At 29.6% G+C, this 72,089-nt stretch overlaps 1 protein-coding gene and 1 long non-coding RNA gene across 3 annotated transcripts; both read right to left on the bottom strand.

Annotated features, from left to right (window-relative positions):
- Positions 1 to 21,585: 21,585 nt before the first annotated feature.
- On the bottom strand, positions 21,586 to 48,090 carry LOC122272198 (uncharacterized). 2 transcript variants are annotated; one of them, XR_015431067.1, is made up of 11 exons: positions 48,008 to 48,090; positions 44,141 to 44,248; positions 41,169 to 41,344; positions 39,345 to 39,416; positions 38,164 to 38,325; positions 38,007 to 38,077; positions 35,489 to 35,640; positions 32,478 to 32,623; positions 31,041 to 31,218; positions 24,972 to 25,113; positions 21,586 to 23,327 (listed from the first exon to the last, which is right to left on the bottom strand). It is a non-coding gene; the product is annotated as an uncharacterized LOC122272198 (long non-coding RNA). The 2 variants fall into 2 exon arrangements; XR_015431066.1 differs by lacking the exons at positions 21,586 to 23,327; positions 24,972 to 25,113 and having other exon boundaries at positions 48,008 to 48,084.
- A 6,705-nt stretch (positions 48,091 to 54,795) lies between these two features.
- Positions 54,796 to 71,906, bottom strand: LOC147800847 (uncharacterized). The gene is made up of 13 exons (XM_087156296.1): positions 71,782 to 71,906; positions 65,400 to 65,430; positions 63,486 to 64,401; positions 62,514 to 62,687; positions 61,294 to 61,471; positions 60,906 to 61,102; positions 60,537 to 60,714; positions 60,168 to 60,345; positions 59,745 to 59,976; positions 58,482 to 58,568; positions 58,319 to 58,395; positions 56,976 to 57,129; positions 54,796 to 54,951 (listed from the first exon to the last, which is right to left on the bottom strand). The coding sequence occupies exons 1-3, from the start codon at positions 71,904 to 71,906 to the stop codon at positions 63,532 to 63,534; spliced, it is 1,026 nt and encodes a 341-aa protein (XP_087012422.1). The 3' UTR covers positions 54,796 to 54,951; positions 56,976 to 57,129; positions 58,319 to 58,395; positions 58,482 to 58,568; positions 59,745 to 59,976; positions 60,168 to 60,345; positions 60,537 to 60,714; positions 60,906 to 61,102; positions 61,294 to 61,471; positions 62,514 to 62,687; positions 63,486 to 63,531.
- Positions 71,907 to 72,089: the final 183 nt, after the last annotated feature.

Below are 72,089 nucleotides of genomic sequence, written 5' to 3'. Positions count from 1 at the left end.
CGTAATGAAGTGTTTTCTTTTTGTTTTAACTTACGAATTTCATTTAAACTGATTTCTAATCTTAATTGAATTTTTTAATCTAGTCAGTATTAGTCACTTTCAACTACAATTCCTGGTTGGTGGATAACTAGTAATTTTGCCATATGGAGTCTTGGAATGGTAATAACTTTGTTCCCATATAAAATATCACCTTGACCATCCCATTCTATCTCAGAGTTTAATCAATGATTCTTTTAAATCACTACTGTCATCTTATAGATTGCTTGTTAGAGTAGCAAAGTTGTATCAAAAGAATGGAAAACCTTTAAAACAATTTAACTGATACTCTTTTCAAATTGCAAGGTAGACATGTAATGGATTTTAGAAAATCCAATTTCTCACAACAAATACACTTGCTCCTGATTTATCTGGAGCAAATTTCTCGTTTTTATTTCATACAGATGACTCAAAAGCTTACCTAAAATGTTTCATAATGGACAAATTCCGAATTTAACAACACATAGTTTAAAGGTTGCATCATTAAATTATGTCATCGATAAAATGGAACAAGAAGTGAAGCTACGCAATTAGAATTGACAAAATGCACTAAAATATGAATAAAAATTTTTTTTCTAGTTGTCGAGCAAGATAGACCAAATCAGAGAAATCTCCAAACTTTGTCAAAATTCACTTTAACTTTAATTGAATTTAATTATGTGTTATAAAATTTCAAATGAAAACTAATATTGCTATAGCCTTCTTTTTACATAGCACGAAATTTCAATTTCATCATTTCAACAGATTGTATATTATTTCATTTTGATTCATGATATGCTTCTTTTAAACATTTCCATATTTTTTGGACTGGTAAACCACATAATTATCATTTGAATTCTGTACATAAAAATTTTTTGACATTTCCAACAAAAATAACGAGGGAAAAGTCCTTGAAAAAAATGTAAAGTTAGCTGCACATTGACATGCATGTGTAGCATGTTTCAAAAACTGCTTGCTCAGTTCTATAAATTTATAATTTTTACCAATACATCAAAATGTACAATCATGTCTAGCCTCCTCAATGCTATATGACGATTATTAATAAACTGTATTGCACATTATTCGTAGATTTGAACTTTTGAAATTAATTTATTCATCGACCTTTAAGCGAAGCACATGGTTCAAAAATGTGGAATGCTAAAATAAAAAACTTTTCTCAAATATTATGCTTTAAGAAAAGTGGGGTGCTTGCTTATAAGATATTCATTCTTTAAGTTAAATCTCTCCTTGTTATTTTGGTCCTATATTCCAAATAAGAATTTTTAAACATTTTATCGTATAGTAATTTAATAAAAAAAATATCTTTATGTTTCGCCTTAATATCCATGTAAATTAACTTTGATAAATAGCTACCATGAATACTGAAAACAAAAGTTCTATTCCAGAGAAAACTTTAAATTTCGGTTACTTCAAATGTATTATGTATTTAAATTTATTTTATTTCTATGTTATTCTCATTGTATTTTTCATGTAGCACAATTTTGATACCGGCATCTTCATCAGTAGTAAACCTTGGAACATTTTGCCATGTTCGTGATTTCTTGTAAGGGTAAATTAAAATATTTTTCGAATTAAAATTGATATCAGAAAAGAATTCCTTTAGCTTATTAGATAAAATTAGTTTAATTTTCAAAGCTATATTCTGGTGATAACTTTGCCCAACACCTCCCGTTAGGTGTTTCAAAATAGTAGAGAACTTAATGATTTTTATTTCTTTTTATTTAAAAATAACTTTGCAAATGATAAAAACAGAAAATAACAATACATCTAATATAATTTTGAACATTTAACTAGCATGTGGATACCAATTTCATTTAATCGTACTTCATCAGAGCTGAAGTTAGTAACAAATAGATGCTCAAATGAAAAATGGTTTTTATTTTAGCATGGAATTTCAAAATTAGTGCTAAGAATATTAACCACGGCCTTAGAAATGATGAAACTATAATTTATCGTCCACTAAACTACATTTTCAAATCGTAAGAATTTATTCTACATTGTCAAAACGTAGCTTAGCTTTTTTAACTTGAACTACTGTATTAATCACACTTGCTTTTTTGTATACATAGTTATATTTTTTTCTACCTCGTTCTTCCTATGTCAATGTATTCCTAAAAAGTTTTTGTTGTAAAAAAGTTCTATAACTTTGGTAAATTTATTTAATAAGATAAATCGATGGTTAAAAATAAAATTTGAAAAAGCAATAATTGAGAAAAATCCACCTTTTCTCGACAACTTTTCGATATAATTTTAACTTTTCATACTTAACCAAAATTTATTTTTTACTAAACAATAAGGAAACTAAGAAAAGTTAGCAACTTGTTCTGAAACTAACTTTATAGCAGATGAAGAGAATATGGGATAATAATCAAGTTTTGACTTAACAATTGATCGGTAGATCTATTGTTATCTATTAGTACTGAATTGTCACCTTATGATGTGTGATATAATATTTTGAGAATAATTAATCTTTGTAGATACTCAACGTATGATCAAAATGTTAAATCAAACATCAGCATCAACACTTCATTTAGCACTGGAAATCGTTAATGCATATCTGGATGAATTACAGAAATGAGGTGTTTGTTACTGAGAACTATTTAAATCTGTCATCGTAAATTCTTATTAATAACCAAATGGAGTTGTTTTTCAATAGTATGCATATTGGTAGCAAAGTAGGTGGCAGGCTAAACGAAAATAACCTACAAAAAATCTACCGAGTCGACAAAGCTGATAAAATCTAGTTTATTTTGATCAGAAATGGTTCAGTTAGTTTAAATGTTTGGTGCAAGAGCCAATTATATACCATGCCTAATTATGGAGCCATGCCTAATACTAAGAGTATCTTAGGATCCCGGTTAAAATTTTTGAAAAGTACCAGATGTCATTAAGATACTTAATAAGGATTCGATGTAGAGAGTCACTAAGGAGGGTAGTTGAATAAAGAAAAGAGTAATTAAAATATGGTCTTTTAATTTTTTAATTAGTATATAATGTCAAGATGGGCTTTATGGTTAATGGCTCTCTTCAACTCGAGTAAGCAGACACTGGTTCTTTTAGTAAGATGCATCAATTAATTCATCTTGTGTAACCAATACGTATGTAATTTGTTTATGAGAGCCTCGATATTTCTGGAGCGATTTCGGGTAATAAATGCGTAAATTAAAGATTTTATTTCATGCATTATTAAATTCTGTCTGCCTATAGGTACTTAAAGCAATTGTTATTACGGGTTGAACATCGTGTTGTAACATAGACCTGTTAGAAAGATTGTTATTGAATTTTGCTATATAATCGATTTTTTCAATTCTTGAGATTCCTACATCCCTCAGAAATCCAGGAAAACAAAATTCTAAAATCTTTATAATCACGATTAAGTATGGCAGACTTTGATAGCTACCAAGCAGCTGTTGAAATGACTAAATGAATGCTCCAAATGACTAAATGAATTTGATTATTATGTTTCGAAATGGAAAGGCATTTTAAAGCTAAAAAGATTATTTGGCAATCAAAAATGAAAACAGAACTTGCAGAATGAAATTTCATTGAAGTAAACAAAGACAAAGAAGCAAAGGCAGATGGTAGTAAATTTTAGAGAAATCGGCAGGCATGGGTTTAAAAGTTTAATGGAATGCACGATAAGAAAAAACTTTTTTTAATATATTACAGGTGAAGTGAGTTGCTTTGCTTAATTACTGAAAATTTCAATGATATGAAATAAAATATTTAGCTAAAGAGGAAATGGAACTGATAAAGAAAGCTTGTCTTCAATACTGTTCCTGCTTTATGGAACATGATGCATAGAATTTATTCAAAGGCATTCTGAAATGCCTGATATAAAAAAGTGCTGTCTTACACATGAGTTAATGAACTAGTTTAAGCATAGCCTGAAGTGTGTGAAAAACTTTTAAAATGTTTCGAAGAGTTCTAGGAATTTTTTAACGGGCTAACATTTTACAAGACTTCATTCGTTTCGCCATCCAACAATTTGTAAGAGATTCATTTCTTCTTCGAAGAAAGTATTTAGAATCTTTGTTGAAAATCTAGTATCTGCTTGATAGCAAAATCCAGATCTGTTTTCTCTCTGTGATAAACTTTTGCCTAAGTAAATAATATTCTTTGTATTACTTCCAGTAGATATTTATAACCTAGTACAAAATGTTCTGAAAATATGCAATTAGTTGACAATCTACCTTTAGAACATTTGCATTTGATGAATAATCTTGACTCTATTTCAGAAACATGCGTTCGGTTCATCAAAATGTTGGTTCAAGTTTGTGACACAGAATAATTGAGACCATGTATACATAATTTTACAGTGCTTAATAAATGTAACAAACTCAATCAAAATGACACAAGGGAAATTTAAGTTGTTTTTTGTTTAAAGTTACAACCCACAGAGATCAGTACGATGTATGCAGTAAAAATGGAGGTATCTTTACGAAGATTCCATTTGCAAAAGTGAAAAAAAAGTAAAACACTATTCCATAAAAAGTGAAAACACTATCTGTAATTGCAAATCTCTTAAGAAATTGGCAGTTTGAGAGTTGAAAATCTAATACCGCAAAATCATAAGTTTTCTCATGTTCCCATTATCTGTACTAGTATCAACAGCAGTATGTTAGAGTTGGGCCTTCGTTATCAACAATGCGATGTGATATAATAAAAAACAGGGTCAGTGATGGGAATGCTAATAATATTAGTACAGCAGACGATGGTATATATTATGCCTAATGATCCGCCACTAGTTTATAAAAGCATAAAGAAAGATTTAAAAATAAATTTAACAGTCTGGCCTGTCCTGCAACAAAATATTTTATAATCTGTTGTAATTCAAAGATGCATTACTTCAAAAGTTTTGTAAAAATTAAGCTCTTTGCCTTGTTTTAAATAAATTTTAGAAAAGCCTCCCATTTAATTTTGAAACATATTTATTTTGTAGAAGAGTGGTTCTATCTTCAAGTTTCAATTCATTAAAATTTTTAAAAATTATTCGTAATTCATTTCAAATTTTATTTTTGATCTTCCATTTAGTGCATATGCACTTTACACACACGTCACTTTGCATTGAGTTCACTTTACAAATTTTATAATCTGCGCTATAGGCAGCTAAAAAAAAATCATTAAATAATTACTTTCATTAATTCATATTGTAAAAAAATGCTACAATGTTTCAAAAATATAGCAACCTTCATGAATGACTTATTAAAAAATCAATTTTTCTATAACGAGATATAATTTTTTGCTAAAATATGAAGCTAATTATTTCATAATTAGAAGTTACTTCCAAGAACATGGAGCAACTTTATAACGTTCAGTAAAATATTGAACTATTTTCGTCCTTCTTTTTTAATTTTCCCTATTTTGCTCCTGGTTTTTCAACTCCTCTCACATAATTCCTTTCCCTATTACGAACAGCAATAAAACTAAATATTTCTTTTTTCCTTTATGTTTCTATCAGAAAAAAATGTTAAAATGCTACAATGCATTTACTAGCAATAAAATTCTATAAGCAATTGATAATACAGTTGGTTTAAGGACCTTAACTCTTCTATCAAAAAACTGATGACTAAAATGAAATGCAAATCACTTAACTTAGGTGCCTGCGATCTTTCTCAGGCATTCGCTTAGGTAAGAATTGGTTAAATGGAGAGTTATGTTTCTCTCTCTAACAGATTTGTCTCACATAAAATGCTCTATAAACGATTATTAAACTATGACATTTTTATTATGAAATACCCCATAAAGGATTGCAGTTAAGGGATTTTATAAAATTTATTTTATAATTTCAACTATGTATGTTCGTCTAGTACTGTATGTATTGTTTGTCTCTCTCGGAACCTTTCAATAATCCGACCCTGTATATGTCAGAATCAGGTTGAATATTTCGTTTTCTGCAAGCGTGTACGTATGAAACTTCAGAAATTGTAGAAATGCTTACATCTTCCTATTCCAGCACTTTATTCATTGTCTGTTGTTGTCATTCGATAGTTCTGACGTGTGACATTACGAGGTATAACTGACTGTTTTGAGATCATTCATGTTCTTTAGGGCATTGTGTCTATCAAAAGTTTGTAATGGGCATTTAAAAATATTTGGAACTTCGTAATGTAATGGTCAGATTTTTTTTCATAGTTTGTTTGTATTCAGGAGAATTTTTGGGTCCACATTGTATTCATGAGATCTTTAGAATTAGTCTGTGAATATTATTTTTTGCCAATGCGCAATGTTTGTGACAGGCACCCGCCGCAGGTTTGTGACAGGCACCCGCCACAGGTTTGTGACAGGCACCCGCCCAGGTTTGTGACAGGCACCCGCACCAGGTTTGTGACAGGAAACCGCCACATCTAACTACCGACCATCATCCACCGACAGGCAACCGTCTTTTATTAATATTTACCATAATATCAATCATGTGCAGCCCTTCTCAAAACTATTTAAGCCGATGAAGTAACTTATCTATTGCCTATTTTTTTTTAATTCGAAACAGTTATTTGATAGAACGTAGCACACAAATGTTGAAACAGAAAACTTTTAAGAATTTCCCCTTTAAAGAAAGTTAAGGTGTATGTTTATAAGACAGTAACTTTTATTCCAGATATTTTCCAACACATACATTGGTAAATAATTATGCTACCCAATATATTGATGCTTTTGAGCATTCTTTCCCAGACTGAGAAGAGAAATGGATCATTTCCATTTGTAAATGATTGGTTGCGTAAGCATATTCATCAGTTTGGTAGAATGCCGAGCAAAGTATGAAACGCATTACAAGTCTTGTGATATTTGTACAATATTACAGTGATAATATTATGCAAAAGTATAGATATCTTGTTATTTGAGTATAGTAATTTTTTCTTAGCTTTGATTGATCGTATTCTGTTTTTACATTTACAAAACGTGTTGCTTCAGTTTATGTTTATGAGGCGATTCCTTTAATTCGAGCTGAAAATAAAATGCAAGAATTACTCAAGGAGAGGTGCAAGATAGAGAAAGCGTGAATGGGCTGCACATTTCTATGTCAAGCACTTTAAGATGTTTTTGGAGCAAGTAAGAGACAGGATGTGTCTATTTCTAGAATGAAATAAATTGGGCTCGAAAAGTTCTACTCTTTTATTGAATGCTTATATGTTCCCGATATTTTTCCAATATGACGAGTAAGAAACCATTACTATTATAATCAATATTGAGTTCACTTTGCTAAAACTATTATAACTATAATTTGATATTCAATTGAATTTAGTACAAGATAACAGGACTATTAAATTTCTTTAAGCTTCTCTACTGCCTGAACAGATACAGGTGAATCTACAGCAAATGCATATTTAGAAAGGAAAGGAAATGCTTATTAAAGGATCAAAGTATTGGAGTGGATGAAAATTTTTTTACAGAAGATACCATCGCCACCAGTCTATAGTTTTGGTCAAAAAAAGGCCATATATGTATATATTGTCCATTTATATGTTTAACAGCCGAACAATTAAAAGCGGCTAAAAGGGTAACCAATTGCCATTAATGGAAGTAAATATTCCACCCTCTATTATCTACTTAAATCCAATAATAATTCTAAAAAAAGAATTATTTATTATGTGCTAAACCAAGTTTTTCCTTTTTCTATGTTTAGTACTAGCAGTTTTAAGAAAGAACATATGGCGCATCTGTATTAAAAATGCACAGCAAAAATTTGGATCTAGTGTAACTTTCAGATGTAATTCTCAAGCATATGACAGTGCTACTTCAGTGCTTTTTATATATTGAGCATTATCTTATTTTTATAAATATAATAATCCATAATACAAGAAGTGAATTGCAGTGATAAAAAAGGAAGCTATTTAATAGTGCATTCAAGATACATTACTTAAAAGACAAATGAGCTTTAATGGCAGATTTCTAATCAAGATGAATTTAAAGGATTTTGTGAAAGAAGCATAAGTTGTGAAAAGCAGTTTCTTAGCCGTTCTAGATAAAAAGAAATCAGAATAATGACTTCATTATTGAAATGAAAGTTTCTAATAAATACCTTAGAGCAATTTATAATATATATAACACAAATTCTGGAAAATATATATCATGGATCTCATAACTCTGCTGCTATGGGTAACTAGGGTAGTGCTGAGCCAGGGTCTATTCTTAAATTAGCATCCATGATTGCTTGGTAATAGAAATCTTATTATACCAACTAATTAAACCATTTAAAAAATACTTAATGCGAATTCTCTAACAATTATTGACTACATTAAAAAGCTTGCAATGATCCAGCTCTAAAATAATGAACTAGTTGGCAATGGGAAACCTTCAATATTCATTCCGATAAAAAAGTAGGGTGGCACTTCCATAGATCTCTATTAATTACAAACTTATAGATTACACACCTTCTTGATTGTCTATAATGCAGTGGCAAATGTCAAGATATTCATTCCTATGCAGGTACTACACATAGCATGGTATGAGTCTTGACTGCCATTCTAATAGAGAAGGTTTGTTCATATGAAACTGACGTAATTTCAATGTTGGTAGAACAGAGGTCAACGTGTTAAGTATGGATTTATATTACAGCTGGGATCTACTATGAAATTGTCATTTATGTTTGCTTTTTTAGAGAAAAAAGGAATGCCTACTTACAAAACCAATAGATACTGGATATGCTGCGATTCAATTTTGTACTAAAGGAAGATATATGTTCTTTGACTAGCAACCGATATTTAAAAAAATCTTATAACGATAGCATCTATTTCGCTATTTAAGAAAAATTTGTTTCAAATCCCCAAACATTTATTAACTGAAAAAACTAGTAATGCATCAGTCCTTGGGTATTGAGGTAGTTGGAGAAAAGAAATCCTGTATAATATTTGCTCATTTTTACTGTTTCCTAGGAAGAATTTTCACGGTAGTTTGGAAATGAAAACCAAATTATTATTGCATGCTAAAATATTTGTTTTATATTTTGCCGGAATTTAAACGCATCTTCATATGATAATAAAACATTTATATATCAGCGATAATTTTGTATATGCAGAAGTGGTAAGCTAGATATTGTTTTCTACCTCACCCTCCCTGAAGGTATTTTTTAAGTAGTAAGGAAGTAATAACTGAATTATAATTATATGTGAAATAATATTCCTTTACACTTTGCCCGAATATCAACACATCATGATATGAAAATCGATTTTTATATAATTGTACGATTTGTTTATATCTATAGGTGGTCCAATATATTGTCTGATGCATAATCAAGGATATGGTTATTTTTTTGTGTAAGAGCCAAATCAGGATACATTGCACCTAGCACTTAGTCAATACATAAGCATGATTTAAGGTAAAGGGAAGTATCCTTTATCTTTAAGAATGTCAATAAGGTTTCGATGAGAAGTTCTACCGAGTAAAGAAAATAAAGAAAAAGAAATTATTAAACAAACGACGTTTCTCATTTTTCAAATTAGAACACAGTGTTAAGATGTGTTTTATGCTTAATGGTTCTCTGCAATTAGGGCAAACAGCAGCTAGTTCGCTTAGTAAAAGGAGTCTATGATTGTTGCATATGAATGATTATCAATCATGTATGGCCAATTCGTAATCTGTTTAAAATACTAACAACCTTCCTGGAACTATTTCTTTTAATGATCTTTGTGACCCATTCCATCTGCTAATTGTTAAAGTATCTGTTACTTTCTTAATTACGTCAAAGCAAAAAACGGGTGAGCCTGATCAATAGATTTTGTGATGAAACAATTATGAACAAAGCACAATTATGAAAAGGCATTTTCGGAATCAACCCTGTTTAGAAGATGGGATGTATTTTGATTTTTCGTTAGATGAATACTTTGGGCCTTTTTTAGTTTTGGAGTTCTAGTAATTTTCAGATCCGCAATTACATTCGATTTCGACCCATTTGAGGAAAAATTCATCTCACATCTAAATTTGCTGTTAAGTTTTAAATATTCAAAAAATGGGATTGAGAAAGCTTTTAGTATGCCATCATCAGGGCAAGAAGTGGTAATTTTACAGCAGTCTTTAACCCAGCTTGTGTAATAATGGAATTCCACCCGTCAATCGGCTGTATTTGACATTTTAATGGGTTTTTTCTTTCAGTTTTAGATTTATACTGCTCGAAGGAAGGGTATTAATGAAATTGATTTTTAGCCTTTGAAAAATTCTCACCTAAGCTGTGAACTATTTCTTTAACATCATATAAAAATTATTAAGTTTGGGTTCAAGATTTGAAAAAGAATAAGTGTTATAATGGCCATATAATGTTCGGCTTTTTCTCCTAATTTCTGTAAATGGTTTTTTTTAATGTATTTTGTTAACACGTTGAATCCAGAAGTTTCTTTGGATCTGTCATCGCACTTTTCAAGATCACGCTTTTCTTAAAATCTATTGAGTTTTCAGTAGTTGTATAACGACGGAATTCGATGCATTACTTTGAGGGTTTAATGTGCTTGTCTACATTCATTGTTCCACCATGGTTTAAGAAAACTTCACATGGTATGGTTTTTTCAGTTTCTTTTGAAATCAGATCGGCAGTAGGCGTGAGATGAGCATTTCTTAGAAAGGAAGACACATGTTTTCCCTTAAAAACAGTTATTCTTGATACAGACATCTGTTCAGGTTAGTAAAAAAATATTTTTAAGCTTATAAAAAGATTAGAAAAGAATTGGATTGCAAGATTTAAAATACACCTGCCCAGGTTTGTGACAGGCACCCGCCACAGGTTTGTGACAGGCACCCGCCACAGGTTTGTGACAGGCACCCGCCACAGGTTTGTGACAGGCACCCGCCCAAGGGTTTAGAGCTTTGGTAAAAAGGATTTTAGAGTTTTGATAAGGGGTAAACGTGACCGGAGTTCTTTACAAATCTGGGTGATGAGAAATAGACTTTGTTGGCATTTGACCCATGAAAAAAAAATACGAAAGTAAATTTTTGATAAGACAATGTAATACAATTGTTCTCCCTTAGAACAAAATACCTCAACTTCATTATGGAAATAAAAGATCTAATTACTGTTTACTTGGTCATTCATTTAGATCCAAAATTGCTGTTTTTGTTAGGATTATGTTTCACTTATTTTAAATAACAGATTCCCCCCCCCCAAAAAAAAAAACACGCAGACTAACAATGTTGGCTATTGCTGACCATCATGTTCTCCGCCTCTCGTAATTTAGAAAAGGGGATCCTGGAGTTACCTATCTGCATTCTCAATCGAGGGGGTAATTTTATCTCGGAGTTTACAGGTTACGTGCTCTTTGTCCCGTGCTTCACTTTAGACGAGAGGAAGGAAGTTAGGTCCCCCTCTCTTTCAACCGGCTGGTAGGGCATGCTTTGCACCCAGCTTGAGACTACGTGCTACGTCATGGGATCGCCCCTAAATTTGTTGTAATTTGGTTATTATATTCTTAACAGAGGGCGTGTAATAATTTCCAGATTTTGTCCAATTTTTTGTACAGATTTCCTTTGAAGGAGTAATGTTGAAATTTATGTAAACGTGTTGAAACAATTTTTTCATTTACATTGTCGGCAAATTTTTTTTCAGAGACAGCACATACTTCTTCACAGAAAATTTAAATTAAACTTAATATAAATAAAACAATAATCACTGGGGTACCTCGGGATTGTGACACCCGTGTTTACTCGCAAGTAAATCCCCTGAGGAATTATTTTGGTCATTATCTATTTCCAAGTATAAGACCATGAATCCTGTTGGTTAGGTTATATGCCTGAACCAAGTATACAACTAGTTTTCATTCTATTTTTTAAAGAAAAAATGACACACACACAAAAAAAAGAAAGAAAAAAAAGAAGTCGTTTTTCAGAATGTCAAATATGTTATGAAACTTTGTATGACTGCAGTAACAAATTAAAATATTATCAATAAAATTTCTCTGAAGGCAATGATGCTTACTGAAACATTATTTTCTTTTTACTTAAAAGGTGCATAAAAGTTTTCAATAAGCTTTAAAACACCAAAATTTTAAAACATTTCTAATTTTAACTCGCATATGAATTCATATAAACAAAACCTAAATAATCTTACGGAAAAAAAAAATTCTCGTGAAATCAGTATTGAATTAGTTAATCAGTATTGAATAGTTAATTCATAATGAAATGAACTTTTTTTTATTTCCTATGAGCTGCACAATCAGTCTTCCCGATGAGCAGACCTAGTGCGTTCTCCAGAAGTGGTATCCACTCTTTCAGGACCACCACAAAGGGTGGGATACCGTTGGCCATGTTAATTTGGACGTCTAGTTTCTTCCACACTAGATGGCAGCACCAAGAATAAAATGAACTTTTAAAACTATTAGTATTATATGCAAGTGAAACTGAAAACAATTTTAGAGAACAGCTATTGTTCTCGTAATTGTTAATCATTTCAAACTAAGTCTTGGTATATTTTTAATGTTTTTATGAACTTGCCCATAAAATTTTTTTAAATAAAATGTTGATACGTAAAATAAAGTTTTTAATAAATTGACTATTAGCAAGGTATGCATCCATAGTATGAGCATTGCTGTAGAAAATGATTCATCTATATAACTCACTTAATATTATAATTTAATTTATATGCTTGTAGCGAAATTTTGACCATAATCACATAATTTAAAAGTGAAAATGGTCACCTGACCCATTAATATCCCTGAACGATGTCCTAATATGGCCAGGGCAAGTAAGCACCTTGATTCGCCTTTACTCCCAGTTACGCATTTATCAAATTTTTACCCTTTTTAAAAAAATATTTAGCCTCAATAATCACAGATACTGAAGACGCCCTTCACAAATGACATTAAACTAATGAGCTGTGAAGTTAGTGAAATCTGACTTTTTCAAAAGAAAAAAATTGCCAATGCAAAAACTAGATTCTAAGTTTTGCTTCGTTAGTTTCTAGTATAATTTTATTAATGGAGATCCTGAGCAACTCATAATAGTTTGAGATGAATGTATAGAACATTATTGAAATAACTAGCATCGATTTGTTCTCTTTCTTTCATAGAACATTTAATTTGAATATGCAATAGAGTCCAAAATTTTCTAGAGTTCAAATAATTTCAAACTAGGGTTCAAATAATCTCAAAATAAAAACAGTAATGTGCACATTTCTGTACAAAAATAATTTGATAGATAATCACTGAATTCTCCATTTAAAAAATTCTACATTACTCCATTATTGATTGAAATTAAACATTTTATTGCTGGAGCTACCGTTAATTACTGGTTTCCAAGTTAATTTCCTTAAAATTATAAAAATAAATCACGAATAGTTTTAAGATATTTTGATAACTTTTAATCAAATATTACAGCAGATATATTTCCTTGTCAATTTCATCATTGCCATTTTTTACTTTCATGATTTGTGTGACCTATACCAATTGGCACTATTTTGCTTCCAGCACTTTGCCTTCGCCAGTGAAGCAGTCTAGTTACGTAAAGGCTCTGTTTTGCACTAAAGTGTACCTATATGTGTATAGTGATTATAGTGAAATTCATAGTAAACAAAACTTTATCTAAATAAAACAATAATCACTGGGGTACCTCGGGATTGTGACACCCGTGTTTACTCACAAGTAAACCCCCTGAGGAAATATTTAGCTAATAATTAGCTAGTTCTGTCTGATAATTAGTTAATTTTAAAATGCATTACGGTAAACAACAAAATTATTTTACTTAAAAAAATTGCAAAGTAAAAAGTAATACGCTTAAAATACTGGTCACGTTGTTCCTGAGAAAAAAACCAGGAAATTTTTTGTAACAGTAAACGCATACCAGACTTTTTTTTGAAAGGTATAGCAACAAACTACGAAAAGTATAATTTGTTCTACTTATGTAAAATTAAAAAACCGTTTAGTTGCAGTTTCCAGTATGATTTAATTAATGGAAGACTAGGAACCAACTCTTAATACATTGAGATTATATAGAAATTTGTATTTTTATGTTGCAATAAGAAAATGAGAATCAATTACTTCAGGGAAGGGCAAATTACGCCCGCGGCCTACTGTGGCCCACCAGAAGGCCCACCAGATGGATGATATCTGGGCACATCTCAAAGCTTTTAAACAGAAGCTTAATCTGTTAGCTGGGAAGCTCGAAGTTAAATTCAATACCCTCAGTAAATTAAGTAATATTATTAAGCTTTAGAATTATGAAGATGGCTTGAAAAAACTCCGTTTTGAGTTTGAACGCAGATTTTGAGATTTCAGAGCTGATCAAGCAGATTTAGATATTTTTACCATGACTTTTAACGTACCATGACTTCTATAGTTCTTCAACATAAGGCAAATCTTGGAGAAAAAAACCAATGAATTTGGCATAGCAACACACCATCTTTTTATTGACTTCAAGACTGCCTATGACTCCGTTAACAGAAATCTACTTATCGAAGCAATGAGAGAGTTTGCAATACCAGAGAAACTCGTCAATCTGACAGCCATTACCCTAACTGAAACAAAACTCAGAGTCAGAATGATCTTATTGTTGTTTCTAATGGACTTAGACAAAGGGATGCTCTGGCTTGTCTGCTTTTCAATATTGCTTTGCAAAAGATTGTGAAAGACTCAAATATTAATACACACAATCTTTAATAAATCTGTCCAAATTTTTGCATTCGCTGACGACATTGATATTGTCGCACAAACTCCCGAGGCACTAAAAGAGGCTTTTATTTCACGCGCTGACATCGCAGCCTGTAGAATGCATCTTGTAATCAACCAGGACAAAACTAAGTATATGACCTGTCCACTTCTTTCCAATTCTGTTTTCTTTTGTAGTTTCTTCCCATTTCATCTTGTAGGAATTCCCATCCTTCTAACGTTTCTCAGAAGCATCCTCTCCCTAGCTTTACTTCTTGCCTATAACATTTTAGCAGTCCTTGTTAAACACCAAACAATCTATATTTGTTGTTCCATCCAGTTGGTTCAGTAAAGAGAAATTGAGTTAGACATTGAGAATTGAGTTGTCACAAAATCAATTGTATTATCTGATACCAATTATTACTCTTTTTGAATTAAAAAAAATATTATAAAGTTTGCTAGAAATTAAAGATTATCAAAATTCTATATAATTGTATATTTAAATTTTTTATGTTGGATTCATTCATACAGAATAAAATTAATTTAACAAATTTGCGCATTTTCAGTTATTGATTTAGTTCTAATCGTCATCTTATTCTTTAACTTACCTTTCACGATGCACAAGCCTATAACTTGGATTTATTGTGTATTTTACTCAAGTTATTATTCATTTTAGCAAAAACTGTTCCATAGAAAAATTCTATTGTAAGTTCTTTATAACTTTCTTTTCGTCGGAAAATATTGCTCACTTCGGATACCAACTGTTTAAGGCTAAGTTGACTTAATGGTGACAGCACTCTTAAAAAGCTGGTTTTAAAATAATACATTTCTGAACAAGCATTAAAACTCTCATAATGTCGACAATTATAATTAATTTAAGTCTAATTTCATAACATAACCGGGTTGCTTAAACTTTATGCTTTTGAGTACCTGGTGTCCATCGATTCTTTCGGATTAAAAAATACTGTTTGTGGTTCATGTAATATTCTAGAATACATTCATGGGAAAAACTTAGAAACCTATCTTGAGAAAAATAAATTCGAAAATTTTTCTTGGGCAGTTTAGGAAAATCAAACTCTTATTTTGAAGTAGCTATCAGTGTGATATTTTTGTTTGAAGAGGAAATTGTGTGTAAATATGGATAATTTTAAGGATGTCATAGAGTGGAAAAAACTGCCAATTGTGTTTGGCCGTGCCCATGGTCATACTGTGAATGAAGTTGCTGGATCAATTGGTATTTCGATGCGGACTGTTCAACGTGTCTACAAGCAGTGGTGTAATGCACGTGGTCACGAAAGACGTCTGAATTGTGGTCGGAAAAAGGTCCTGCATTAATGGGACGGGACGTGTTTCACGACTTGTCAATCAAAATCGCTTCCAAATCCGACAGGAATTGGTTCAGTTAGTAAATGAAGGTTCATCCCAACCTGTCAGTGAGAGAACATTGCGTCGGGAGCTGCATGCAATGGACTCCTGGAGTCGAGCATCTGGTAAGAGGCCATTGCTCAAACTGGCACATAAAACTGCGCGACTTCCAAGGGCTAGAAGTCACCGAACGCGGACAGCTGCTGACTGGCGGAATATTATATTGTCTGACGCCTTTATTTAAAAGACGCACGTCATCGAGTGCTACGAAGAGCAGATTAAGCCTTTCATCCTGCCTGTATGCAAAGTCAGGTTCAAGCAGAAGGGAGGTCTGTCATGTTTTGTGGACATTTTTCTTATTATGAATTGGACCCCCTCACTGAGAAGGCCACTAACAAGAATCAACATGTTTATGTGAACATTCTGGATGATTAGAAGTCGCCTTTCAATCAACAACATTATAAAGAGTGTGTCGTTTATACCCCTAATTTTCCAGATGACAACAGCAAAGTTCATCGGGTTGAAAAAATATATGACTGAATGACAAAGATGAAACATTATCCGACGATGATAAATTTTACCATCTCATACAATCTGTATTACCCAATTCAAGAGCTACTGAAGTTATCGAATCATTTCCCGAAACTGCTGCAAATTATCCGAAAGCAATTGAACAGTACTGTAACTAGTGATGAAAAACGCAGCCGCTGGATGGATCCCCTCCCTTGCTTAAAATGAATGATACCTTATTAATTCAGGAATTAAAAAATAGCGGAATAGTTTCATCCGATAATAAATTTTTTCGTCAAAAAATAGTATAAAAAGTCTTCCAGGCGGTAGATACGAACTCTGTTTGCCATTTAAATCAGCAATAACGGCCGACAAATAAAGAATTATCTATAGGGAGTCACAGAAAGATGTGCTGCAGATTATGGTCTTTGCACGTGAAAGACTCGCTAATGAGTGATTTATGGTCTTTGGTATCTATTGGTATTTTAGACCCCATTGAGAACGCAAAAAAAAGTTCAGAATATTCCAGGGTCTAGGTAGAGTTAAAAAATAGTATAAAATTTCTTCCAGGTGGTAGATACGAACTCTGTTTGCCATTTAAATCAACAATAACGGCCGACAAATAAAAAATTATCCATAGGGTGTCACAGAAAGATGTGCTATAGATTATGGTCTTTGCACGTGAAAGACTCGTTAATGAGTGATTTATGGTCTTTGGTATCTATTGGTATTTTAGACCCCATTGAGAACGCAAAAAAAAGTTCAGAATATTCCAGGGTCTAGGAAGAGTTAAAAAATAGTATAAAAATTCTTCCAGGTGGTATATACGAACTCTGTTTGCCATTTAAATCAACAATAACGGCCGACAAATAAAGAATTATCTATAGGGCGTCACAGAAAAATGTGCTATAGATTATGGTCTTTGCACGTGAAAGACTCGTTAATGAGCGATTTATGGTCTTTGGTATCTATTGGTATTTTAGACCCCATTCAGAACGCAAAAAAAAGTTCAGAATATTCTAGGGTCTAGGAAGAGTTAAAAAATAGTATAAAAATTCTTCCAGGTGGTAGATACGAACTCTGTTTGCCATTTAAATCAACAATAACGGCCGACAAATAAAGAATTATCTATAGGGTGTCACAGAAAGATGTGCTATAGATTATGGTCTTTGCACGCGAAAGACTCGTTAATGAGTGATTTATGGTCTTAGGTATCTATTGGTATTTTAGACCCTATTGAGAAAGCAAAAAAAAGTTCAGAATATTCTAGGGTCTAGGAAGAGTTAAAAAATAGTATAAAAATTCTTCCAGGTGGTAGATACGAGCTCTGTTTGCCATTTAAATCAAAAATAACGGCCGACAAATAAAGAATTATCTATAGGGTGTCACAGAAAGATGTGCTATAGATTATGGTCTTTGCACGTGACAGACTCGTTAATGAGTGATTTATGGTCTTTGGTATCTATTGGTATTTTAGACCCCATTGAGAAAGCAAAAAAAAGTTCAGAATATTCTAGGGCCTAGGAAGAGTTAAAAAATAGTATAAAAATTCTTCCAGGTGGTAGATACGAGCTCTGTTTGCCATTTAAATCAAAAATAACGGCCGACAAATAAATAATTATCTATAGGGCGTCTCGAAAGATGTGCTATAGATAATGGTCTTTGCACGTGAAAGACTCGTTAATGAGTGATTTTTGGTCTTTGGTATCCATTGGTATTTTAGACACCATTGAGAACGCAAAAAAAAGTTCAGAATATTCTAGGGTCCAGGAAGAGTTAAAAAATAGTATAAAAATTCTTCCAGGTGGTAGATACGAACTCTGTTTGCCATTTTTATCAACAATAACGGCCGACAAATAAAGAATTATCTATAGGGTGTCACAGAAAGATGTGCTATAGACTATGGTCTTTGCACGTGAAAGACTCGTCAATGAATGATTTATGGTCTTTGGTATGTATTGGTATTTTAGACACCATTGAGAACGCAAAAAAAAGTTCAGAATATTCTAGGGTCCAGGAAGACTTAAAAAATAGTATAAAAAATCTTCCAGGTGGTAGATACGAACTCTGTTTGCCATTTTTATCAACAATAACGGCCGACAAATAAAGAATTATCTATAGGGTGTCACAGAAAGATGTGCTATAGACTATGGTCTTTGCACGTTAAAGACTCGTCAATGAATGATTTATGGTCTTTGGTATGTATTGGTATTTTAGACCCCATTGAGAACGCAAAAAAAGTTCAGAATATTCTAGGGTCTAGGAAGAGTTAAAAAATAGTATAAAAATTCTTCCAGGTGGTAGATACGAACTCTGTTTGCCATTTAAATCAACAATAACGGCCGACAAATAGAGAATTATCTATAGGGCGTCTCAGAAAGATGTGCTACAGATTATGGTCTTTGCACGTGAAAGACTCGTCAATGAGTGATTTATGGTCTTTGGTATCTATTGGTATTTTAGACCCCATTGAGAACGCAAAAAAAAGTTCAGAATATTCTAGGGTCTAGGAAGAGTTAAAAAATAGTATAAAAATTCTTCCAGGTGGGAGATACGAGCTCTGTTTGCCATTTAAATCAAAAATAACGGCCGACAAATAAAGAATTATCTATAGGGCGTCACAGAAAGATGTGCTATAGATTATGGTCTTTGCACGTGAAAGACTCGTTAATGAGTGATTTATGGTCTTTGGTATCTATTGGTATTTTAAACCCCATTGAGAAAGCAAAAAAAAGTTCAGAATATTCTAGGGCCTAGGAAGAGTTAAAAAATAGTATAAAAATTCTTCCAGGTGGTAGATACGAGCTCTATTTGCCATTTAAATCAACAATAGCGGCCGACAAATCAAGAATTATCTATAGGGCGTCTCGAAAGATGTGCTATAGATAATAGTCTTTGCACGTGAAAGACTCGTTAATGAGTGATTTTTGGTCTTTGGTATCCATTGGTATTTTAGACACCATTGAGAAGGCAAAAAAAAGTTCAGAATATTCTAGGGTCCAGGAAGAGTTAAAAAATAGTATAAAAATTCTTCCAGGTGGTAGATACGAACTCTGTTTGCCATTTTTATCAACAATAACTGCCGACAAATAAAGAATTATCTATAGGGTGTCACAGAAAGATGTGCTATAGACTATGGTCTTTGCACGTGAAAGACTCGTCAATGAATGATTTATGGTCTTTGGTATGTATTGGTATTTTAGACCCCATTGAGAACGCAAAAAAAGTTCAGAATATTCTAGGGTCTAGGAAGAGTTAAAAAATAGTATAAAAATTCTTCCAGGTGGTAGATACGAACTCTGTTTGCCATTTAAATCAACAATAACGGCCGACAAATAAAGAATTATCTATAGGGCGTCTCAGAAAGATGTGCTATAGATTATGGTCTTTGCACGTGAAAGACTCGTCAATGAGTGATTTATGGTCTTTGGTATCTATAGGTATTTTAGACCCCATTGAGAACGCAGAAAAAGTTCAGAATATTCTAGGGTCTAGGAAGAGTTAAAAAATAGTATAAAAATTCTTCCAGGTGGTAGATACGAACTCTGTTTGCCATTTAAATCAACAATAACGGCCGACAAATAAAGAATTATCTATAGGGCGTCTCAGAAAGATGTGCTATAGATTATGGTCTTTGCACGTGAAAGACTCGTCAATGAGTGATTTATGGTCTTTGGTATCTATTGGTATTTTAGACCCCATTGAGAAAGCAAAAAAAAAAGTTCAGAATATTCTAGGGTGTAGGAAGAGTTAAAAAATAGTATAAAAATTCTTCCAGGTGGTAGATACGAACTCTGTTAAACATTTAAATCAACAATAACGGCCGACAAAAAAAAATTATCTATAGGGCGTCTCGAAAGATGTGCTATAGATAATGGTCTTTGCACGTGAAAGACTCGTTAATGAGTGATTTTTGGTCTTTGGTATCCATTGGTATTTTAGACACCATTGAGAACACAAAAAAAAGTTCAGAATATTCTAGGGTCCAGGAAGAGTTAAAAAATAGTATACAAATTCTTCCAGGTGGTAGATACGAACTCTGTTTGCCATTTAAATCAACAATAACGGCCGACAAATAAAGAATTATCTATAGGGTGTCACAGAAAGATGTGCTATAGATTATGGTCTTTGCACGTGAAAGACTCGTTAATGAGTGATTTATGGTCTTAGGTATCTATTGGTATTTTAGACCCCATTGAGAAAGCAAAAAAAAAGTTCAGAATATTCTAGGGTCTAGGAAGAGTTAAAAAATAGTATAAAAATTCTTCCAGGTGGTAGATACGAGCTCTGTTTGCCATTTAAATCAAAAATAACGGCCGACAAATAAAGAATTATCTATAGGGCGTCTCGAAAGATGTGCTATAGATAATGGTCTTTGCACGTGAAAGACTCGTTAATGAGTGATTTTTGGTCTTTGGTATCCATTGGTATTTTAGACACCATTGAGAACGCAAAAAAAAGTTCAGAATATTCTAGGGTCCAGGAAGAGTTAAAAAATAGTATAAAAATTCTTCCAGGTGGTAGATACGAACTCTGTTTGCCATTTTTATCAACAATAACGGCCGACAAATAAAGAATTATCTATAGGGTGTCACAGAAAGATGTGCTATAGACTATGGTCTTTGCACGTGAAAGACTCGTCAATGAATGATTTATGGTCTTTGGTATGTATTGGTATTTTAGACCCCATTGAGAACGCAAAAAAAGTTCAGAATATTCTAGGGTCTAGGAAGAGTTAAAAAATAGTATAAAAATTCTTCCAGGTGGTAGATACGAACTCTGTTTGCCATTTAAATCAACAATAACGGCCGACAAATAAAGAATTATCTATAGGGCGTCTCAGAAAGATGTGCTATAGATTATGGTCTTTGCACGTGAAAGACTCGTTAATGAGTGATTTATGGTCTTTGGTATCTATTGGTATTTTAGACCCCATTGAGAACGCGAAAAAAAATTCAGAATATTCTAGGGTCTAGGAAGAGTTAAAAAATAGTATAAAAATTCTGATGAAAATGAGAAAAGAAAGGCTACTTTATGTACCATAACTTTGTCAGAACAAGCAATACCTCGGTACGCTGTTAAATTTTCGAATTTTCTTAAAATTATCCGATTATCTGCATGGGTACTAAGATTTATTAACAGAAGCAGAAAACTGGTTAATGAAAGACAAACAGACGAATTGTCTATTACTGAGATAGAGAATGCTGAGGTTCTTTTAATTCGATTAATGCAATCCCAATTTTTCGAAGATGTTAAATCAATTCCCTGTTTATGTGCCTTTAAACATGAGGAAGGTTATTTTTTCGTGTCAGGACTAGAATCACAGAACGAATTGATAAACCATTTTTCTTATATCCTGTTCTTATTCCTGATAAGTGTATATTTACTCAAAAACTCGTTGAACATTTTCACTGGAAAAACCATCACGCAGGAAGCCAAACACTGCTCTGTATATTTCGAGAAAAGTTTTGGATTTTAAGAGGGCGAAAATCAGTGAGAAGTATTTAAAACCATTGTGCTAAATATTAACGTTTTAAGCCGACCGGCTTGTGTAAGGGGCAGGGAACTGTCCTTGCATCAGAAAGGTTCTGGGTGCGAATTCCGGGCAAGGCATGAATCCTCTTTCCTTCTTTGTACTATCTGTCCTCACTGTGGGAGCAATGTTGGCCCACCTAATATGGTGCCCCTGAAAGAGAGGCCAATAAAATTGCCCTGTAAATACCTGAATTGATGGATGTTAACACGGGTGGGCATTGGAAAAAAATATTAACGTTTTAAGGTTAAACAATTCAGTGCTGAGCCTGTAGCCTTACCTCGCGATAGAATAGGTTGTTCAGAAATTTTAGAAGTTGTGGGAATTGATGTGGCAGGACCACTTCACATAAAGCGAGTTGATATAGTGTGCTTTTTACTTGCTCTCTTTTCAGAGCTCATTCATCTTGAGAGGGTTAATTCCTTGACAACAGAATGTTTTTTTTGTTATCTTTAAGACGTTTTATAGCACTGAGGGGAAAACCCACAATTCAGATAATGGGACTAACTTCAGAGGGGCATTTAATTTGTTAAGTGAAATTGATTGGAAGAAAGTATTTAAGGATACAGATATAGAATTTCTTGGAAATTCATCCCTCTAACCGCTGCCTGGTGGGAGAAGCTAGTTCGAGTTGTGAAGGATCTTCTTAAAAAAAAACACTAGGGAAAGCCAAACTTATGTATGAAGAATTGATAAAAATTTTATTTGAATGAGAGACAATTGTGAATTCACGTCCTCTAACATATTCATCAGAAGATATGGAGGACTTGACCCCCTTAACACTTGTTTTTATTGGATAGAAATAATTTTGATGATCTATATTTATATTTTGATGATGAAATAATTTTGATGATATTTGCTGATCTATAAAAGTGCCAAATAGACTTGATAAATATTTTGAGTTGCTGTCCAGCATCTCAAAAGGGTTTGTGGGGAGAGTGGATTTATTTTTCACTCAGAGTTATGCGTTAGCCTTGAGCGGGCAGATGGTTTTAGAGAGTGAAGTGTTTTGTCTGTTAATTTCATTGTCCATATTTCTTTGTATCTGTGTCTTACTTATTAAATGTGTTTGTGAACATTGGCACTGGTTTCCCTTTTGTATGTAAAATCTTTTTGTTGCGTGCGGCCAGTTCTAAATTTATCTTAATGACTAGACATCTACCCGATGTTTTCATAAACAAAATTGTTTCATAATTAAATTGACTACCTGCTAGAATTTCATTTTTTAAAAATTCAAAAACACATAATTGGTATCAAATAACAAAAGAAATGGACAAAAAGTAACAAACTTGTTCATGCTGCATCCCAAATAATGGAAAACCCTGAAAGAAAAAAATATTTTTAGTTATAATAAAAAAAAGTTCGAAAAATACATTTTAAACTAATTAAAAGATTATAAACGATCTTTTCAAATAATAGTACGTGACTTTTCATTATGTTTATTTAAACATTTCTTGAGAAGACGAGAGATCAAAACTACAATTTTTTCCTCAATGCATAACTGTTTATTATTCAAGCTAGACTAAATCCACAGGACCGTAAAATGACAACAAAAAAATTTGAAACAAGAGAACACTTATTTACAATTCTCAAGCAGTGACCACTTTTAAACTTTTCAATTATTTGTATAGATTTGCATTTTAATGTTTTACTATAAAAATTTATTACTATTTTAATTTACCTATATATTACTATTTTTAGTTTTTAAAAACTACCATTCCAGTTTTAAAAAAAAAAAGGTTACAGGAAACCCTCATAAAAACTAATACATTTTTGTAAGTTTTTATGATCATTACGATCATGATGATTACAAGCATGATTACGAGCCATAGAGTGCTACATAACAAGGTTTCCATTACATCAAGTCTAATATTAATCTCTTAATAGTAATCAGTTGTAAAAAACTTAATAGTAATCAAATATTTTTTTAATGATTTTTAAAAAGAAAAGTCGCAGATTTAAAAATTTACAATACATTTTAATATATGAACCATAATTTTCGAATCTATTTCAAGCTAAAAAGTAGTTTATTTAGATTTTTGAGATTATCCTTGGTATATCTGACGTTTCATCAAATTATAGTGTTTAAAAATCACCCAAGTTTATTAATCTTTCCAATATTTTTAAATTCATTCAAACATTAACCTTTAAGAACCTTAAGACTTATACCACTTTCAAAAATAATGACACATGCAATCCTTACAAGTTTTTGAATTAATTATTATTTTTTAAATATAATATATTATAAGCTTATTGCTTTGTTAATACATTTCAATTAGTATTCTTGCATTGGTACTTGCAACAGTCTTGAAATGTCATTTAAAATATCTCATAATTCATTTAGATTTTTTAGAATACAAATAAAGGAAGTGGAAATTTAATGTAGTCTCTCTTACATATACATCGTCTGTAAAGAATAGTTATTTAATATGGACTATTTTTTTCAATAAACCTGATAGTTAGGCACATACTATTTTTTCCTAGCTCTGAAATACAATCTTCAAAACTACATTTTATTGCAAATACATTAAAATGAATTTTTATAAGGAAATAATCCTATTATGGTTTAAAAAATAGGTGCTTAAAATTGTTCACATGTTTCTTTTTTTTAATTTTTTTAATTTCTTTAGTAGGTAAGTTTTCCACAATGAAATATTTAAAATTCTGCAATTAAGATATAAATGCTAAAATCAAATTGTCAGTTCAAAGAAACTTTTTTCATTATTAATGATTGCGAATGAATTTTGGTAATAAACAGACAACAATTATCAATAATGAATTTTTAATAATAACTAGTTAATATGATAAATTTCAGAAATTGCTCGCTTTAGCCAACTTATTTATCATTTCAGGTTTAGTTTGTACAGGAGTTTTTCATAATTAAAATATATGTGTTATTAAAAAAGCTTAATCATAAATATATGTCGAGATGCAGCTTGTAGAATATTAAGATAAAGAATACAAACCTGGCATGTTTTTATTTGGACAAGCAGTTCTTTCTTGATGCCAGAAATTGGCATGAGGATTCCGACTAGGGTTGGTAGTACATCCTAGTTTGTATTCACACAATAAAGATCCATAACAGCCAGATATTCTCTGTAAATTTTTCTGGAAAAACAGAACATATATTAACTTTGTAAATGAGTGGCTGTTTATTAACACAAAAAATTCACAAAGTAAAACATCAAAAACTGAAATAAAAATTTAGCATGACATGTGACATTCATAATAGGAGCAGTTATAGCTTCATAATGTTAAAATATTTAACATTTTATCACGTTTATGTTCATTATAAATATACCTAATAATATAAAATTTTGATACTTTATGATAAAAAATTACTCAAATGTGGAGAAAAAAATTCCTTGTGTTTTTGCTATGCAGATTGTACACAATATATTAGGAGAAAACACAACAGCTACTGTTCTCTTGAGTCAGCTATATTGAGCTATATTGTCAGCTATATTGAGATCTATGAGAGAATCATCATGGATAGGAAAAACTCCGGTAGATTTTACGAAACATGAATTTCATGATAATTGTTGCATAATGAACTAAATACACATAGGGAGTTTTAGAGATTTTTATAGTCATCAAAATAGAAAAACTGAAATATTTTCCACTTATGATTGAGATTAAACATACTTGAAATGTTATGTATTAAGTTTACTCCTAGTTTTGAATATTAATAGGCATTTAATGCATAAAAGATAGTTAAAAGATTTTTTTTAATTTAAAAAGAATTCTGAAAAAAAAATATACAGAAAACTTTAAAAAAAAAAGTTTTGAACTGCTTTTTATAAATGAGATTCTTGTCATTATGTATTAGTAATACTTATTTAAATATTTAACCAAGCAATCAATAATCAGTTCAAAAATTCTATTTCAGTAGGGATTTTTTTTAGGAAATTTACTAAATTTTAGGGAATTTTCTAAAATGTACAATAACCAGGATTTTAACAATTTTATTTAAACCAGTAGACCAGGAGAAACTGCCAAAATCCACTAGTCTACTGAAAATCTTGTAGAGTTTGCAGTTATGATTATATTAGCCATGCATGAGCACTCATCAAGAGCGATTGGTTTCTTTTCAGAATTTTTTACCCTTTAACTATAAAACTCAACTTATAGCAAGATCGTACTTCATCTCTGAACAAATTGGTTTATTCCAACATTTGTGGATAAGCACTATTCTGGCATGGAGATGTTTTAACATACCTTCATTATAAATCTACAATTCAAAGTTATCTTCCTACAATGCATGGTTAGATAGAAGATTTATCTATCAGTCCATACAAACTAAAAGATATAACTAGTTCGCACACATTTACTGTGGTGTGTCAGATTCTAGGACTCAATCGTAATGGCTGGAGGGGGTGACCTCAAATATGCTAATTAATAAGTGCAGACAATATTTAAAGTTAGGAAATCAGACACAAAAACGTACTTTCTCAGATTAAACATATCTTTTTTAGAATGAATTCAGATTTCTGACCCCCAAAATATAAGGGGTAGCTGCAATCTGGGAAATATGGTTCCCATTGTTTGGCTGAAGAGCGGTATTCAGTTTAGTTTCAGTTTTTGGTATTTAGTTAATTTTACTTTTTACGTACTTCGTCACATCAAAAACTTTTTTAGTTGCTTGAATAATTTTTGCAAAAAATAAATACTATCCATTTATTATTTTACCAAATAATAAATTAAAAAATTTTGAATTGTAAGATATAAAATTTTTTAGATCATTTTAAAGTATTTTACATCATGTCAAAATACAAAATATTTTAGCGAAATTGGGTGAATAGTTCGTGAAAAATCAAATTTTAAATATACAGGTTTTTTAAAATTAGATTTCTCAGAAACTATTCAACCGGTTTTGCTCCAATTTTGTATTTTGTGATGCAAAATTACATACTTTAAAATGATGTAAAAAATTTTATACCTTATAATTCTAAATTTTTCAACTAATAGTTAATAAAATAATTAATATTAATTAAAATTTATTTTTTGTATGCAGGGTTTTTACAGAGATCAGAAGAAGAAATCCAAGGAGTATCCAAGAAGTCCAAAATTTTAAGGACTTATCAAAAATTAAAAATCTTTGTGTAAAAGATAACTAAAAAGTTTTTTTTAAATTAAAAAACAGTTAGTATAAGGAACTTGCAAAAACGTTTAGTTTGCATATTTTTTTTCTAGCCCTTTTGAAATTAATTTTAATTTTGTCAAACTTCATCAAGAAAAATAAATTTATCACTTTTACACATAAATACATTTTCCAGGTTCAATTATTTTATTATAGAAAAAACAAAGGAATAAAAATTACAAAAATTGTTACAATTGTTATTGTTTACAGTAGATTTATATACATTGATACAGCATCATTTTATTATAGAAAAAAAAACAATTAAGGGAATAAGAATCATAAATAAGATAAGAATACCTTGACAGATTTATTGCAAATATCCAGGCTGAAACTTATCCTTTTATGAAAGGCAGATTAAGGTTCACCAGTACTGTAAACATCCACAGTTTGTTTAGATGGCATATATCCTTGGGCATGATTTATGGTAGCTTCAATCACACCATCGCAGATGGCCTAGAATAGATAAAACGAGTTTTAAAACCCTATATACTTTTTTTAACACTTAAAGATAGAAATAAAGAATTTTTAAAACTTTCTAGCAAAACAAGCACAATACAGATACAACCAGAAATCTGTCATTGCCAGTTTTAATCTAAGTAAAAAAAATAGCAGAGGCATTTATTCCCTAAAGATGCTTTTAATAATCATCTAATTTCCAGTGGAACTAACCCGTATTTGTGCTACTTGGAAAAGAAGACCACGAGAACCTCCCACGGTTAACCTGACGGCAAGGGAACTCTAACTCATGATCCGTCTACCACTGAGGATATTTCACGTCAGCACAGTGGTCGGTTCAAGCCGGATGCGGAATTCGTATTGACCAGTCATCGAACCCCCTGAGCCATACAATCCATTGTATTTGATGTTTAAAAGTAGAAGATATTAACTAATATACCTTTTACTTGTATTTAGCGGCGTAGCTAGCAGTGAACAAGAAAGAGCACATGTCCCCGGTTGTGCTAAATTAATGAAAAAATTTTTATATGCATCCAGGAACTATTTTTTATCTCTTTTTAATACACTTCTTTTTAATAATCCCTCTGCAGTTTCATTTGAAAATTACAGGCCCAATAATTACTAAAAAATTTTATCTCATTTACCTAATAATTGAATGTGTGTTATTGTTGTAGTTTGCTATGCAAGTAGGTTTATTATTTTTAAAAAAAAATTTTTTTTTTCTAAATACATATATTTTTCAAGCTCAAAGTAAAATGATTGCTTTAAAATGTTCTAAATCAGGGATGGGCAAACTTTTTTGGTCGAGGGGCCAAAAATCAAGGAAAAAAAATTTTTGGTGGGCCAAGTAAAAACTTCAAAATTTAAGAAAAAAAGGGTGATATGCAAGTTTTAATTTAAATATTTAGTAAGATGAAGGAAATTGCAATTTCATTTTTAAAAGCTCCTTACATTGGAAGTGAGATGTGCTTATTTTAAGGAACAAAGCTAAATGCTTTGCTGTTAGTTTACTTCTGAAATGATTTTTTCTAAGGTTCATAGTTGAAAACTCTTGCTCACATATATAAGATTAAGCAAACATGCACTGATTTTCTGAGCATGAAATATTAAATTTCGGAAACTAGCTTTTGGTAATGATTTGTAAAACTTTGGAATAGTATTTAGAAAGGACTGCTTCAGATGATTGTTAGATTGTCCGCTCTTTGGAGCGGAAAATGAGCAGTCTGCCAAATGTGAAGTGCAATTTACCTATATTAGATTCCATAAGTCAGCTCCTCGAGAGAGACAAGCGCTAGTTGGAGTCAATCTACGGCTATTCTATAAAGAACTTCTGCTTTCAATATTTTACCAATTGAAGCTGTCTGAGCTAACTACTTCCATCAATTTATGTTTTGTAGAACAAAAATAGAGAAAGCAAAAACTTCATCAGTACTTTGTTAAAAAAGGAAAAACAGAAATAATTTTAAACATTGTCGACAAGAAAATGGATGTATATTGTTTATATTTGCCACTGATCGGCAAATAAAAATTCCATCCGCGGGCCGGATAAAATCTTCTAGAGGGCCACAGTTCGTCCGCGGGGGCGTAGTTTGCCCATCCCTGTTCTAAATGAAGCTGATCGTATTTCAAAAAATAAAAATTTAGTTGCTTACCACTACCAAAATTTAATGCAAGCAAAGTATTGCTAAGTTGAAGATATTTCAAGATCACTTTCAGTTTAAATAAAGTGGATATAACAGATGGTAAAATAATTTAAATAAAGAAAAAAATTCCAGCTTTTATTTAAAATTCCTTGATTTTTTTTTTCAGGTTTTTTTTCAAGTATAAAAAATTCAGTAATAATTCTAGGTGGGTGGCCACCCTGTTAAATTAACAGGAAATCAAAACAAATGAAATAATAAAAACAAAATAAACAAATAAATTAACAATAAGATTATTTATACTTACAGACTAAATTTGGTCTGCATCAATGAAATGAAGTAGAACAAGGAGATGTATATAAATATCTTGTTCAGGCAATAATGGCTGTTGACTGGATTTAGCATTCTTTATTCTGGTTGGTGCTTTGTTACCATTTGTATCCATATCCATAGGCTAAAAGTAAAAAAATCTTTAAATTCAGGTAGAAAAAAAACATGGAATTAAACATTTATGAATATCATTTATTATCATCAACTATATTGATAACACAATAGCCCTTAGTCAAGGGCTATTATCTATTAAAAAAAATTTCTTCCAATTGTTGAAAGTTCTTCATATACATAAAATTAACAAAAAACAAAAATATTTTCTAAATAAGTAGTTTTTGGAAAGAAAAAAAAACTATATTTTATAAGTCACCCCTAAATTAATTATGTATGTCACCATAATAACATGTTACACACAATTTTAAATACATTTGACTTGTTCCTTCTACTTTATAAAACAATTACTTTATTCAATTATGTGAAAGAATGATTCAAAATTACAATTAGTAAAACTTATTGGTTGTAGAGGATAAGTAAAGTTATCGGAATTTTTTATATTTAAATAAAAACTATTTATAAATGTAAATTAACAAAAACACTTACAAGATTAATATGGATTATACTGAATGAATAAAATATTTCTAAAAAATTAAGTAAACTAAAAATAAATCTTAATAAACTCATCAGAGTTGGCAAGGCTTAGGACAGAAGGCTTAGGACAGAACAGGTCCAAAACCAGTTTGTCTTTAACTGCCCAAAACCCTTTTATTCAAATTATGTCACAATTTTAAAAAAAATATTGGGGAAAATAAAAGGTTAATTTTTGAACAGGCAAAAGGAGGACAAGTTTTTGCTTTATTAAAAAAGTTTATTATTGTTTTTAATATTGCATTATTTATCCTTATATAATGCAGTGCAAAAACATAATTTATCAGTATTAAAACATAATATATCAAAAAATTTTCTTTAGCAAAGAAAAAAATAGATGAATTAAATCTTATTTTGGTATATTTTAGTATATTTAATTATAAATGCAGAGATGCCAAAATTTTTTTTACAATTAAGTTATGCAACACAGTTCAGAAAGCAAACAAAATTAGTCAGATATTTGCAAATTTTAGTATGTAGTTGTTTACAGTTTTTTTTTTTATTAAAATTCACAAATATAAAAATCGATATTATTAATTTTGTACTATTACAATGGCAAAACTTATTTTTGCCCATAATAAAGTGTATTTCCAATAATAATAAAAACAAGATTGCACAAATATTTGAAAAATTTAATACAGTAAATGTGATACTAAGAATAATAAAATATTAGAAAATATACTTGCTTTTTTAAAATATTTTGTTTTTATAAAAATGTAATAACGAAGCGACCAAGTAAAGAAAATATTAACTGGTTTCTAATAAAATTGTAAACTAAACTTAAAACATAAAGAAATTCAGTATCAATGAAATTAAAAACTTACCTCATTCATGAAACCAAGCAGTACATCTTTTTGTTGAGAAGAATGAGCATAAAAAAGACTTTACGCTTTGGTGTTAAGCGCTTCCTAATAGACACAAGAGCTCTTACAACTCTAAGAATGAATCTTGGCTCTTTTGAGTTTACAGACTTTTCCATGAAACCCAGGTGCTCCTTTATATCTAAAACAAAGGGAGATATTTATTTAAAAATTAATTATCAAACTTTTGACCTGCTCTAAATTTTTGAAATCGTATAGGTATATAAGAACAATGCATTTATATGTATGTCTATTAAACTTCTATATCAATTTATTATTGTTTATTGTGAAAAAAATATTAAATTTTTAAAATACTTGTTTTAACTTACATTACATTAATCACATGTAGACATTATATAGCAATACATTTAACTTTATAAATAAATATTGCATAAAAAGACATCATAAATAAATGTTGCAGCTGAATTAATCATTTATTAAGAATATATTCTAATCTTATCCATTGAACATTCAATTCATTTTGATATTTAATGAACTAACAATAAATATTTTTATTATGTATTTTGTAAATTTGAATAACAAAATTTGTTAAATTAAGTAAACATTGAAACCTGAGAAGTTAAAAATGTTGAAGGAGAAAGAGAAAATATTAAGTTGTAATTATTATGACGTATCAAAATATAGTGCAATAAAAATATTAACTGACAAAGAAAAAATCCAGTTTATTTCAAAAATTGAAATTTTAAATGTTTTAAGACATACTAAATATTTTACATAATAGGGAATTTTAAGGATTTTTATTGTCATCAAAATAAAATTAATGCAAAATTAATTCAAAATAAATGCACAATTTAAAAAGTTTTAGTTACATCAAAGTAATTGTGCGATAGTATAACTTATTGAGAAGATGCAAACATTTGTTAACTGCACTTTTTAATTATGATTCATCACTTAAAACTCTGTTTTAAAAATTTTACATTTTCAGCATATTTTACTGAAAAAACCTGAAATATAACATCCTTACTAACATGTAATTACTACTCAGGATTTTAAATTTGTTAAGTCTTTAAAAAAACTTTTATAGTTCTGCAACAAGAATGTAGAAATTAAACTGTGAAAGTTAACAGTGAAAATTAAGCTTAATTGGGCCTTAAATGAAAAAAAAACAAACCAAATTTGAGCCATGTCTGATGGTCGATTTCTTTACAATTTTATATATTATGAGTATATAAAAGAACAAACACTCACAGTAAGAAAAACATCTACTTTAAATACTTATCTAATGAAACCAAAAAATACAGCAGAACAAAATTGAGAAATTGAAATTGAGACAAAAAATACACTAATACTCTTTCCTTGCAGCATGCTAATAAATAAATATTGTTTAGAACAATAAAACAAGCAAAAAGCAAATTTAAAAAAATATATTAAATGATTTACTTAGAAGGTAATCTATATATATATCCTTTTCCACCATCACTAAAAATTAAAACTCTGTCAGTAGCTAAGAAATCACCACCCATCCAACGTTCATCTCGAGGATTATCTGCAGAGCACAACAGCGAAAGATCCCCAGCATCATAAACCTTGGAAAACAAATATTATTTGTGATTTAATATTTTAAATCTACGCAACAAAAACATTTGGCAATAAATAACTATTACATTTTATCAAAATGTATTGCCATTAATTATTCACAGCCAAAAATATAATTGACATATGATTCAGTGGCTTTAAATAATTACATCAATAGAAAAGAAACAAATCTGATGATTGCTCTCTAACATAATGCTTAAATAAATACTACCTAAATGTATGATAGTCATCCAGAGAGTAAATTTCTCAAGGCATATAAAAAATTATAACAATACTGTATATCCTAGTGTATAAGCAGGCTATTTAAACCCAAAAAGTTTACAAAAATCTAGGAGTTGACTAATACACCAGTAATAAAGTTGGACATTTGTTGATCGTGAAATAGTGATGCATCATTATAAACAATGAAATGGATATGAATAACTCTGTATCAATTCAACCCTTTCAAAAACTATTAATATGTTATAATAAATAAGTTTTGTATTTTTTTTCATGATATTTTCTTAAAATATTAAGGTTTTATTAGAAACAATACTTTAAATTACGTTCAGAAAAAATTAAGAATAAGAAAGATTATTTTAATAAAAAATATTTCAAAATATTTAACACAATGAAAATTCTTAAAACATACCATAAAGCTACAAATTTAAATATTTCAGAACATCACGAGTCGGATTCAGTAATGTTAACAGTATCATTATACGGATCTCCCTCAGTGATGGATTCTACTTCATCTGCTACGTCCATCCAAATAATTAGAATTTATGCACCGTTTAAAAAATTTTACAATAACATTTGAATTTCCATTTTGCTCAACACATAGAAAATTTGACACATCATGTCTATAGGAACAGTACGAATATTTCCTGTTTCTGAAAGGGTTTATTTTCTTTACATTAATCATTTATTTCAAGTTGATCGAATAATACCCTTGAAAGGTTTACTTAACCTTATATAACTAAACATTTGTCTAATAGACTATCAACTCATGCCAATTTTGAGAATTCCTGTTGATATTGTGATTACCTTAGTTTACTCACAGTACCTTCATAATTAGTAAAATTAGTAAGCCAAAAGTGATAAAAAGAGCTGTACATTTGCTACGTTTTGAAATTTACAATAATCATGGTCTAACAGTCAAATGTTTAGTCCATCAAAATCAACATTAAAGATATTTTGAATACTGAAAAGCCCACAGATTACACAACTAAAAGTGCTGCAAACAAACACAGAATTTTCTTTCTATCTAAGAAATGCATAATGGCAAAATATGTAAGCAAATACTGAAAGAAGGCTATTAGAGAATAGCACACTTTTAACATTTCCCATGAGTACAAATGATAATTTTAATAATATTTCAATTTTTAATTGAAATAATATAATACTTTTTCTTACGTTTTGCTAATTAGCTTGAAATAAATAAAGTATGCCTTTTTAATTCGTAGTTTATTAGTCGAATGATTGGTTACAGATTAACACTGATTTAAGTTCAGTTATCTGGGGTTAATGATGCCTCATAGCATTTATTTGAGGACAATTGTATCATATCCAGAAACATCAATGTGAAATATTTTTAATTTGCAAAATTTTGCAGTCTTATTAAGTTTTGTATGTCTTTTCCTTCTTTAATTTTAAAAATTCTTATTTTTGGTTTTTTGACTGGTCCACTTATACGCCCAGCATACCAAATATTAGCTATTTCCTAATAAAAAATAACAGATCGACTTACACACCAGAATATGTGGTCATAATAATTACTTGGAAAGATCTATACAGCAATATTTGAGCTACTTCTAACAAAGGAACACTGGTCATACTGTACGATATGTTTTTGTATTCCAGTATCATAGAAAATCTGTAGTCTGGAACTAGAACTGAAGTGCCATGCCTGAAATCAAGCAAATACTTGATGCATTGGTAACATAAAAGACCTCTATGCCAAATGAAATTCAGGTAAACAGTATCCACACTAAAATTAAGGTCACCTAGGACAGGAAAGGCATTCTGTTTGTTGACTTCTTGTTGAGGGTGCTGTGGTGAATGCTGAAAGTTATAGAGTAACCCTTGAAAACTTATGAGAAGCAATTCAGAATCAGAAGCATGGTATGCTTACTGCTGGTATTGTCCTGCTCTAGCTCTATGAAATCACTCACTCACATATAATGAATTCCAGAAAAAATCTGTCATGCGCTGACTCCATTTCCAGCTAGCACACTTCGATCACACTGGACTACAAAAAGTTACCTACCATTCCTATTAAATGTTACAATTCTAGTGATATTTAAGTTGAGAAGTAACTGAAATATTGGTATATATTTTGCAATATATCTTTTCAGGTAATAAAATTTGTCTCTTTTAATGTGCTGTGGGTGACTTGATTTCCAGATAACCTTTGTATCCTGATCTTATTAGAATCATTTAAAGACTTTGCATATCACACTATTTCATTATTCGCAGATATATACATATAATGTATACATGTAATGTATGCATATATTATTTTTCTCACTGTGACAAAACATTTGACAAATTGCTTTTGAATTTCACTTCATCTCTTTTACATACATTGATGAACTGGAAGCAAATATTTTATGGCATTCAACAACAAAATAAATTATTATTTAAGGTATGAAAAAATTTTAAATTAGTAACATTATATGTGTTAGAGCTGATTATTTATAATTGGGTTGTGACGTGTGAGTGACTGATGTCGTATTTTTGGCCACAGATAGCTCAGCTGAAAAACAAGTAATGCACAATATGCCCTAAATATACTTGGTTCAAATAAGCAGGCTTGCTGTATTAGCAAGTGGCATTAGAAACAACACAACAGAGCTGATTATAGTTATATTTACCTGCCAATATTTGGTTCAAACAATAAGAAGTGAGCTCGTCGCACTTTACTATACTCAATAAGAAGTGTCCTTTGATTAAAAGCACAACAGGTCGATTTCAGGGCATTCAGGCATCGAATTGGTTTTGACTCATCTTCATAAACAGGTTCATTCTATTAAAATAGAATATGTTTTAAAAAAAAAACACTTAAATTTAGACAAAAATTCAAACAATATTTTATATAAATTGCAAAATAAATTAAAGCACTACAAATTATTAATTAGTATAATTCTTAAATTTCGAATAATACCTCATCCTTATAACTTGGACATATTTAGTATTGTTTGTGTATTAAAATTAAACATAAAATTAATAAGTTAAAAAAATTATTGCTAACCTCGCCCTAAAAGGTGAATAAAAATATAAGTAGCTATTAACAAAATATAAGTAGCAATATAAAGTTCCCAATATAAATTAAACAAAATATAAATTAAATAAGATATAAATTAAATAAAATATTAAATAAATTAAATATTTTTATACGTTCACCTAATTTATATTTGATGTACTCCAACTAATCTATTAATAACAGCAAAAAATCTATAGTTGACAACAAGCCAGTTAAGGTAAGTCACAATTGTAAGTCCAACCCCAATTTTCAATAAGAGATTGATCAAAGGTACAAATTAATCATGAGCAACATTATAATATTATTGTACTATGTTTCAACAATGCTGTTTACTCAAAGTTATTTAATTGATTTAAAATTTAGACTTCTACATGAAATAATAATTACCTAAATTTAAGTTCAATAAACCATGAAATTTAATTTTTCTCATTCCAATTATTTTTTTAGAGTAACTACAAGTGCTTTAAATTAAAAGTCTGCAAATTAAACATGTAACAAAATATTAATATTTATTTATATTACTAATAAAACATTTATTTATATTATTATATAAGTTGTAAAGAAAAAGAAATACCAGGCAACAACAAAAGTTAATTTTAAATCAATAAGGGCATAAATTACAATTTACAATTTAGCTTTACTTTAGTAAACTACTTAGTAAACTAGTATGCTTACTCTAGTATGGTTAATATAATTACAAAAAAAAATAATAAATACTCGAAAAATTGGGCAAGCAAATGTTATATTTCTTCTTGGTCTGCACATGAAGAAAATCCAGAATGATATATTATTCTTTATGCTAGAATTCTAACTTTTTCTGAATTTCAGTCTCATCATGTTGTTTTCTCACACTTAAACCAAACTTTACTTCACATTATTAAATAAGAAATCAGTACATTTGACTAACACATTTGACTATTATTTTAACACTTAAGATATCTGTCTGGGAAAAAATTAGCTGCTTCGACAAAAATTTTATTATGATTAATATTTCAACTTTTGTTTATTAGCTTTCCAAAACTCTTTAATAAAACTCTTTCTCCGATTTTTAGAAATGAAGCTATATTTATTTTATCATATGTCGAGAGACAAAACAGAAAAGGAAGTAAACTCCTTAAAGTGAAACTATAATGTTGTTTGTTATGCTTTAAGTATTTTAATAATTTTCATTAAAATAAATAATATGCTCCTGGCAAATATAATTTCGGACATAAATTTTTGAAAAACTACTTCTTTTTTTTTTTGTCAGAAGTTTCTAGTATTTTAAATGCATCTTCTGAAAAAAAAGTCGCATTTGAGAAAATTTAAATTCACAAACATGCAATACAAAAGAAGTTTATTTTAGAATTTTTTGAAACTTTGTATGCAGATGTGTATAACGTTAACTATGTTTTGAACTAAAAGCTAGGTCTAAGTGAGAATTTACTATTTTTATTATTTTTTAAGTAAAAATGTTCAGAACTTTTCTATTGAAAGTCAATATCAAACAATATATTTAGTTCCATTTCATTGTATAGTTGAAATTTTTTAAAAATTTTAAGTCAAAACATGAGTAACAATATTATTCATCGAGAAAAAAATTAATTTTGATATTTATGCACTGCAATTTGTTTTAGAGCTGTATGTCTGACATGAAAAATTTGTAGTTTTAAGCTTAAATTTGAAAATTATTTTGAGAAAATATTTTATGAACTTTTAAAGTTTAATTTAAACTTAAAACTTCAGGACCCTTGTTTATAAAAATAAAATTTTAATTAATACTATTTCAAAAAAAAGTATCAAACCCAGTCGGGTGTCTTGAAGTGAAAATTAACATATTTTAAAAATGATATTTGGAAATAGTCCTTGCAAAGCAATAGAAAAAATTCAAAAGACTTTTTTGGATAGAGATATATTTATAATGCTAAAAAAGCTTCACAACTTCCAAAAAAAGCTTTACTATTCAGCATGCTAACAAAAAGTATTTGAGTACTTTTTTAATGCATCCAGCATTTTGCAATTTTTTTCTATACTTCAACATATTTGACAAACTGTGCAAGATTATTTAACAAAACAATTAAAATCAGAAAATACCCACATAAATTAGCCACAGAGAACTATTTTATTTATGAAAAAAAAGATATAATTACTTTAGCTTCATTTCCAGCAATTGTCCATACTTTGATATAACCTGAAGCAGACAAACCAACAACGATGTCATCTAGAATAAGGAAAGGAAATTAAATTTTAAAACTGGACAACAATTAAGCTTTTATCTTCTCTGTTAAGTTTAAGTGGCATACTTACCATGACTTTTCACAGGACGCGTATTGCACTCATCCAATCAGGGTTAACACGTGAGGATAAAGTGAATAGAATATCTAACGTGAGAATATCCATTACAAGAATCTCTGCATAATAACCATTGCAAAACAGCCGCACATCATTCGATTTAGACACATGATAAGACTGAAACACAAAAATTATAATTAGTTAACATAGTATAATAAAGGACTTTAAAATCAATTCGAATAAAATTAACTTTTATAAAAATCACTGATTTGTAGCCCATCTGCACCCAATGTTTTTTTTTATCGTCAACCACTTTAGCCGCCTTTTTATGAATGCTTAAATCATATGCAGTAATCTTAATCAAATATTGCAACCTTATTAAACTTGAAGTTCACTTGTATTACAGCCGTTTTTTAACACAAAAATTTTTTTTTTATTAACTGCAGATCTATATCAAATGTTATCTCATTTATTTAAAAAATTAGTTAAATGTCCCACTAGTTAAAGTTAGAAAATTCTGGGAAAAGTGGCATTCATACATAGTGGGACACCATTTCTTAGCAATATTCGGAAATACAAAAATAATCACAAGATTTAAAGAGGTGTATAAGTAACAAAGAATTCAATTATATGATTTTCTCTTTGTCGCAAGGCATGCGATGCCGACAGAGAAGGGGTTAACCTTTCCTAGTAGAGCAAAACTCCAATTCCACATAAAATTGTTCAGTGGGGGGGGGGAGAGAAGGTAGTTTAGAAACATTCTTTATCACTAACATCAGATCTATATTAATTTTCCTAACTGATGCCAACAATGTAAATGGAAAGCTAATGCGCTTTACTATATGTATATCAGACAGTAAGCAATAGATTACCAAAAAAGAAAAAAAACTCTTTTCAAAATTGATATTGTCTTTGTAGATACTGCTTCATAAAAAAATTGACTTTAGCTTAAAGATTAAACTTTAAAGAAAGAAATAATTAAACTATTAATAATAGCATACTACTTAGATATTGTGGATTCATCAAATTTAAATAGACCCACAATCAAAAATTCCTTTAAAATTAGCTTATTCTCCCAATGAAGAGTTTCCCAACCTTTTAGTTTTATTTAATATCAGACATGATTTGAAAACAATATCTTACTAAAAATACATTTTAAAATATGAGAAAAATTTCAAAATAATAATAATTCATACATGAATGGCTGTGTGAATATACTGCAACTCTCAAGACAACGACCATCAGTCACATCCCATAAAGACATCTCTCTAAATAGTCAGAATAGAGATATTAAATTAAGTAAAATGTATAAATATATGTTACAAAATCAAATATATGGAATTATAAATAATTTTTTTTCATCCTTGAATTAAAATTTAAAAACATGAGTTGAAGATAAATTCTAATAATCTTTGTAATTAAAATTCATATATAGCTTATATTGTCGAAACAAAAATACTAAAAAATTCAATTTAAATCGTGTTTGATTAAAAAATATCAAGATATTTTGAAAAATATTTGCAATAGTACAATGAATGAGCAAAAAAATATATATCTATCAAAGTTACAATAAGAATCTTTAACCTTCCTCGGCATCACGCCAAAACCAGGAACTTTGGCAATAAACAGGTTCGTATTTTTAGTATGGTACTAACAATATATCATATTTTGTTTCCTATGCGATACAATGAATGACCATAATAAAACACTTAGGATATTTTTACGAGAGCAAAATATAATAATTTTAACAAAATATATATAAATTTTTACAGTAGTATATGTAATTATATGACATGTGTAGAAATTGATTTTTTTTAACCCTTTTGGATGCAAAAGGCCCAGTCTGTGTCGGAAAAAAATGCATATTATTAGCCGCTAGCAATTTAAAACTATTTATAGGAATAACAACTAGAAACTAAATGTACCTAAAACTAATGGTCCACAATATTTAACAACAACTATTTTTCAAATAACATAAACCTCAAGTAATAAATCTGTCTACTATATATGGTGACAGTTGCTAATATAGTTAATCTTCATCTAACATTTCTTGCGTTGAGAAAAGCTATGTGTTTGCAATTCTTATTTTACCCTGATTGCAAACACAGCAAGCTTATAGCAATAACCCATAGGCTCATGTAGTTGGCTCACAGTGGGTCGCAGCTTTCAAGTCCGTCATTACATTGCCAGCGTGAGAACAGCTGAGCAGCTGTAACTTTTTCTTAGTGTATTAAAAAAAATTATAATTTGGAGAAAAGACTATAGAGAAAGTATGTTTATTTTCTTAAAATTCAATGGTAATATAAGGTTGACTATGGGGGAAATAATAGTAAATAGATGGGTTAATCATGCAAGCTAAATTGTTAAATATCCCTTTAAAATTAAGATACAGCTTCCTAAATAAAAATTTCATTTTGGTAACAATAGTTTGTATTAAAATCTTATCAGTAAATGCTTAAAAAAAATTTTTTTAATAACTTTTGCATTGAAACACGAAGCAAAAAATTTTAACACCGAATAAATATAAAAAAAAGTTTAATTACACTGTAAATATAATTCATGCATCAATCACTAATTTTCAACAATATTATCATCTAAACATCACAATTTGAAACAACATGACATTTCACAAACCCTTCCGTATAAACTGGTCTACTAGAAAACTATAAAAGTAATAATTGTCTTATATTGTCTTCATGAATTTGACAGATTTGATTGCTTTAACATCCCAAAACACAAAGGCCATTACCTTCTTAAATGACAAAAATTTGACAAGTTGAAAAAGTTTTCTAAATCACTATGACTTCATGATTTATACAACAGTTGATGGCCTCATGTAAATGGATCATACTATTTTTCTAAAAAATCCAAGAAGAGTTTTATTTGTCAGCTAGAAAGATGTCTTAATCACTTAAGAATCTCAGTCATTCTAAAATTCTAAAATTGAATGCTATTTTTTATGTAAATATGGAATATTAAATGCAAACTTGTAGTCTGAAATATTGTAACATTATACATACCTGCAAACCTTTATCTGATGTTGATACATTCCAAACACAAATACGACCATCATTACAGCCAGTAACTAAAGTTCTTTGATCATGAGTTAAATGATACACAGTGTGTTGGGGCCTCATTACCCCATAATACAATAGGGACTACAAGTTGATTTGATATAGTCATGGTGGAACTGAACCTAGAAAATATTCACAAAGAAAACTGATCTAAAGATATGAATACAAGCAACAAATTTTAAAAAATTTCTTTCTTTCATAAATATATAACAGCTCTCTTATTATTACAAGAAGTCAAAATTAAAAATTAATAAATATTATATTTTATATCTATTATGTATTATAAGAGTAAAAGAGAATGAAACAAAATATTCTTACAGTATTTTTACATAAGTTCAGTTTCACTTCCTGCCAAGTGAATTTTTCTTTACGAAGAGAATTAATCCTTAAAATTTTACTCACCCTACTGCACTGAGGAGTTGAAAAATAAAATGCAAAGAAAAAAATATAGTTTTAAACATAATGGAAAAAAATAAGGTTTCTTTTTTTAATAAACTAATCTGTAGTTTTAGGTTTTAAAAATCAGTAGGTTTAAATTTACTCAACTAATTAAACAATACCATATTTATAAGAAATGGATGCATTGCGTTTGCACGTAATGAAACAAGAAACAAAACTATCAACTATGATGCTAAATTAGAGTACGTTTGCAAATAATTCATAAAAACCTTAATAGGGACACAGATTGATTGAATACAGTCACATCTGAAATTTTTCATAAGAAAAAAAAAACATCTGCATACAAGAAAAAATACAAAGGAGCATTGTTCCACAACAGTACCTATTCATACCAACTATAATTATCCAGGTGCCAAGACAAGCTCTACATTAAATAACTACTCTACATTGTATTTAAATTAAGTACATACAAAAAAGAAAAATATATATAGCCATCCATCCAGGGAAAATTACGATTGTGCCCTTCAAATTTGTTCCCTTCTGATATATTTTTATGGTTTATAGAGTGCTATTGCTTGTGACCATTGGGATAGAAGTTTGTGGCCATCTTGGCAGAAGTACGGAAGGAAATCTTCGCAATACAAGAAACAATAGATGCAACTACATTCTTTCTCTTATAAACAAAACAAGTTTTTACTGTTATCAGATAGTCAAAATATTTTTTTATTTATTTTGATTGTGTCAACAGATTCTCTTAATATTTTTACCTAAGTGCCATTAGTTTAATTTCTGACCCAATTCAAATTTCCTGTGGAGGTTAACTTTTAACTCAATCTATTGCAGGAAGAAAAATGGATGAAATGTGAATTATTCTATTACCCTACGTCATTCACAATTAATGGTTCAAAGCTATTGATTGTATTATAGTAATCAAACATAAATAGAATAGTAATGAAATTACATGTAATTGCTGATTACAAACAACTTTTATTCGTTTTCCTTTTCTATTTGAATTGTGGAGGAAAAATATCTCATAGTGATATAATTTAATTTCTTTTGAACCTTAAATATTACATAGCATAATAAGATAAAAACAAAGTATCTGCACACACAATCTAAAAGTGCCTGCAAGTTCTCAATATTTTCGATAATAGAATAATTTTATTAAATCAGTTAACTATTTAATATTTCTATTTATTTTCGACAAAATATATATATATATATATATATATATATATATATATATATATATATATATATATATATATATATATATATATATATATATATATATATATAAACAAAGGTCTGTCCAGGGCAAATTTACTACCAGGGGTCTGTCCAGACATTTTGTGAAAGCCCCGGTTTTTGTAAAATTGTGAAAAAATTACTCGTAATTTGTGACTATAAAATAAGCGTTAACTCACATTCTTTCAACCAGGGTCCTGCTGTCATGAATTTGTGCAAATAAGGACTGGTTACTGCAAAAAACTTTTTCAAGGAGTTTTCAAATTGTAAATAGATACAAGACTATGCTCAACATTGTAAAATTACAATAACAAAAATTAAATTTTCAAAAATAAACAGCAATTGCTGCTTCTAAATTAGAGATGCAACATACAAATATTTGGTATTTAGCTTATACTGCTGAACGCAGAATATTCATTTAGGACGAGTAAAGGAAGAAGCATCTGCCGAAGACAAAACTTGATTCGTTTACATGATTTTCTTGTTTTCGCTCCTCGGAAGGGTTTATTCAATTAATAAAACAATAGTGAAGATAAACAAATTTGTGAAGGGTCCGTTAACGGACCTAAATTTCTTCTAAACTACCATTTAGCATCTTCCATGGATTATTATTAAGACTTAATAGAAGAATTCGCTGCCCATCCAGTTTATAAGAAGAGTACTTTTCCACCCCATGCATGTCTGAGAGCATGCCGGGATCCCGAAACACCATGGGAGAAAAGGAGTGTCAGCCACCTTTATTTTTTTAAGAAATATTTTTTTCTCTGTGAAACTTTTTTCTGTATCACCCAGTTGAAAATGTTCACACAATGAAAATAACTTTTAGTGCTAGTAGTGTTAAATGCATGTTTTTATTAAATTCGAGTTGATATTTCACTATGGGCAATGATTTTTAATTTTGGATACAATTTTAAGCTCAAAATTTTACAATAGCAAAATTGTTTTTGAATATATGGGGACAAATATATAGAAATTTACCAATTATAAATTATTTTCATTTGTAGTGACAATTTTTGAAAATATATTCTCACTTCACTATATTTTTGTGTTGATTTTTTAACATAATTTTTAATTTTCACAAAATAGGTACTGCTTAAAAAAACCTAGACAGACCCCTGATATATATATATGTGTGTGTGTATCTATACATACATACATACATATACGGCTTGCGTGTGTGCATCTAATCTAACTATGTAATGTAGATAACTCGGCACTGTAACAATCATAATTTGAAATAAAGGTACAATTGAATTCATGTTGTAACTTACCGAATTTGTATTTAGATGCTTAAGAAGAGATTTATTTAACTGTTCAATATTTTCATGATTGATTATTCTCCAAATGAGGACCCTGTTGTCATCTCCCCAAGTGACAAACTGCAAAAACAAACGCAAATTACAAAAAAGTAAATTAGCACTCGAGTTATTATCAAGACAATTACACATAGTCAAATTCAGGGTGCGTTGCTAGATTTTTCCAACAAAAAATAGCACCTTAAGTATATATATATAGTAGTTTCCAACAAAAAATATTTTAAATCACTTTCCAATAAAAAAAAATCATAATTAGGATCTGCGCAGTAATAAAAAATAGTTTTTGTTCAAGTTCTTAATTTATAAACATAAAATCAAAAAAATTCAAATAGAATTTCAAAAACAATCATAAAAAAATAACCAGTTTCTAAGAAATATTTCAGAGAAAATTGAGAATATCATGCATTGTTTGTAATTTGGAACAACAATCCAGACTGAAAAGAAAAAATTGCTTTAGATATAAAGGATAGAAAATTAAGCTCGTTTTACAAATCCCAAATAAAGAGAAAGGCCCCTTTAAGGGATTTTAAAAAACGCAAATCAAAAACAAGCACCTTTAAGAACTTTTTAAAAATGCTATGCACCCTGAAATTTCATAAGCAGGGATGCCACTGGAAAAAAAAGGTTCCCTGTCTATAGTATAAACAATATATTAAGAGGAAACATAAAATGTGTGAGCTACATTAGGATAACTAATACCAGTTTTAATTGCTGGAGAGAAACACAGAACAGTTCAACATACACAAAAAAATAATACAGCAAATGAAATAGTATAGTATAGCTGAATTATCTCTAAATAATCAATAATTTGTACTTTGAGAGGTCAACATTTTGTAAAAGAAGAAATTCCCCGTATTTTCCCAGTTTACCAGAAAAAATTAAAAGTTCCCTGCATTTTCCCCGTTATTTAATATAATTTTTTAATTCCCTGTAATTTCCAGGTGTTCCCCATTCTCTATGTGGAGTGCCAACCCTGATAAAGAACTTAAGGCAGTCAGGAATTTATTAAAGTGATTCTTGCATAGAAATAAACAAAATATAAAGTACTAATTGAATAACCTTATTTTTGATAATAAAAAAATAATAAATATATAATAAAAATAATATATAATAAAAGTAAATATATAATGAATAATAAACAAAAGACAAAGCAAATCATTTCATAAGTATGCAGTTCTTGTGACTTTTCTTGGTAAATCTTTTGGATCCTATATCAACACATAGTTTCCCAAGGTGTTGGCAAATTTTGAAATAAATTCAATTAAAATACTTAGAAAGAGCATTATTAATCTTGTCTATTTAAATTTAAAATATCTAGTTAATTAGTAGGAATTATTAGTAGGACTAACATCAATATCCAAAAATGCAAAACTGATTTTATTAGTAGGATTAACATCAATATTCAAAAATGCAAATCTTTACTAGTAGATTTGACATGAAATCATAAATAAGAGATATGTAATGTACCAACAAGAAATATTGATTGCACTATTTAAGTCAAATAAATATTTTTCTGAAAAAAAGGGAAATAAAACAAGTAAAATCACACTTAATATTCACTATTTGGTTTGTATGAGCTCATTTTAAGGAATGATATTAAATTTTAAGGATGGAAGTTCATATAAAAAGGAATAAAAAATTTTATGAAGCATAAACTATTTAAAAGGAAAATTATACTCCATTATCAATCTCTTAAATTAAAAATGCTTTTGATTGCACTAGTTAGTTTATTATATTTTACTTTGCAAAAATACAAAATAAAACGTAAAATTAAAAATTCGGTTCTTAAGAACCTACATATACAGGACTACCAACTACTATTACTTGTAAAAGCTTTTATAGGGTAGTCATCATCAATGGCTCTACAGCCCAGGGTGGGCCTTGGTCTCCTCACGAAGTATTTTTCCAGGCTAACCTTTTTCCTGCTAGTGTTTTCCAGTTTTTAGTTTTCAAGACCATATATCCGTCTCAAATTCAGCCTGCCTCTTTTTCGTGTGCCAACTGGTCTGGCATTGAAAACTCTTTTTGTGACACGGTCTTCGTCCATTCTTATAGAGTGGCCTTTCCATTTTATTATTTGAAGACACTTTGGTCTTAAAAACTTAAACTTGAAATCACTAGCAAGAAAAAGGTTAGCCTGCAAAAAACTTCGTGAGAAGGCCAAGGCAAACCCAGGGCTATCCAGCCCTTGATGATGAGATTCAGAAATGTTTGCTCAACAAAATTTTTTGATTGGGAAAAACTGATTCTTTGACAGGAAAAAATTAGAATGTAAAACTGGTCCTTGCAAATACTGAGTTGGTCAATGTCTGCAATGTCTCCATCACCTAAGTTTACAGTAAAGACTTGTAAATTAGCAATGCTGAATATTTAAGAAATATTTTACCTCTAAAATTTCAACCAAGTTTTTAAACTTTTCAACCCAAAAGGAATATAAATGTCTCAAAGATCAAAATTTATTCTCTAATGGATAAACAGATCCCAATTTTGCATGGGTTTTTATGTTTTCAGGTTTCTTTTGACATTAGCGAATAAAAATATAACTAAAGGAATTTGGTAACACTCTAATTTTCATAATGGCTAACTTCTGTTTGTGAGCATGTTAGTCAATTTTGTTTTAATATGCGCATTTTCTGAATTTTGAGGTAACAACTTTTTTGAATACAACTATATTTTGGAGAAAAAAATTGTTTCTTCGTATTAAGTATAGTTTGTCTAAAGTAAGAAATCCCCTAGCCATTTATCTGAACCCATGAGGGTGACTATGGTAACGAGGTATAACTATTTCATGTAGGGGTATGGGGTCATTGTTTACAGGGGTCTGTCTGGGTTTTTCTGAGAGGTACCTATTTTGTGAAAATTTAGACATAATTCGTAAAAAATGAAAAATTATATTAAAAAATCAACACAAAAGTATAGATTTATCGTTTCTTACGGGATACAAAAATAAAATTTTAAGAAAAAGTATTTTGTGAAATTTTTCCTAAAGTTGAATTTGTGAAGGTACCGCTAAAAGGGTACTAAATTTGGCCTGGACAGACCCCTGGTTTAGGACAGATTTTGAAAGGGATATAGAAAGAGGGAGGGGGGGGGGAGAAAGGTAATCTTTTTTTTTTTTTGGTCAACTGTGTTAGCCCTTGAGTGAAGAGAAGCTACCCTTCCTGAAATGTGCTATTCTTGCTTCCATAGCAGCAGACAGCCTCAGACTTTGTGGCGGGGGAAGTTCTAATCGTAGACAAACTGCAACAATTGTATCAGATGGAGAAACTTTGACACATTTTGTTTTGTGGGAAATATTGTGCCAATCATAATTACCATTGGGACAATACATCCCATTAGTGATACAAACATTATAAGACAAAATTTTAGGTTTTGTTTTGATTATTTCAAAACAGCAACTTCTCATTTCTACAACATCTGGTAAGACTGGTAACTATTCTAACTTCTGGTAAGAATAAATAATTTGATGCAGTTATATTATTTTCATTTTTCATTCCCATACAATATAGGTATTTTTACAATATTCAAGACAATTGAGATATATTGTCGCCGGAGATTTCCGGGAAAACTTTAGACTCACAGTACACTTATTTTAATATGTCAGCATTAACATAAACTGATTCTAATACTTAAATTTCAATGCAGCAAAAATCGGGTGGAAAGGGTTAAGCACATAAAGTTTGCTCATTGCTTACATCTCTTTAAAAAATATTTGAAAAAAAAATACACCGGTTTACTCAGCAGTTACCACCCTCAACGTAAAGAAAGGTAATTTTCTGGAGAAAGAAAGACATATATTAATACACATAGAAAATAACATACTTTTGTAACATCATGCGATCCCCAAGCTACTGTAGTAACTTTAGAAGAATGTCCCGGCATTTTGGATAACCAGGTAGATTAACCTATTAAATAACAATAAATACTTCTATTACTGATCATATATGATTAAGAAAATATGATTAAGAGGAAATGATACATGATTATGAAAATAAATTAAAAAGTAAGAATTCTGCTAAAACACAAATTGCAATTTTTCTTAAATATAACTTTTCTTACTTTATAGACTTTTTTTAAAACAATTATATTAGGAGAAGATTTTATTCAATTCCTCCTATTAGTTCACACTCTCCCTATTATTATCTTCTTCAAAATTTCAATCGTTAACAAAATACTTTTTATTTATCCACTCAAGTTCAAATACATTAATTTTAAACTTGTAGTGAATGACAGTTAATGTTAATACAGTTTTTTTTCAAATATTAATTAATTAATTAAATAGGGATGAGCAAAAAACGAAATGGATATTTCTCATGGGTTAAGCGTTAATCATTGCTTTAAATTTTACAATAAGCAATTCCGTTTACCGCATATTTTAATAATAACATCAGTAATAATTTTTAACTTATTGCTCTACTATTGATAAACACAAATAGAGAAAAATTGAAATCAATACCTTGGTTCAACTAGAGTTACAAACATTAGGCCTACAACCAGGGGGGGGGGACAAGTTTCTTCCAGTGGAAAAAAAACTGCGCCATAAGAAACAGGTATCTTCTAACTCAAATAGAATAAATGGAAGAAAAAAAAATTTTAAGAAATTCCTAGTCAGTTTTTAATTGCAATTTAGCTTAAATAATACTAGTAATTTCCATTCTATTTAATAGATCTTTTTTTAAAATAAGTGAAAATTTAAACTGAATTAAACTTATTAAAATTAAACCTAACCAATTTCTTAAAAAATTAAAACTACAAATAACACGCTAATTTTTAATAATCAAATACTGTTAAGTATGAATACTCAAAAACTACTCTTTAATATATGTTGATTTTAAATCTCTATATAAAACAGAAATAAATAAATTGTTTCTTATTTAAGTATTTATGAAAAAATTGTTTGTTTTCTGATACTATATTATATTTAAATTCCATTGCATTAAATAAATTATATTACTATTTAATTAATTCTGTTCTACTACAGTCAATTCCTGGAATATTAAATTTAAGCTTGAAATATATCTATGATACTTATTGCAGAACAATTCTATTAGTTTTTTTCCATTTCATCCAGTTACTTACAGTCCTGGAAGAAGCAACCGATAAGATTTGTGTCGAGCACTAAGTTTGACTTTTCTGAACTTATAACTCCAGTTAAATCTCCCCATAGTATTAAAATAATTGCATATTTTATTTTACAACATAACATTTGAAGTATATTTAAACAAATATCAAGTGTTAATAGAGTGCAAAACAACTATTAAGAAAGAGCTAGGTCATGCATACACATGTTTGCACATAAGCATCTCAAGACAATAAAATAAGGGTAATAATGTTTTACGTCAAGTATTTAAGAACATATTATTCACATGCATACGCTAACATAATGCGGCTGATTAGTAATACGTAATAGAAATAAAAATAAATGAAAACTTAACTTTCCAAATTGCTTAACATCACATTCTGAACATTAAGATGAAATTTCAATTTCTAAGCCCATGATTGAAATCCAACTGCATGTATTAAAAACAAATTATCTCTAATAATGAAATCTAACACCTCTGAAAGCTAAGCATTTATAGTCTTTGAATAAAAATTAATTTTATCAAATTATTGTTTATATATTTTGCGGAGTTATTTTTTTGGAGTTAACTTTTAAATGTATAAAAAATTAAAAATAAATGCAGCATATTTTTAAAAGTAAAAATAATAATATATTCTACATAAATTTATTTAATATTATGTAACTAAAGAGTTTCATTATATAAAAATAAAATAAATAAATAAAGACTTTATTTTTTGTTGATTAAATACATTATCATTAAGTCAAAAAAAAAACTAATTTCAGAAAGTGTTTAAATAATTTACATAGCTGCCAACATGGATAGGAAAAAAACCAGTAGATTTTATGAAATAATGTAAATTTCATGATAATTGTTGCAAAGTGTACTAAATATTTTACGCAGAGGAAATTTTAGGGATTTTATAGTCATCAAAATAGAAAAACTGCCATATTTTCCAGTTATGATTAAAATTAAATGAACTTGAAATTATATGTATAATGTTAACTCATAATTTTGAATAGTAAAGAGGCATTTAATTCATCAAAGATAGTTAAAAGATTATTTAATTATTTAAAAAGCAAATTCGGAATGAAAATAAACTTAACATTTTAGAACAATAAAAAATTTTAAACTAATATTTAAAAATGAGGCTCACTTCATTATGTATTAGTAACATTTATTTAAATATTCAAGCAAGCAATAATCTGCATAAAATTTTTATTGCAGGTGGGATTTTTTCAGGAAATTTACCCAATTTTAGGGAATTTTCTAAAATATACAAGAACCAGGATTTTTATGAAACCAGTTGACTAGGAGAAACTGACAAAATCCAGTAGTCTACTGGAAAAACCAGTAGAGTTGGTAGTTATCAATTTAATGTTTTAAGAAGCATATCTTAAATTTAAATAAATAAATAAAAGGGGAAATAATGCTTATAAATAAGAACTATTTTATAAAATTACATTGCTGATAAGGGAAAAAATAATAGCATCAATGAATTAAGTTTTCGTAATGCCATATAATGGATTGAAAAAGATTTGTTAAAATGAGTGATCATTATTAATTGCAAAAACTCCATGGATATTCATAGCTGATTGTGAATTTCCCTGAAAACTCTAGGTTTTCTTTTTAACACCCAGAACTAAATTATTCTTTTTCACCTGTCTTGATGTTTTGTTTAAACTCAAAGAAATGTGGGAGATAAGTTAAAATGAAATAAAACTTACTTTCCAAACATAAGCTTTATTGCTGCTGGAACCACAAGCACTTAATTCCATCAGCACTTAATTCTAACTTTATGTAATAGGTATTACATTGGAATCCATCATAAACAGTTTCTGTTAAAATACAAATGAAATTAGCTATATTTACTAACTAAAAAAATTTTTAAGAAAGGAGTTGTTAAAACTCCAGCAAAAAATTACAATTACGGAAATAATAAGTTTACATTTGGTTATTGCACAGTGAGCAGTAGTTTTACGTGTTTGCAATCAGATACAATTAAATTTTAGAGAGCATAGTACTTCGGCAGAAATCCTTCATAAGTAACTCTTTTTCACTTACTGAAATTACTTAAAATTTTATATAGAAAAATAGTGTTCATGTGAACTTAGAATAAACCATGAAATTTCAAAAGCTGGAGAAAAAAAATTTCAAAGCATCAAAATGTAAACAAATTACAACATGATTATTTAGGATTTATTATTTACAGGGCTAGAAGTCCAAAATATAAAAATTATGGGAAATTTATGAATGCTGATTCTCTAATGGAAGTAATTTCTAATACCAACAAAGATTCATAGATATACAATTGGTTATACAGAGTGCATAGCCAAATCTTTCAACAAAAAATAAACACCTTTTAAGTACTTTTTAAGCACTCATAAAATTTTTTTAAGTACTATATACATTAACAAAATGCAAAATAATTTTTAAAGACTTTAGATGATCATGAGAAAATAACTAGTTTCAGACAAAGAACTCTTTTTCTTGATTATTATTAGAATTATAAAATGGACAAGAGATTTTCCGGTTCGATATCAGAGGGGGAAAATCTGAAATTGAGAATATCTTGCAAAATGCAGCAGAGTTGCACATGAAAAGGCAATAATCTCACCGAACGCAGCTCAGTAGATGCACATGCGGACTCGCAAGTATTTAATCAAACATGTAAAATGATGGCGCTTTCATACGCTATGGACCGACTGTACATCGAAATAGATTGCGAAAACGTTGAATAGAACAATGTGAAATGCACGCATTGAGGGGATTTATTTATCGACTACATCAACCTTCATCTATCAAAAGGTACCTCAAGATAGAATCAAGTGTCTTAGTGAATTGGTATTCAATATTTAGAGTGATAGTTACGCCACAGCATAATACGTGGCGAAAATCGACATGAGAATGAAAAAAATCTCATTTTCGAAAATCTCATTTTAAGCACTTTTTGAAAACAACCAATGAAAAAAGCACCTTTAAGTAGTTTTTAAAAGCGCTACGCACCATGGTGATTTGCCTTTATGGAAAAAAATACTTTCATTTTTAAAAATCCCAAACAATGAATTTAAAGCTACCCAGAATTTATATATATACAGTGAAACTTTAATTATTCGAAAGGTTGTAACTTGAAGTTTTGATAAATTAGTATTTAGAAGTATTTTAGTCACTCCAGAGAAAATTTCAGTTTTAACACAAAATTTTTATCAATTACTCGAAGCTCTATAACTATTTTTTTTTTCATGATAATTAGAAGATTACATAAGAAAATATACATAAAAGATATTTTATTTGAATGTGAATTATTTTAGTAAAAGGTATTTATAATAAATCATTTAAACCAGGGTTTCTCAAAGTTTGGGTCGCGACTTCGCACCGGGGCATGGAAAAATTATGCCGAGTAAAGAAAAAAATTTTAAAATTTCAATATTTTACAACAGACATGAGGCACAGTGGCAAAGTTTGTATTTGAGAGAATTTTATTCTACCAAATTAAAACACAATTTTGGCTGAAAAACAAATTCTCCAAAATCAGACAGCCCATTAAACGATAGTTATCAGAGTAAATAGGAAATGTTTTGTAAAACATTATTTTAAATAAAACTGTGGGGGAAATTTTAAACTGAAAACATTATGTTTGGGGTACATATTAGGCTCAAAGAAGTTTTTGCACCTCTGTTAATATGCATGTGAGAAGAATCTTAAAAGAATCAGAAAAATGCAAGCAGTGTTTTTGTAATCATTGTGCTAATAAGTAACAAGCTAAGTTCTAATCATTGCGCTATATCTTTAGTGGTTTTATTTATGTTAAATTTATGAGGTTTCTTTGACCTTATGATTTATGCAATGACATTGACTTCAGTTGTTATGTGATCTTATTTCCATTATTATTGTATTTATAAAATTTTTAAAAGCTTATATATTCTGAATATTGTCATGGCTTGATATGTGCACAGCTGTATAGACATTGAATATAACTAATTTTTGATGTACTTTTTTTGTTTAACAGAGTTTCCACTCTTTTAACAAAGCAAATATTAAGCATAAAATACAAAATTGTATTACACTAACTACTAGAAATTTAACGCTTTAGGGTCTGGAAGAAGAGCTAAAAGCTAGTTACTTATTGTTGCGTTAAAGATTATTTTTTTTTTCTCATCCTTAGGAACTCCCCCGTTTAGAAACAGAGAGTGTGTCACTAATTTTTCATTTATGTGTAAGCATTAATTTGTATTAAAACATTAATATTCATCTGTTCTATAGATATTGGGTTATATTAACTGGGTAAGTTTAAAGAGGTTATTAATTTAAAAAGAAATGATCTATATAATACAAGGTCCAAGGTTTGTACCATAAAGATTTTTCATTATAGTGCATAATACTCATTTAAATTATCTCAGGGAAGAATACTGCCAACTGCTATGATTTTGGCATTATTGATAATGGTTTATGATTATTTACAAAATAACATGAACATTCACAAAAAAAACTTGAAATAAAATGTTTATGCCTGTGAGAACTTGATAGTTTGGTGTATAAGTAAACATCCTATTTTTTTATTACAAGATAGCAAATTTCTGGTATATTAGCTTAAGGTAAGCTGAATAAACCAAATATGTATATTTTTAAATTTGAAAAAAAATATGTATAAGTAATCAATTATTAAATTACTAAGCACTTAAAAAATTATTAAAAGAAATTGTTCCATTCAAAAATATTTCACATTGTTCTGTTACATTTGCCTTCAAATAAAGAGGCATAACGCTATTGAATCTGATACAGTTTGAGCCTTTAAATTAATAGCTGTATAGTACGCTTTAAAAGTTTTAATTGTGTAGTATATTTCGGAATACTCTTGAATAAATTATCTTAACTTTTCTTATTCTTAATTTTCAAATTATTTAATGGAGTAGTAGACATTTAAATCCAAAGCTTTCAGAATTTTTAGTAATTTCACCAACATTTTAAAAGCCTCACCATGAAAGAGCTGGAACAAAGTGGCATAGCAGATGAACTTTTAAATTATTCATAAGTAGTGTTGTGTAAAATAAGTTTAAGTGAATAAAAAATAATATATTAAAGCTTAAACTTAGATACCACTAAAATAAATTTTGTGAAAATTTAATTTAGTGGCATTAAAATAAATTGTAAAAGCCTAGAAAGCTTTGTAGAAGCAATAAAACTGGTTAAAAAAAAGTATATGTTTTAAAAAAGATTTTCTTAGAAACTTTTTAAATTTCAGGGATTTTTTTCTGAAATAAAGGCTATGAGTACTTTTCATAGAAAATTGATATAAAAAGGCAAGGTTAGTGGAGTTGGCAACTATAATAATAATAAAAATTTTAAAAAAATGAAATAAAGACTTACATTATCAGTTTTAAAGCATAGTTTTGCATAACAAACATTTCCTTCTCAACAGTCCACTCGAGAGGGGTCTGGTTAGAATGGTAGATCTGTGTAAAATAAATAAATATTTGGTAATCGTGAAGTTGGAACTACAATAGAAAACTATCTTGTGGACAGAAAAGGAGCAACCGTGCCAATAAATAATAAATAAATAAAGTAGTATGGAATAAAACATAGAAAAGAAATCATCCCTGCAAATGCTGGTTAATAAAATAGCTAATGATAAAGCATATACCTCAATATTTTCCTCTCCATAAGTGTCTATTGCTCTTTCTTCAGAAAATCCAATACATCATAACTCTAAAGGAGTAAACAGATTATATATTACACAGTCGCTATATTTTAATTTAAAATTGCGAAAATTATCATTATAAATGAAATAAGTGAAAATTATTTAAAAATATATATACTCAACAAAAATATTTAATTATTATTATTGATCATACCGAATTGATAAAGATGTGTTCAGAATTAAACAAACTAAGAAAACCTATAATTACTAAATTTCTTTTACAGATGTCCCTAAATTTTGTCTGGAAAGTTAAAATGCTAAAAACTCTTACAATTAAAAGATCTTAATTAGTTCTCTTTTTTAAACAAAACTGATAAAAGGAGGATGAAAATTTTGAGGTGGTGAAGCTCCGTGATTGTTCATTGCTCAAGCCTCTCATAATTCATTTAATATGTAAAAGGATTGGCTTTTCATATGACACAGACAAATGCAACATTACACTGAAATGTAATGTGAAAACTTATGAACAGAACATTGCAGAAATTAAGCTTCTTGTGCAATTCATACAGACAATTGACATGGCAAGAAATAATCCTATTTTAAAAAGAAAAAATTAAGCACCCAATACAATCAACAAAAAAGCACATTTAGGGCTTCTAAAAACGAAAATAAGCACCTTTATAGACCTTTTAAAAATGCTAAACAATCTGAAAAATACTAAATTTTTATATTTCTGTTACTTAGAAATGTAACAGTTTTTCATTCAAAAAATAAATAGATAAAACTTATATCTCAAGTTCCTAGTCCAAAAATAATCAAATATAAATTCGAATATATGGATTGCGATTACTACAGCAGAAATTGGATACCCTTTCAATCAGCATAAGTTACAAGTTGTTGCATCTGGTCCATTGTCTTGCCATTTGGCTAGCATGTATTTTCTTGTTGACTGTTAATAATTGTTTGAGACAGCAAAAGGCTTATTCAAACAAGCATTTGCTTGCTAAAACAACATGTTAGAGATAAAAATTAACTAGCTATGCTATGTACACAATAATACAATAGATCAGAAATAAAACTAAAGCTATATCAAGGTTGCCAAATAAGTGATTTTTTCTTCTTTTTTTTTGAAAATCAGGCAATTTTTTCTTTTTATAATTAACATTTCATTAGTGTGTTGTAAGGACAGTATAAGAAGCATATTAACTTATTCATAAATAAAAAATTTACTGTAATATTCAATTTCTCCTTCATTAATTGGTACTCTTTTAATCATGGATCTAATCATTCTCAACAAAAATCAAATACAGTAAAACACTTATAAAGCACCCCTGAAATTTTAAAGAAAGATTTGTGTTTTAGTAAGGAGCGATTAAACTGTATAGAGATTACAATCTGTAAAGTTACAAAATCAACATGTTTGCCATGATATTTGTTAAAGTTATTAATAATCATATTTATAGAAACAATGTATAAAACCAAATAATTTAATTAAATAGATTTTAGAAATATAATTATAAGAAATAAATTTCTGGAATATACATTAGATAACTAATAATGCCTGCATTTGTTATATGTTTGTTTTTATGAAAAATGTCAGCACTATAGCAACATATGCAATCAATAAACAGTAGAGAAACAAAATGAAAAAGAATGGAATAAAAATGAGAAAATTTTCTTATGAAACAAGCAAAAATACAAAAATTTCCTCAATCTTTAAATTATCGAAAGAAAAACAGAATCATTGTGAAAAATAATGTCTATATTCTTATTAAGCCAATCATCTTCCTGGTTTGCATACTTTACTAACCGGGAATAATAAAAAAAAGCCATATTTGCTATATATGATTAGAAAATATATTCTTATAAGAGAGGGTAATGGGAGGGAGCACTCATTTGGTATTGATGCAGGGGACACTTGTTCAGTTTAATACAAGACATGCACTCTATTTACTACCAGTACCAATCTGTTGAATAAATATACAAATTGGATAGTCACAATTTAATAAAATAATGTTTAGTTAAACATATCACATAGACATTACCTCACAATTTCTCGATAAAATAATGACAATTGAGAAAAATAATATACCTGGGTAGAACTATTTCCATACAATCGACGAGCAAGTAGCAACCCTGCCTCTATTGCAACAGCAATCAATTCTCGCTTTCCCACCAAAATATCACCAATTGCATAGATCTATGGAACATTAGTTGGTTCATTCACAACACGAATTTTACCATTTCTAAAATAGAAAGTAATAAATGTAAACAATTTCTGAAAAAATTCATACAAATCATTATTATCTGGCAAGGTTGGCTGATTTAAACCAAATAAGTTTTAATTTTTTAAGAAACAAAGTTTGATTTTTTAAAAAACCTTTTCAAAAATTTAATTTTTCATTACTTATTTAATCAAAATAATCTTAGTATGAACAGAAGATGTCTATAACTTCTTTAAAAAAATAGAGTGTCACCAAACTTATGTTCGGATAGTTTTAAAAATAATCTAATAATGTAGTTATTGAATGGGTCAAGACAAAGAGTGAAAGAAATTTTTTTTTCCATTTTTTAATCGAGATAAAGATACATTATGACTACCATAATCAAAAGAATAAATAGGAATGAAGTGCTATACCGAATACTTTTATACTAGTACTTTATACTCCCTTTGAGCATTTTCATTATATACTATTTTAGTTAATGCAGCATTACGTTAATTAGCCTATGAACCTATATAATGAACTTTTTGCCAAAGGGAAACAGGCGTTATAACTTCAAAAAATTACTTATAACTAAAATATTTATATTTACTTATATATTTTTAGTTAAATATTTACTTATAACTAAAATATACTTGACTTGACCATATCGGATACTGTAAAATGTTAAGCCCCATTATATTGAAACAAATGAAAAAAGTATGTTATTTTTTATTGATTATTACAGCATTAGAACTAAAATTGATTTTTAGTATTTTATTTAAAGCATTGCTTAATTTAACATTCTAATTTAATTCATAATTGAAATCATGATTTAAATCAGTTTATTTAAAAAAAATCAGTAATTTACATCAATTGCTTAAAAAATAATTAATTGAAAAATTTACATGCTGATGTAAATAAATAATTTAAATTTTAATCAATTTAAATTCCAAAATTTTCAAAGTTTTAAAATTTATTGTTATTAAAAAGATTCAGTCAGAAAAATTATGCTAATATTTAGCAGTCTAATGAACTCCATAAATTTTGAGTAGAAATTCTAAAAATTTTATAATGCTTACAAATTTTTCAGATTGCAAAACATTTGCGAAAATAGTATAGTCTTCAATAAAAAGCATTATTTTATATGATGTAAGAACTTTTTAAAAAAAAGTGTAATGACTTAAAAAAATGCAGTCATGAAAAAGAAAATAAATAAATGAAAATTACATACTTGGGATTAACTTTCACACCAACAGTTTCTAATCCAATGCCAGTAGTACAGGAATCACCACCAATAGCAAATAATACCTGAAAAATTTGTTGGTAAAAAATTTACAAAATAGCATAACAAAATAAAGCATAATTGTATCAAGACATCAAGCACGATTACTTACTATATCATATTCATCAGCAATTTCTTCACCTGATTCGATTATTCCAATTACTCTAAACATGTGTTCAGCAGATTCATTTTTCTCAATCTATAAAATAAAACAATTACAAACATTGTAAGAAACAACATATTTTGTACACATACAAATGGTCCTTATTTTTAAGAGCAAGTACATTGAACTAATAAAAAAAGAATTTAAAAACAATTTATAATACATAACAATATATTTTAACATAACACAAGAATAACAATATATTTCCATATAATGTAGAGTAAATAAAAAAAAACTTTCATAGGAAAACAATACAAAGTGTACAAAAAAAATTTATTTATTTCAAAAGTATAATCAAGTTATGAATTCATTCCTCATAAATGTTCAATACGCAATAATTTTGTTATACACTATACATCAAGGCTGAAATGTCCTTCTTACCAAACTTTAGGCACCACGTCTGTATCGATGCTGGAAATTGCAGCTGATACGGGCTTACAAATCAATTATGATTTAACTACTTGGAGATTCTTTACTAACCCTCACAGGAAAAAATTACATAGAGTGAAATCTGGAGATCATAGCTGCTTATGCATGAGTGAATTGTTTGTGGTAGATACATAACCAATCGACCCCTGTATTAACATGTTATAAATAGTTGTTTTTCAGCCCCTTTTGTTGTCACAAGATTAATGGACTCTTTAGTGCTATTTATTGATCACCATTCAAAATTACTTATATTACTTCGCCATGTATGTACATTGTCAAAGAAAACATTTATTTCATGTTGCATAGTACACCTACTAAGCAACATTGGAAAATTGGATTGAAAAACATTGACAATTTTAGGTGAGCCTCAATCAAATTGGGATTTAGCTGTTTAATCAATAACATTGAAATCAGGCTTTTATTTTGATTTGCTCAGTATTTCCTAAAGTTATGGATTTGGCAGACCAAGCTTTGAACATGGAATTTTGTTCAGATAATGAAACAGATCCTTATCCTTATAGTTAACAAAATTACAGCTTCAATCAAATTTAGGACAATATTTTAAAAAACATTTTAAATAAAATAAATGGTTGCTTTGTATACCATTTTAATATGATGTTTGCAAAAATATCAAGAAAGATCAATTTTTATTATTATTTCAAACTGGAATATTTTATAACAAAAAGACAATAACAAAAAGAGTAAATGTATCAGAACAATTTTATATAATTTTAAATACTGTTGAAGCTTAAAAGCCATTTTAAAATCTAAATGTATATATACCTTTGTAGGAACACAAGGTCAGAGAAATTTTATGCCTTCCCCCTGCATGAAGTTGCCAATTCTTTCAGCCATGTCTTGATCGAAACCTCGAAGCAAGATAGAATGAATCGTGACATCCAACCCAAATCCAGCTATAAATTCAGCTCATTCCGAAGCAACATATGAAGATCCAATAAATAAAATAATAAATAAAATTTTTCCAGGACTTTTCTCCAAATAGAAGAGAGCATCACTAACAAAGAAAAAAATAATAGCAATTAACATTTCATATAAAGTATGTTGAGATCATAATTTTCATCCCTAGTAGTTAACAAAAATTAAAAAATAATCTACAAATAACCTTTTGTATGGCGATATTACTCCTCCCTTTAATAGGGCGAGTTGAAGCTTAAAAGCCATTTTAAAATCTAAATGTATAGATACCTTTGTAGGAACACAAGGTCTGAGAAATTTTCCAATGATCCATCCATTTTCCAATGATCCATTTTCCATGACATCCAACCCAAATCCAGCTATAAATTCAGCTCATTCCAAAGCAACATATGAAGATCCAATAATTAATGTTTTTCCAGGACTTTTCTCCAAATAGAAGAGAGCATCACTAACAAAGAAAAAAATAATAGCAATTAACATTTCATATAAAGTATGTTGAGATCATAATTTTCATCCCTAGTAGTTAACAAAAATTAAAAAATAATCTACGAATAACCTTTTGTATGGTGATATTACTCCTCCCTTTAATAGGGCGAGTTGAAGCTTAAAAGCCATTTTAAAATCTAAATGTATAGATACCTTTGTAGGAACACAAGGTCTGAGAAATTTTCCAATGATCCATCCACTTTCCAATGATCCATTTTCCATGACATCCAACCCAAATTCAGCTATAAATTCAGATCATTCCAAAGCAACATATGAAGATCCAATAAATAAAATTTTTCCAGGACTTTTCTCCAAATAGAAGAGAGCATCACTAACAAAGAAAAAAATAATAGCAATTAACATTTCATATAAAGTATGTTGAGATCATAATTTTCATCCCTAGTAGTTAACAAAAATTAAAAAATAATCTACGAATAACCTTTTGTATGGTGATATTACTCCTCCCTTTAATAGGGCGAGTTGAAGCTTAAAAGCCATTTTAAAATCTAAATGTATAGATACCTTTGTAGGAACACAAGGTCTGAGAAATTTTCCAATGATCCATCCATTTTCCAATGATCCATCCATTTTCCAATGATCCATTTTCCATGACATCCAACCCAAATCCAGCTATAAATTCAGCTCATTCCAAAGCAACATATGAAGATCCGATAATTAAAGTTTTTCCAGGACTTTTCTCCAAATAGAAGAGAGCATCACTAACAAAGAAAAAAATAATAGCAATTAACATTTCATATAAAGTATGTTGAGATCATAATTTTCATCACTAGTAGTTAACAAAAATTAAAAAATAATCTACGAATAACCTTTTGTATGGTGATATTACTCCTCCCTTTAATAGGGCGAGTTGAAGCCTAAAAGCCATTTTAAAATCTAAATGTATAGATACCTTTGTAGGAACACAAGGTCTGAGAAATTTTCCAATGATCCATCCATTTTCCAATGATCCATTTTCCATGACATCCAACCCAAATTCAGCTATAAATTCAGTTCATTCCAAAGCAACATATGAAGATCTAATAAATAAAGTTTTTTCAGGACTTTTCTCCAAATAGAAGAGAGCATCACTAACAAGGAAAAAAATAATAGCAATTAACATTTCATATAAAGTATGTTAAGATCATAATTTTCATCCCTAGTAGTTAACAAAAATGAAAAATTAATCTACGAATAACCTTTTGTAGGTTGATATTACTCCTCCCTTAAATAGGGCGGGTCCTCCCTTAAATAGCCCCCCCCCCCTTTCGGTAGCCCGACGACCTGCACTCGAAGTCGAGCACTTTACGGTAGAACAGTTTAACGAGGACCCCTACCGCACACCCTCGGTCCCTACGCAGGCTGAACCAAGTGGTCACCCACCCGCACACTAACCGTAGCCAGTGATGCTTGACTTCGGTAATCTGCTGGGAACTGTGTCTTAACGATTAGTCCACTGCGGGACTGCTTATATTTGCATTTTTATCAATATGTTGTTGTTGTGGTTCATTTACGTCGCACTAGAGCTGCACAGTGGGCTATTGGCGACGGTCTGTTTGTTTGTTTATTCGAATTGTGAATGTTTATTTCGAAATATTTATTTAAAAATATTATTTTAATTAGCTTTATTAGTGTTTCGAATAATAATAATACTTTTATCTGTTACTTTGACAGGTAATGTAAGAAATAAAAAAAAATTAATGAAAAGAGCCTGATTTAAACATTAAAAAAAAATCTGATTTTTCTTTAAAAAAAATTCTGAATTTTGCAGATCCAGCTGGAAATAATGCTTAGAATGTAGGCATCTCCAAGATACATCTCTCCAAGAGCATTCTGCCGAAAATCCATTTGTATCGCATGCAAATAACGAATAAGGTAAGAGCAAGTACTTGTATCGAAGCAATAAAAAAAAATTTGGTTCAAAGTGTAATCAATCATTTCGTCAAACAGATGACAAAAGTTTTGTCATAAATGATGAAATAAAAGGTCCCACAATTTCTACTACTCGTTAGTGATTGGCATTGCAGTTAAATCAAGTTTCTAAATTTGATTTTTAGAAGTACATCATGATATTAAAGTAGAACTCAGATAGAAACTAGAAAAAAAGTATTTTTGTCAAAAAGGTAAACTTACCAAGACTTGTAATTGTGCCGCAGCATTATGAGGAACTCTTAAGGTTAGCATCAGATTTGTCTTTTGCTCTTAGGAGAAGAGCATCTCTTCTTTTTTTTTTTCTCCACTACTTAAAAGGATCAGCTAGTTAATCCTCTTTTCTACACTGTTCATCACCAGTTAATCCAAATGAACCTAGAAAATTCATTGGAACAATAAATAAACAGTTTTATTTTCTTTCTGTTAATACAAACAGGTAAAACAGCGTTTTATTTCTTGGACAAAATGAATGTCAACAGATTTCCTGCTCTAACTCATAAACAAATTTTCTAAGCTGTGCAAAGCTAAAAAATAAATTACAAAATATTTCTCTTAAAAAATCTGATACTTTATTGGTCACATATCTAAGCATTTTTCCTTGGGGGGGGGGGAGAAATCTATTTTATTTTCACATGAGCATATTAAATGCAAGAAATATTTTTTAAATATTCAAACTTTTCGAACTTTTTCTACATTTTATGTAAGATTTTATATATTTAAGTATATAAAAATTAACTATTAGAGTTATTGCACCAAAAATAAGGAAAAAATATTGACTTACAACATAACATACGACTGGGAAAAAAATATTTTGTTTTCTCTTCTAAGTAGAAATAACCTTTCACGCTTCACAATTTTAAGTAATGTGCTAAATAAATTTTATTTTATAAATCTGTCTCAATCACTTAAATTTAATAGAAAACATGCACCTATAGATGAAAGTATTCTAATATGTTAAGAAAAAACTATGAACGAATAAGTTTTACAGAATTCAGAAAAATAAATATTATTATCATAATATTTTATTCAGTTCTTTTCAAATATTTAAGTCTACGTAACTATACTTCGTTGGATTTCCAGTTAAAGGGAAAGTATAATAAGTTTTAACGGCAAATAATTGAACGCTGACACTTAAGGATGAATAATGTTCTAGATTCCAAAATAATAACTTACTTATGTCTCTTAGGGTTGCTGCAAAAGGAAGGATCTTCATGAAAATTTATGCCGGGTACTTTTTGGAGTACCTCGTTCTTTTCGGAAGGCTAAATGGAGGGTCGGTCTTTAAGAACGCTTTGCTGGATTCGATTAGAAGTGCAAGCCTCGTGCTTCGCCTCCCAGGGTTTCCTCTTCGCCTCCGAGCCTGAGGCTGCTGAGGAACAGGTGCTGGTGTTGGTACTGGGGGGGCTTGCACTGGAGGAACTTGCACTGGAGGTGATGCAGGCGGGGGTGATGCAGGCGGGGGTGATGCAGGTGGAGGTGATGCCAGTGAAGGTGATGCCAATGGAGGTGATGCTAATGGAGGTGATGCTGTCGGGGGTGATGCTGGTGGGTGTAGTGGTGGGGAAGATGGTGTTGGAGAACTCGCAGATGCCAACGGAGGAGAAATTGGTGCTGGACTAATTGTTGGTACAACAGGTGATGGTAGAGTTGGTGACGGCTGGAGGGCAAGCGGTGGTGAGGGCTTCTGGACAGACGACAGATCCATCGTTGGAGAAGTAGGTGGTATGACTTCTTCAGCTTCAATGGGAAAGCTGTTGTTTAAGCTGTCCTGGATGGATCTTCTTAGGCCGGAGCTGCTCTCTTCTATATCTGCATCTAATCTGCTCCGGGCCTCTTCAAATGATAGACCTTGCGACACCCTGTCGATGAATCTAGAAGCCAGCATCACCATGGTTTCATTGGCCAGGGATGTCGCAATCAAGCTGGCGTGGTCTATCATTTGGTTTCTTTGTTCGTTCCTCCTTCGCCTGTCCTGTTCCTCTTTCTGTTTTCGGAACTCGTGGGCTCGCCGACGTTCCTCTTTGGCGAATTCCACCGTTGTCCTCCGTCTTTTCTCAGCCATCTCCTTCTCCTGCCGCTGTTTTCTGACCTAAAATGTATTCCAATATTACATAAAAATCAATCATATTTAGATTCAACAGCATTCAAACATATCAAAAATAAGCAAGTTATTCAAGCCCTTCGTCATAGTATCCAAGTGGATTTAAGGCAAAGGATAGAAATAATTTGAAAATTGAACTTTATTTGTGAAATGACTTACAGAGGTAAAAACAAAATTATTTTTTCTGTTTCAAATTTACAGTTTTAATTTTAAACTACTTTTAAGTTTTATTATTTCTTTAAAATTATTTTTTGAATTTTGCTTTGAACTGAAAAATGATAACCATTGGCTATCGTAAATTTGGTGATCTATTTAAGCATAAAACTTATCTGATTTTTTTCACTTTCTGCTGAATCCTTTATTATCGTTACATTTTTTCCCTCAAAATCTTTACTTAAATCTGACTAAACCCCTAAAATCTGACTAAACTTTCTTTATTAGGTATTTTTTTTCTAATACGTGGGCACATGCTTTAATTTTAATCTGGAAATCAAAAGAAATTTAAAAAGATTAAATATGCTGATGAAATATAAGAAAAAAAAACAAAAAAGAATCAGAAGATGTAGCTAATTGTAGGCACTATTTAAAAAATTACAAAAGAGCAATATATAAGCTCATTCACAGGGTACACCTATTATTTGTGGAGCTGTTGAACCTTATTTTATTACAATCTGCATCTATTTTAGCAGTACAACTTCAATAAGATTCTTTTAATTTTTGTTTTAAATTAATTATTATTTTTTTTTAATTTGTATGTTCATAATATTTTGATAAATTTCACTTTTGGATTTGTTGAAGATACTTGGTTATTGCGAGCCCTGCTTAAAAAAAATCCTAGCTTTGATAGAACAATTAAATAAAGACTTTTCGTTTAATTTTAAAAAAGTTTTCTTACATCTTAATTAATTTCTGGATATTCATTTTTACTTATTTAATTTAACGTGCACCTATTTAAAAGTACTGTTTAATGAAAATTATATACTCACATCTTCGGGTGTCTCCGCCCCTTGTGTCCGCCTAGAAGAAAATTCTTAAAGTCAAACAATGCACATTATAATTTTTATCATATTATGTTTAATAACAAGGATATCATATTATATTTAATAACAAGGATATTTAATAACAAGGATCACTAGTATACAAGGCAGATTAACTAGATTCTATGTTGGAGCGCCTTTTCATAGATGAATGTTGACATTGTCGATAGTTACCCTCCCATATTGGTGATCCGGACGTAATATGGACACACCTACCTTGACGGTAACGCCCACTACGATTAAAACACGCCTACTTCGATGGATGGTCCACATTGAACTGTTGACTTGCTACTTGTGACCGTGACATTATCCACCTCCTCGCGCTGTTGCTGCTCAGTCTCGATCACACACAACGTTAGTCTGCATAAACTCGTCTGCTAATGGCAACACAGGAGCAACCACAACCGAGAACTTAATACAACTCTTATGATCAGCAAGAAGTACGGTGATCTTAATACAGCTCTCCCGGTTTCTCACAAGACAGAAATGAATAACCTTGTGGTTTCCGTTCATCGAATTCTACCACAGATATAATTCTGGTGGGGGAGTACTGTAGTGTGTCTACCACTACAAAAATACAATTCACTAGTATGTAAGACATGTTAAATAGATTCTATGTTGGAACACATTTTCATAGATGTATTTTGACATTGTCGATAGCTACCTTCCCCACGCTTATTATTTACATAATTAGTTTTAGCATTTAAGATATTTCAAAATATTTAAGCCAATGGATTCGTAACTGGTTCACGTGATATGTGAAAAAAATGTATGGCATATAAATTAAGAGAAATTTTTAATAGCATATGCGGATATTACGGGGAAGAAAAACCAATGCTCTATTTAATTATCTTAATGATCTCGTTCTTAAATGTTCGAAAGCTTAAACCTTTATATTTTATTTTACGAAATCATAAATGTTTGAATAAACACTCGACAAATACCCTCTCTATAAAAACGCCCTACAATTTTAATTTCTTTATTTGTGTATCTCAAAAAATTCTATCGACTGATTCTACTTAAAGTTTAGAATTTAAGTGAATTAAATTGGTGTAATCATTTTTGTATATCTGACTATTCAATTTTTTTAACCATAATTAAATTATATTATAAGAACTGTAAAAATTAATTTACATGAAATTATACTTTGAAAACAAAGTTTTATGAATGTGTGAGAAATCCTAAATTCTGCATTTCAATAGTTTGGAATTTGCCCACTTAAAGGATTTTTGCTATAAAAAAAAAATTCATCCAAGAAATGCATTCTATTTATTATCAATTTTAAAAAAATCGTAATAGCTTTTACGCATCTAAGGATGCATTTACATGGTTCTTTATGGTTCTTACATATAAGTTGTTCTTCATATAAAAACCTACATAAAAGTTACGAAGTTTATACATAGTTTTTGTATAAAAATTCGCAAATATGCGGATATATGTCGAATATGCAAGAAATGAAATCATCGGTGTGGTTACGCAAAACACTAATTAACTTTTGATCTAATAATCGGATTTCCTGTATTAGGTGCCAATTTTAATTATTTGAAAAGTTGAACTTAAATATTCTTAACTATTAATAATGATAGGAAGTCAATACAAAAATATATTTTATACCATAAAACTCGCTAATTTCGCAAAAAAAAAGAGTACCTAATTCAATTAACTGAAATAAATTAATTCAAGCTGAGATTTTAATAATAATAGATTCAATTTTAACTTTAAAAAGTACATTTTATTAATTATTTATTACTTTCCATTTAATAAGAATTATATTTAATGCGAGATATGCAAATTTTGACATCATTTTAAAGGAGGGTGCAATTTCGAATGACACAATACAAAATTTGCATGAAATGGATCCCATAGCTCTTAAAAAATTGAAATTTAATAACATTACTTTAAAATTGTATCAATCAAAAACTATGAATTGATTCCAACGCTGTATTTTCTTATATAAATTTTCCTAGATACAAATAACGTAAAAATTTGCAGACCTTACAATTCTATATTTTTTCAACCTTTTTTAAATTAAAAATGGTTATTAAAATGTATTTTGGCATGGTACTTATTATATTTAGGAAAAAATTTTATAATTCTGAAAAAATTCTTTGGTTTCCTTAAATTATTAAAATGATGTTTTAAAAAGTGGGGCCGAAATTTTTGAGAGCTCTTCTGATTAAATCATTTGTACCCTATTTTTCAGATAGCGCTCTTATTTTTATGTTTCAAATCAATGAGAAAAACGGTATTTAGGGAACGTCTGTTTGATTTTGTAAATTAGTGAAGACTAATTACCATATTTGGCACTTCAGTAAAATTTCGATCATTATAACAAAAACAAAATTTAATCAAGCCTATATGTATTTCTTTGATTTAAAGTCAATTACAAAACATTTGGTTGTAGAATTCAAAATAAACAATTCCCAGAATTCAGCTATTCAATTATTCAGTTATACATATTTAAATCAACCAATATACCATATTTAGGTGAAGGAGTTCACAAATAATGTTTTTTGCTGCTAAGATATCGTGATAGAATTTTTTAAAAATGGACACAACTCAAAAAGCATGTTAATGAACACAGTTGGAAATGTTTAGACGCGCATTTCAAACTACAAAAATGGACACAGCATTTCATTCTCTATTTTCAAATTCTTTCATAAATATTGTCTTTTCTAAGAATTAAAGACAAAGATTTTTTTTAATATGATATCGTTCATTAGCATAAATTACTTAATATGTTGTATTAAATTATAGTTTTTTTCTTCTTCTTTTTTAGAAAAAAGAAAGGACTAAAAATCAATAGTTGTTTATACAAGGTTGGCATAGATGACATACATTTATAATAGTGGTTGCGTCATTTGAATTTTGAGTTTTAAAACTAAATATTTTTAGTTTAGAGTTTTGAATCGTCTAAAAAGTTACACTACGAACCCAAAGTCTGGGACTTATATGTCCAGTAATAGTTATGCTTAGTGTTTAAATAAGAAAGGAAAAGTAAGTAACTAATTCTTCTTTTGGTTCTTAAGCTTGGGTTTCAAAATGAAATGGAACATTTTTTTTTCTGCAGACATTTTCGTAAATATTTCAGAATACGTATAAAACCAAAATTATACGAATTGGGAATCACAAATTATTTGTGTGAAAGGAAAAAAACAAAATGTTGAGAAAACAGAAATGTAGAAAGACCATTATTATAGAGTTTCACCATCAAACTTTGATTTTTATTACATACATTTTTCGCTACTCTAATTTATACACATATCGATCGAGTTTCACTTAAACATTAATTTGTGACCACCTATATATATCCTTTTTTTCACATTTTTGATTAAGATTCTAAGAATACTTATTAAAGATGGTATTAACAGAACACCCCTATACAGTTTTAATAAAATTGCCACTCAGTAATGCAGTAAAAACAATTGAATCAAAATGGTTTTGTGTTTTTCAGAGCATCATATATCAAAAGATGAAAAATACAAACAAAGTATTTAATTAAATTTCAGACCAATTAAGAATGTAATTAACAAAATGGGCTCAATTCTTCTGATCAAAGAGTGCCGTTTAATTTCTATTCTTAAACAAATTAAAAAACACAACTCAGTTCATATCTCAGATGATAACAGCAATCTTTTCGTTGATAGTAATAGCTAGGATGAATCACGAAAAAAAAAAAGCACCGGATTAAAGAATCTGGAAAGAAAAAAAGTACGCGGTAAAAGTACAATGCAGTTTCAATCCCCCCTCCCCCCAATAAAAACAGAATTTTTATGTGAAACATTTTATAAAAGTTTTGACCGTTTAATGAATTTAACGACAAATCAATAATCAAGAAATGACCTTGCGATCTCATACATGATTTTTGAAGTGATACTTCTTATGCGACTTCCAACAAGGTTGCGTTAAACGTTTAACGCTACATTGTAATAAATTGAAATTTATTATAAGTTTTTTTTTTGTAATACTTTTAAAGATAGATTATTTGTCTGTAGATGGCACCACTACGGTAAAGTTTAAATTCAATCATAATGATATTTTCTTTAGAAATTTTGAATTAGTCTTTTAAAAAGGGATTTTTTTTTGGGTAAAATCTATGTAACTAAATTTATTAATATTTATTGAAGATGGTATTATAACTTGTATAGGGTATTAGTGGATTCATGACGGTTTTTCTCAGGGATCTTTTTTTTTTTGGTTCTGACGTCCGCCGGATGCGGGATGACTCTGGACGTGGTAAACAGGTCAGTCTAGATTCTTTCGCCTTGTTGACGGGAGGATAAAAGAGAAGCGATGAATGTGGCTAGTAGCAGTTGCAGTACCAGTAGTAAGCAGTTAATCAGAGCAGTATCCTGGGGATACGGAGTTTGTCCGCTGAAGGAGTGGTTCGTGACAGTATCTCGGAGATGGTGGATCGTAACCTTAGGGAAAGCTAAACTGAAGTCTCTAGCGGGAAGGACTACCGGGATTAGCCAAAAGCCGATATCTTTGAGACGATGGGCCAAGTCCGAAGGAATCTATGCTGGACGTCCGGTGTCCCCCTTCTACATGCCTAAGTCGCTTGAAATTAAAATAGCTGGAGAAATTTCGAGATCCTAGCCAAGGAGTTTGTCCATGAGTTCATCTACCTTTCCGGTGGGCGGTTCCAGAGTGAAAGCAGTAAATTCCGTAGGGTACTTATAAAACTTTAAATTTTATTTCGTTAACATTTTAGAGGAATCATTTACCGAAAATTCTGAACTGTTATGTTGTGTTTTTTTTTTGTAGGAGAACAATCAGCATTTAAGTGTAATTTATAGATATCATAAACCAAGTCTGGGTTTTTAGAAATGTTAAATGAAGTTTTTATTTTATAAATGTCTTTTTTTTGAACTGTAGAAGTTGAAGGTTATGCTTGAGTGTTTTAAGGTTGCATTTTTGTTTTAATTAATGTATAAATGTTTATTCCCATGTTGGCATTTGGAAATGTGTGAAATTATGTTTTTGAAGATTTAGAGGTGCAATAAAAATGAGTTTTAAATGTTAAAAGTTTTCTGTAATTCATTAGATATTTGTCTACTAAATAACCTGGGTAACCGTTACTAAATTTAAATTTTGAGATCACAGCCAAAGGGGTAACGGTACAACATTTTTATTGCAAAAAATGAGTGAAAACAATCCTACGGACAATGCGACGGATTTAAGGTTATGTCAAGGTACGTCTCTTGTGAATATCAATTGATTGTTAGGTTTTCTCTTTTGAAATTACATTATGACGCATTCACATACATTATTAATACAAATACATTTTCCATGGCGAGACGATGAGGCAACCACAAGCACTTCCACAGGTTCAAGAGGTCCACGAGGGAAAAATGCTACCGTGATTATAGAGCACGGGAGCGAGCGGAGCAGAAAAAAGAGTCGTTGAATAGAACTAGTGATTCTTCTACGACTGCTGATTCTTCTACAATTAACATCGCAGGTTGCGAAGTTTAACTTCTTCCGCGCGGAGGGACTCCATGCAGTATTTTTTTTTTTTTAGATTTTTGATCTTGTAAGTAAAGAAGTATGTGTTGCTATTCAGTGAGCGAATAGCAACATTTTTTAAAAAAAATTAATAAATATTATTCTTTATACATGAAAAAGTTGAGTCATTATTAAAAACTTCCATATAATTGGCATGGGGTAAAAGTAAAAAGAAGTGTAGGTATCCATTAGAAATATTTAAGATTTATAAAAAACTAAAGGCTATTTCTTAAAGAAAATCTGTAAAATATCCATAAAACGTTAGAAGTGACATAGTCTATCAGAAATTCTTTTTAAAAATACCGCGCAATCATAAAAACTCTACACAAAAAAAGAATATATACAAAAGCAAAACAGAAAAAATAAAAATCAATCTTAATTTTGAAAGTAAATCTTAAAGCTGGAAATCTCAGTTTTCCAATTACTGTAGTTCTTTTAAGAAAAATTGAAAAAAAAAGAATAAAGTCTGATAGAAACTCTTTATTACCCCGTCATAATGAAAACTTCCATAAAAGCAAAAGTTTTTTTTTTTTTTTTAAAAAAAGCTAGATAAAAACCAAAACAAAAGTCGTTCTTAGTTTACGATAGAAAAATTTAACGCTATAAATCTCAATTTAATTATTTTCTAGTGTCATATTTTTTAGAAAAAAGTGTAAATAAAAAAATAGTGCGTGGAGTCCCTCCGCGCGGAATAAGTTAAACTTCGCAACCTGCGAAGTTAATTGTAGAAGAATCAGCAGTCGTAGAAGGATCACTTCTATTCAACTACTCTTTTTCCTGCTCCACTCGCTTCCGTAAAATGAAAAGCTTATACTGTACTTACATTTTTTTTCTAGCACCCTCCTGGGAGGAACCAGAAGGGCCGGCACTTCCTGCTCCAGATCCTGAAGCTGCTCCAGAACCTGACGGTCCAGCTGCATCACTTGGTGATGGTGATTTTCTTTTCATTTTCGGAACTAAAATTATCAAAAATTATATTAGTATACACGAAAGTGATAAAAGCTTAGCATTTAATAGATAAAAATTTAGATTTTTCGCGTTATAGAATGATGAATAAAGATAATATCTGGTCAACATTTCCAGTTGATCAATTATTATTAGCAATTCTGAAGTGAAGTCCTTATTAATGCC

The sequence above is a fragment of the Parasteatoda tepidariorum genome, unplaced genomic scaffold (assembly GCF_982258835.1).
Source record: "Parasteatoda tepidariorum strain Cologne lab strain unplaced genomic scaffold, Ptep-v5.0 scaffold_12, whole genome shotgun sequence".
In the NCBI taxonomy this organism is placed as follows: domain Eukaryota; kingdom Metazoa; phylum Arthropoda; class Arachnida; order Araneae; family Theridiidae; genus Parasteatoda; species Parasteatoda tepidariorum.
This window is presented reverse-complemented; position numbering and strand designations above follow the sequence as displayed.

Coding starts and splice junctions, on each gene's coding strand:
- LOC147800847 (XM_087156296.1), bottom strand. CDS start 71,906: ATGAAAAGAAAATCACCATCACCAAGTGATGCAGCTGGACCGTCAGGT. Junction 65,431..71,781: donor GAGGGTGCTAGAAAAAAAAT/GTAAGTACAGTA, acceptor ATTTTCTTCTAG/GCGGACACAAGGGGCGGAGA. Junction 64,402..65,399: donor GGGCGGAGACACCCGAAGAT/GTGAGTATATAA, acceptor AATACATTTTAG/GTCAGAAAACAGCGGCAGGA.